The sequence below is a fragment of the Oncorhynchus mykiss genome, chromosome 18 (assembly GCF_013265735.2).
Source record: "Oncorhynchus mykiss isolate Arlee chromosome 18, USDA_OmykA_1.1, whole genome shotgun sequence".
In the NCBI taxonomy this organism is placed as follows: domain Eukaryota; kingdom Metazoa; phylum Chordata; class Actinopteri; order Salmoniformes; family Salmonidae; genus Oncorhynchus; species Oncorhynchus mykiss.
The window spans coordinates 21,293,726-21,365,814 of record NC_048582.1 but is presented as its reverse complement, the minus strand read 5'-3'; the positions used below and the strand labels follow the sequence as shown (position 1 = coordinate 21,365,814).

Genomic DNA, 72,089 nt, shown 5'->3' with positions numbered 1-72,089 from the left:
TTCTTCACAATACCCCTCATTTGCATCATAGTCCAGCTCCATGCTGTTACTATACCATCCTTCACTACTGCTACTGCTCCTTCAGTTACTGTCCCTACAGCGACTGCCGGGAGAAAGAAAAATGCATTGAATCTCCTGCTCTCCTATTGCCGTTGTGGTTCACTGATAGATCTAGGACTGAACCTCTCAGATACTCCCTACCCGTCTCCCAACTCATACCTGGTTCCATAGCCACCAACACCTCCAATGACCTCCTATGTCCTGCTAAAGTCGGTACCTGTGAATAATACTTCCCTGTGCTCAGGTTAGGTACACATCGCACATCGCTTCACCCCTTTGTGAACACCCTCGTTACAGTGTAAACGTTGGGTCCCAACGGTTGATAAGCAGCCACCTCCTGACACTTTCCGTCTACAGTCACTGGTCCCAATCCTCTGGGAGGTATGTCCAGTGTCTGCTGGCGGTTAGGAATGGGGGAGAGATTAGTGGCGTCGGAAAAGTATCCAATCTCACAAAACTCAGTCACATGTTTCTTAAATCACACTCTGCAGGAGATGCGATGCTACTACTTCCCTTCCGGTGACGTGGCCTCCTGTATACAGGGATCTGTGGCTATTCTTTGAAGGGTTGTATTTTCTTTGACAAACCCCTCACTGAAAGTTGACAATAGTGTATGAAATGACAACACTATCTCTGCTACTCTCACCATGATCTGGGTATGTGTGATGTTCAATTTAACTTCATGGTTAAATCTCTATCTTTACATCTCTACATTGTACACTGTTAGCTGTCCTTTCCTCTCCTATGACCTATCCCTGATATCATTATACACAGAAGAGTTGTATTATTCCCCAGAGACTTGATACATTATCCAACCCAAATTTAGAATGACAGTCCTTAGTTCTTCACGTTGAGTCTATCACTTTAACCTCTACAGAATCGGTGGGTCCCCCGCAGGACGGTTGAGCTAACGTAGGCTAATGCGATTAGCATGAGGTTGTAAGTAACAAGAAAATTACCAAGGACATAGACATATCTGATATGGCAGAAAGCTTAAATTCTTGTTAATCTAACTGCACTGTCCAATTTTCAGTAGCTATTACAGTGAAAGAATACCATGCACAGTTATGAACTTAATAAAAGTTATTAACAAACCAATTTGGCACATTTGGACAGCCTTGATACAACATTTTGAACAGAAATGCAATGGTTCATTGGATCAGTCTAAAACTTTGCACATACACTGCTGTCATCTAGATGCCAGAATCTAAATTGTGCCTGTGCTAGAATAATACATTATGGCCCTTCTCTTCCATTTCAAAGACGATTGTACAAAACAAAAACCTATGTTTTTTTCATTGTATTATCTTTAACCAGATCTTATGTGTTATTGTCCTACATTCATTTCACATTTCCCCAAACTTCAAAGTGTTTCCTTTCAAATGGTATCAAGAATATGTAAATCCTTGCTTCAGTTCCTGAGCTACAGGCAGTTAGATTTGGGTATGTAATTTTAGGCGATTTTTTTTTTAAAAGGGGCGGATCCTTAAACTGTTGTTTTGGTTTGTCCTCTCTCAAAGTTATGGCGATAATGACTACCGATGGTATCTATATGCATGGAAGGAACAATGCGACCAGAACAATGTGAGCTTCAACCCCCTTAACCGGCTGAATAAATGGTGTTCACTATGGCCTTGTACTGCACCACTTCTACGGAAACCTGTGTTCGAGCCAGCAACCTGTGTATGAGCGACAGGATTGCTGCATGGGTCCTGAGAACGTGCATGGAGAGGCATTACGTTCAAATTCATCTTATGTTGCTGGTGCACTGGTGGGAAAATGGACTGGACAGAATGGTCTGTACAGAATAGGTGTGGCAACTAGCTCAGGTGAGAGATTTGTGTGCTTGAGAAAATCTGATTATTTCCTTAGATATTTAAATTGGGACATTATCAAGGGCTATCAACTGTGACAGGAATGAGTTACATATGTGCCGTTGGGAAGATGAACTGTAACACTATCTGAAGAAGAAAATGAAGATACGCCAGAAGATGAGTGCCGGGAAGGAGGGGGGTGGTCAACTGTGCCCGTAAATTGATTTAGGGTTGCCCTAAACTGTTTATTTGGGGTATCAGGTTGATTGTGGAGGTCTACACACTGGGAAATGTATGGTAAATTAGGTAAAAAATACATTGAGATACCGATCTGTCATTAACATGCCACTCGCAACAGTAAAACAGGGACATATGGGGGCCGTGATGAGAAAAATGGTAATGTAATATAAGTAGTGCATACTGTCTTTATATTCTCCATGTCTGTAAATATACATACTAACAATGTCGGTATGTGCTAAGTTGAGGGTTTCGAATTCATTTCTGATTCAGAAAATCCAAACAACTATTTACCGTATGACAAATTATTACCTTCCCAATTTTCTTAAATAATACAGATGTCAAAGAGCATACCAACGCACTGTTGAAACCATTTTCCAAATTGTCCTATACTCCCTTATCATACTGGGAACCTCAACGCAAAATGATCCGGTCAGGGAGTTAGACCATACAGCTTACGAAATCTGGTCAAATTTGTATTGAAATAAAGACAATTGCAACAACCCAAAACCAACAACAGCAATATACTATATTATACTATTATATATTATATACTATACTATATACTATACTATACTATACTATACTATATATTATACTATATTATACCTAAATCACTCAGTGTCTCTATCATTTCCAGCGAGGTTGAACTATCTCCACCCATGTGGAGTGCTGGTGCACCACCCCTGCAATAGCAGTTTTGACAGTGGGATTCAACCCTGCCATCAAAGCAGAGGTACAAATTCCTGCATTTTCATTCAAATAATTTGCTAGTGCCGAATTAGTACACAACGAATCTTCCATCCTATCAACTTACTCACGTACCATCTCATTTTGACCCTGAGTGCATATACACATTTTGTTAACATCAGGGTGGAACAAAACATTTCCAATAGCAGTCACAAATATTTCAATTTGTTCCTGGGTCACATGCCGCACGAGAGAACGACCAGGCAGGAGTACGATAGTTTCAGACTAATTGTACCAACATTGCTGTCGGCAATAGGGAACGGACAACATTATCATAAACACCAGCGTGGAATCGAAAAATTCTGCCCTGTTTCCTCAGAAAAAGGATCACCTCCTCAACCCTCTTCAACAGGGTCAGGCTTCTTTCATCATGCTACGCATTTCACCAATACTCAGCGAGCGGCTGGTGTTGGTGTGGAATTTGGAGTTGTGTTATAGTTTGGCCATCAGGCAGAATGGGGTTCCCTCCCTCTGGGAGTCTCTGCCAGGATAATAAGTCACCGCAACTGCATGAATACAAACCCGGCACACCTCTCTATGGTTTCCGGGATCCCTTGGCTCTATGATCCAGCCCGGGACTACTATGTCTGGACAGGTGACACGTCCCTCAACTGCATCTCTCAACTCATAATGCTATTTTTCCTCTATTAGAGAGGATGTAGCGGAGACATGACCTGTTTAGCCTGGGATACTTGATATCCCAGGGTAAACGGTGGGGAAGTGGCGAGACTATATACCCCCTCCACAGGTGTTCTGATGCTGCTGAAGGGCAGCCGTAAGTTGTTGGACTTTATTTGGATTATTTTCCAGGGCACTCGTAAGGTTATAGTTCTGTTGATCTAATTTATGAGCCCGCCAATCTATTATTTCAATTTTTTTCTTAGTTGCCTCATACTTGTCAGTCGCCTGGACAAGATGACCCTGCATATCTTTAATTTGAGCTTTATCGGTTATGCCCTTCTGCTGATAAAACGTTGACATCAACACGCTTGAATATTGAGCTTGCGATTTCTCATTACTTTCATTGTGCCATACCACAACAGCATCTCTGAGTTCTTATTTGTCTGGAATATTTCGTCAGCAGGGAAATGCTGACCAATTTTATCCAGTTTGCAAAAAAAATTACATATTCAAGCTGAATTGGTAGATTGCTTGTGCGCCTCTTTAAGAGCCTCTATGGCTTTATTAAACTTCCTCTAACCCCTCTTTAAAGGGAGAATCGTGGCCGTCGGTCGCCAAAAATAGTTAATATTCCAACGTCTCTCCCGATGGTATCCAGGGTGTTTCTCTTCACCCACGGCTCTAATACACGCCAATTGTTTCTATTTTTCAGGTAGTGATACTCTCTTCCCAGAGAGTAGTTACAGTATAGGTGCCTAATAATTTGGTCACTGGACCTGATACCTTGCATTAGAACCAAAACGAAATCATCTGCCAATTTATTACTGGAGAATACGGGAGACCTAATGTCTTCTACCAGTGACACACTTCAAATATCACTGCTGTTGACAACACACATAACCAAAATAATTCACAGTTGTCTTCCAGCCGCTCCTACTGCTGCTACTGCTGATACACACAAATCACGTTCAAACAACCTTCAAATATTTTCTTGCTTTTCTAACCAAGAATGTGGCTCTCCTCCAGAACTTATAGGCATCCTTTTATAAATATCCACATTCCCTTCTGTTGGTCCTTCTCCATGGACTAATTCTCTACAACCTAGCATACTAGTACACAAACATTACAATTTATCCATCCACACACACACACACTACTGCCTCACCATACTGCGGCTGGGACTTTCGTCTCTCTTACAGATCTGGCAGGGAAATATCAAGCCGTCTGTGTCATCAGGGCCGTAACTTGGGTCAAGCTAATTCTAGGTTGTCACTAGTTACCACATCCACAAATTTATACAGGCTGCCCATTTCTACAATTTCTCTTCTTAGAATATAATTTAACACTAAACTTGACCTTTAACCACACTGCTAACCGTATGCATAACCCTAAAATGAAAACCAAAGAGCACATTTTTGTTTTCATGAACTTTTACAATATAGACCATTTTTGACTTTGTGTCTGTGGTAACTAGTAGAAACCCTATTTCTATGCTTTGAAGATGTAGACTGACTGGAACACCCGATTTGATTAGAATCAGGCTGGTGAAAGCATTACGGTTTGTTGCTCCTAGTTCACTGTACTAGTTAGACTCAGACATGAGTTAGCTACCACCATACCAGTATCCATTATTTTGTTTTGCCCTAGACAATACAGATTACATGTCACGCCTGCTCCCGCTCTTCCCCCCTGGCGCTCGAGGTCGCCAGGCTCCCCAGCATTTTGCACTCCTGCCACCATCATTATGCCCACGTGCCTTTCCTCCATCATGTGCGTCAGTGATTATTGGACTCACCTGGAATCTATTGCCTCTGTCATTACCTTCCCTATATCTGTCTGGTTCCCCGCTCTGTTCTCTGCTTCAGTATTATTGTTGTTTGTCTTTGTTTACCCATGGGCTGACGCTGTTCCTGTTCTGTTACCTGTCTGTTTCTGATTAAATGTTGACTCCCTGTACCTGCTTCTTATCTCCGGCATCGGTCCTTACAGATTGCTGAAGCCACCATACGAAGCATCGGGGAGTGCTGACGTTCTGGTTGGTGGTGACGTCGAGCCATTTTGTCGGGTTGTCATGCCCTAGCTGACTCAAGAGGTTCTTTCCCCGGTTGGCACGGAATGCGCCCATTCCACGTCTGGCCTCAGCCGGATCGTCAGGTTTTTACACCCAGCTGGCTCGACAGGCTGCAACGTCTCCAACGGCTCATCTGGCTCCCACGCTGCAGGGGAATCGACAGGCATTCACGCCTGAGCCAGATCGTCAGGCTCCCATGCCTCTGCCAGTTCGTCTGGAGTTTACTCGGCCACGGCCAGACTGTGAGGCTTGCCCATTTGGGACGCCGAGTGGTGCCCCTAGAGGGGGGGTACTGTCATGCCTGCTCCTGCTCCCCCCCCCCCCCCCCCCCCCCCCCGGCGCTCAAGGGCGCCAGGCTCCCCAGCATTGTGCACTCCTGGCACCATCATTGCGCACATCTGCCTTTCCCCCGTCACGCGCATCCATTATTTTGTTTTGCCCTAGACAATACAGATTACATGTCACGCCTGCTCCCGCTCTTCCCCCCTGGCGCTCGAGGTCGCCAGGCTCCCCAGCATTTTGCACTCCTGCCACCATCATTATGCCCACGTGCCTTTCCTCCGTCATGTGCGTCAGTGATTATTGGACTCACCTGGACTCTATCGCCTCTGTTATTACCTTCCCTATATATGTCTGGTTCCTCGCTCTGTTACCTGCTTCAGAATTATTGTAGTTTGTCTTTGTTTACCCGTGTGCTGACGCTGTTCCTGTTCTGTTACCTGTCTATTCCTGATTAAATGTTGACTCCCCATACCTGCTTCTCAACTCCGGTGTCGGTCCTTACATTACACCTATATAAGCTACGAACTTCCTTGCAAATCCAATTTGTAGGCAATGTTAGCCTGTAGCTAGCTAGCTAACCTGCCTCTCTGGTATTATAACGTTACATAACCAGCAGTACCTAGACAACACACAATGAACTTGTATGAGCTACGACCTAACTAAGTTTTAGTGAGGTAGCTAGATAGCTACTTACACTAACGTTAGCTAAAAGGTTAGCTAGCCTGCCTTGCTTTATCTAAAGATGACTACCTATGTAACCAGAAATAATTGTATCTATCGTTGTTAGCGAAGTTATACCAGAGAGATCATTATATTCCAGTATCTCTGGTTATACTTACCATCACTGGTCGTTGCACACCGGAACCCTACTCAATGGGCGGATTCAATTATGCTGAGCCACGGGACAGTGGTCTATGGCCCGTGACATGAATGAGAAAAAGCAGTGAGGGAGGAATGCTCTTCTCAAATGGAACAGTAATCTGTCCCCTTGGTCTTGTTGTCAACAAGGCAGTATGGTGATTCGTCCAGAAAACATATATTTTCCATAAAATATATGTTTGACTTTTCAAACTCGTTTTCATTGGGAAGGCAGATAAAGCGGTTTTATCAAAAGCAATCACTTTTGCATGTGAAAACACAGAATCCTTCTCATTACTCTATGTGCTAATTATGTGACTTGTTTTGAGCCGACTTCACCGTGGGCTTTGAACGGGGCACCTAGCTCACGACCGGAAGGCAACCCGGGTTGAAAACAAATGCAAGAAAACAATGAAGGAAAGCAAAGTGGGAGTAGACACAATTTGCAAGTGGAGCTTGGCAAAACAGGGTATGATTCGTTAACATAATTGCTATCAAAACCCAACCTTAATTTATTTGTGACGCACTTAGGTTCCAAACTTTTATCGTTTTAGACGATACTGATTTTATGACCAAAATGATTATAATTAATCTTGTAATCAATTTTGACACTATAATAAATGTTTCTGATTGGTATCGATGCCACATAGGCCGTTTTCAAAGGGCTTAGTTGCTTTTTATGGGCAGTCGCTTTTTACGTGTTGCATTTGTGTTGAATGTGCTCTGTGATTCATTTTGTCTTCCTGCTTACAGGTTAACGAGGTGATTGAGCACACCTGTGCCCCTCCCTTTAAAACAGGAGAACATGGTGTGCTCTGGGTGCAGATGGCGGGAAGGTGGAGAACCTCATCGGGGAGAGGGCAGTTTACAGGGCTCTTGGTGAGGAAGGAGGAACTAGTGGAATGGGGTGGGGATTTATATATTTTTTATTATTAAATAGTGGTGTATAGGTAAAGTGTTAGTTGGTGGTGCCATTTTTATTTTTGTATCACAAAATGTAATATAATGAAGAGAATTTAAGGTAGGTCGGCCTTGACTGGCCTCACACTCCAGTGCAGTAGGTGGCAGTGTATGCAACTTAAGTTGGATGCGATCTGCCAACCCAATCCCGAAGAAGAAGCCAGGGCCTTGTTTTTCCAGTGGTAATTTAAGCATTACAATGTAACGATCGTACCAGATGCATCGTTATTTATGAGCCAACTTTTTAAGTGTTTCCAAAACAAGCACATAGAGGGAACATATGCTAAGTGTGTAATTTGACCATGAGTGGAAAATGGTTAGGATGCCCTGGGATCAGCTGTCTCCATTCAAATCTTACGTTAACATTTTCCACAATACTGATGACGGTTCAGCTCCAACATACATAAACTCAGCAAAAAAAGTAATGCCCCTTTTTCAGGACCCTGTCTTTCAAAGATAATTTGTTAAAGTCCATATAACTTCACAGACCTTCATTGTAAAGGGTTTAGACACTGTTTCCCATGCTTGTTCAATGAACTATAAACAATTAATAAACATGCACCTGTGGAACGGTCGTTAAGAAACTAACAGCTTACAGACGGTAGGCAATCGAGGTCAAAGTTATGAAAACACCAAAAGAAAGATGCTCAGTGTCCCTTCTCATCTGCGTGAACGTGCCTTAGGTATGCTGCAAGGAGGCATGAGGACTGCAGATGTGGCCAGGGCAATAAATTGCAACAGGATGGAAAGCTGATCGTCCTCGCTGTGTCAGACCACATGTAACAACACCTGCAAAGAATCGGTACATCCGAACATCACACCTGCGGGACAGGTACAGGATGGCAACAACAACTGCCCGAGTTACACCAGGAACGCACAATCTCTCCATCAGTGCTCAGACTGTCCGCAATAGGCTGAGAGGCTGGGCTGAGGGCTTGTAGGCCTGTTGTAAGGCAGGTCCTCACCAGACATGACCGGCAACAACGTCACCTATGGGCACAAACCCACTGTCGCTGGACCAGACAGGACTGGCAAAAAGTGCTCCTCACCGACGAGTCACAGTTTTGTCTCGCCAGGGGTGATGGTCAGATTTGCATTTATAGCAGAAGGAATGAGCGTTACACTGAGGCCTGTACTCTGGAGCGGGATCGATTTGGAGGTGTAGGGTCCATCATGGTCTGGGGCGGTGTGTCACAGCATCATCGGACTGACCTTGTTGTCATTGCAGGCAATCTCAACGCTGTGTGTTACAGGGAAGACATCCTCCTCCCTCATGTGGTACCCTTCCGGCAGGCTCATCCTGACATGACCCTCCAGCATGACAATGCCACCAGCCATACTGCTTGTTCTTTGTGTGATTTCCTGCAAGACAGGAATGTCAGTGTTCTGCCATGGCCAGCGAAGAGCCCGGATCTCAATTCCATTTAGCACGTCAGTGACCTGTTGGACCGCAGGGTGAGGGTTAGGGCCATTCCCCCCAGAAATGTCTGGGAACTTGCAGGTGCCATGGTGGAAGAGTGGGTTAACATCTGACAGCAATAACTGGCAAATATGGTGCAGTCCATGAGGAGGAGATGCACTGCAGTACTTAATGCAGCTGGTGGCCACACCAGATACTGACTGTTACTTTTAATTTTGACCCCCACTTTGTTCAGGGACACACTATTCCATTTCTGTTAGTCACGTCTGTGGAACTTGTTCAGTTGATGTCTCAGTTGTTTATTTACACATGTTAAGTTTGCTGGCAATAAACGCAGTTCACAGTGAGAGGACGTTTCTTTTTTTGCTGAGTTTAATACAACCTATCGCTGCAAATACAGTAGGGCATTGAGGTGGTTTATTGTGCTTACCCAATGATAATGCACTAAGTCACAGATTGGGCACATCATTGAGCACATCATGAAATACATTGAGGCAAACATTTGACAGTAGCCTAGTTGTGAAATAGAATTCAGTTGATTGGACAATATATAGGCCCATGTAGTCTGTGTCTTTTAATGCAGTCATCTTGGTTTTCATTTGAAGTATTATTTTATCCTTGTTTGTAACAATTGCAAATACTTTGTCAACTTTGTATTTGTACTCAACTTCATTCGTAAGTTATCAGCAGTGAGTCACAAATATAGCCTTATAAAGGGGAGAAAGCATCTAACGATGCACTTTCACTGCTCTACAAGTGGTCTGAAACACTCCTAGCTTTACAAAGGTTTTGAAGAGCCACGTTGCTATTGAAGGCTCTGGGAAACAGCTTGGCTACTGAAGTTGCATCGTAAGAAGGTTCTAACGATGATCTTGACGCAATGTAGGCTTTGGCAAACGAGGTCCAGGTCAGGGAGAGGCAGCAGGCGGTTGGACTCCAAGCTGCCATGCCTCGCTACTGCAAGGGTGTCATTTTTTTTTTTTACATTTGTATTGTTATTGAGCTTCGTTGTTAGTGATATTAAGGTAAAGAATAATGGTTGTTGCTTGGCAACTTGGAGACCAACCAGGTGAAGCAAATGTTGTGTCTGTATTGTATTTCCTGCTGTGTACTCTTAAGGATAGAGTTTACATTTGTCTAGAGCCTTACTGTTTAGTAGTTGTAATTATTGTGATTTAACTTTGCAACTTTTGTAATGCTTCCTCGCTTTTGCTGTGTAGACTGCTGTGTATGCACTGAACCTAACCTGAGTGCTCTGTATTCGCTAGAAATCTACCATGGGCTGTGCTATACCTATGTAGCTTTGGCATGTATCTAGCCTACAACTTAAATTCAGTACTTCTACAAGATTTTGTGAACACCTCAAGCAATGTTCCCATATTATTATTGAAACTGTAATAACATTATAATGACCACGGAATAAACAACCTATTTTGTTATTCTGTGGTTGATGTGTTATCATTGTCGTGTCTTTGGCTATGCCGGATTAAGTGATATGACATGCAATTATATAAAATAATTTATCCGTAATTAATATCACCTGATTGAGCTAATCATGTCAATGTAATTAACTAGAGAGTCGGGCACCACAAAATAATATTTATAGAGCTGTTATCTTCCGAATAAACTCTTAAAGACCTAGTAAAATTTCACATCAACAGCAGTCAATATTAATCGTCATCTTAATTCAGTCTCATCTGAAAGTTGTAAATTATTGGTTATCTGCACGAACCCTGGCTAACAATTTGAATCAGCAATACAAAATTTGGTTTAATCATTTATTTACTAAATACCTAACTAATCACACATAATTACATAACTTGATTACAAATTACGTCATAAAGGAAAACGTCCCTAGCGGGCGGAACAGACATGACAGCTTGTTACACAAAAGAAAAGGGCTGGGTTTAAGTGAAAGAGCGGGAAGACTGAGGAACAAAGGGAAGGAGCTGTGCTATCATAAATACAGTATCGTATGCATTCTAAATTACCGGCCATTTGGAAAAGGAAAATGCAATAAATATTTACTCTGAGCTGCGCTTCGGTAGGCTGGTGGTAGATGGGAGGCCGTGTTGCCCAACCGAGTCCTTTGAAGAATGTCTCTGGTTGTCAATTGGATACGCTGTAGTAACATCGTTGGGTGATAGACGGGTTACTCTGTCTGCTCCTTCCTAACCCTCGTTTGCATCTGCTGTTGCTAACTCAACAGCTAGGAAGTATTACTTCTGTAGTGAATAAGAGTTCAAAGTTCATACCATTCGCAACCAAATCTCACGCTGATGTTGGCTTCGTTCTGTAGTTATTATCTGAACCATTCTGACATAGGACCGTCGTCCTCACGTCCTCGGAACAGGAGGTTATATTGTCGTCAAGGGCTTATATAGGAAGGGAGAGGAGGGCGTGTTTGAAAAGTTTTATAGTTTTATATTGTGTCTCCTCCCACTTTGCTTCCCTTCACAGGGGCGGGCCACTGATTGAGCAGAGCCTTCATCTTATGAAAATCCAAATCTTTTAGAAGCTAAAATCACATTTCATCCCATCACAAAAAATGTAATATTCAAACATTTAAATTGAACAATTCCATGTGAATCCGATAACTCTGATGTGTAGACTTTCCACTGTAGAGTTTATGTCATCTTATCATTGATGAGAATGTCTCAGATGACAACCGAACTGACATCATATTCATTAAGTACCACCGCATATGTTCCATTGGTCGGAATACCAGAATATAATTAATTTCCCCCCACCTTCTGATGTTCCCAGAATTTCTATGTAATCTCTATGCAAATGTAACCTCAGTAGGGTAGAGAGAGGAAAAACGGGGGAAGAGGTATTTATGACTGTCATAAACCTACCCCCCAGGCCAACGTCATGACACCATGGTTGTGTTCAAGTCTACATTGGCCCTGCCCTGTCATTGCAACCTGTGGGTGTTATGCAGCTTTTCTCATTTCAGGGTTTCCCAAACCAACTCACCATCAAGCTTTGATTTTTTGGACTGACTAAATACTGGTCTATTTAATAGTGGGATGAAGTACAGTACAAGTACCTCTGACACAGTGAGTCACCCACTTTTTTTAAGATGGAACAAGTGCTTTATATAAGTGCTTTATAAGAAAAGAATACATCACGTTAATTTTTACTCCAAAATACCACATTTGAACAGAAAAGAAGACTCGGTACATGCCGTGCTGTTCTGTATGCCTAGGGCATTTACAGAATGCACTGATACAACTCAGTTTCATTAGATAAACTGTGGTTGCCAAGGTGACAAACTATGATTATGGCAATTTGGCCTCACTTTGTACCGGTCGGTCAAGCACTGGGAATTTGCGGTTCAGTCCAACATCCATTGACAGGGGTGACAGTTAAAGTCCGAGATGCAAGGTCAATTACATAATCACTGGGTCTTTTGGGATGTTCGGAAGCTGTCCTTCTCAGCAATAAGGCCTTGATACTATTTTGGCTGGACACACTTTTTCAGAGCTTTTTTGGAGTCTTTCTGCAAGCCTTTGTTTAGGTCTGTTCGTTTTGTAGTCAATGGTCTAAAAAGTGTATTCATTAGCAGTATGATGTTGTGTGCAGTTTAATAGAACTCTTCCAGTCTGTAGACCAAAGCTTGTGAATAGACTCCTGAGGTACAGGCCTTCATTGAGAGCATATAAAATTGTGCCTGTGTCACGTTCTGACCTTTAGTTCCTTTTTTATGTCTTTGTGTTAGGTTGGTCAGGGCGTGAGTTGGGGTGGGTAGTCTATGTTCCTTTTTCTAGGTTGTTATATTTCTATGTGTTTGGCCTAGTATGGTTCTCAATCGGAGGCAGGTGTCGTTCGTTGTCTCTGATTGAGAATCATACTTGGGTAGCCTGTTTTCCCCATTTTGGTTGTGGGTGTTTAATTTCTGTTTAGTGTCTGTTCACCTGGCAGAACTGTTTCGTTTTCTCTTCATTATTATTTTGTGTGGTGTTCAGTTTGTTCAATTAAAACATGATGAACACTTACCACACTGCATTTTGGTCCTCCTCTCCTTCCACCAACGAGAAACGTTACAGCCTGGCAAACGATATTGGCCTTATTGTGTTTTAAAGTGTATTTATTGGCATTATGATATTTTTGTTCCATTTGGTAGAACTCTTCCAGTGTCTAATTCGAAACTGGTAAAAAAGACTTCTGCAGTATAGTCCTTCATTGAGATCAATTAGAATTAAATGGGCCACATTAAGTGACCCACCAGCTGGACCAAGAGCACTACGATTCAATGTTTTACCAGAGACGCACTGCACATCTTCTCCAATTCATCTCCTCTCATGCTAACTGTTCCCTAATTGATTCGTTAGCTGCAAAGTGGTGACAAGCAGGTGGACGGACCCATTCCAGAGATACAGTTAAAACCACCGGGTAAAAAGATGAATCTGTAGCAATGAGCACCATACGGACAAAACGCAAATCCATCGTTGCGACATGACATTTTTGTGGTACATAATGGTTAACACGGAGTGACAGAATTATAAATCATATAAACCGTGATGTATCTTGCCTGGCATGACAGTAAGTCCTGAGAATCAGCGAATCCTTGTCCTGCCTCTCCCTTGGCATACCAGAAGTGTCAGTAATTATAATCTTACTGGACACTTTATTTCTCCCCTCCACAGGAATCTGCAGTGACAAGATAAGTGTAGGGCCTTGTAATTGTGCGATGCCTTAGTATTTCCAGCCCTCTGATAATGGGTTAGTGAAAGCCTTTTGCTCATTAAGCCTCTTTTGTTTTTTATTGGTGTGGGTTGATTATTTCTTCAGGAGAATACCAGGGGTTTAATGTCATTCTATAAACAGAGCAGTTGGTACTCTTCCCGAGCCCTTGTCCTTAGAAATCAAGAGTTATGTATGTGGCCATAAAAGGCCTCCATATTTACCACAACCCAATCTGACGCACTTACGATAACGGCCCAAAGTACTCATTGGAAACTTTCCTAAATTCTTAAAGTAGACAGTCCAAGTGGTGCTCAATAACGATGATGTTGAGAAATATTTCTAATACTAACACAAAGAGAAAATAACACAAAGTCCCTCAATAGTATGGCAAACAGAACTCATTAGTTTTTCGTCCTAAATTGGGCAGTTGTGAAATTGTGTCGGCGAAGCCTATTCATTTACGAGCATAATAAATCGGTGAGATTTCCTAGAAGTAAAGAAGATGACATGAGTCTTTGCTGAAAGGCAGAGGGACTGTGAGCTATTTGCACTTATTTCTAATCCTCCTGGTTTGGGATGATATGTCGTAGCTGTCACGTGTGCTCCCTCGCTGGCCTTCTAGGTCACCAGGCTGCTCGTTAGGGCGCGCACCTGTCACCAGCATTACACACATAATGACACTCACCTGGACTCCATCACGTCCTTGATTGCCTGCCATGTGTATGTCACTCCCTTTGGTTTCTTCCCCAGTCGTCATTGTTCCTGTATCATGTCGGTGCTCTGTTTGTGTTTCTTGTTTTGTTCATTTATTAATTAAATGTATTCATTCCCTGAACTTGCTTCCCGACTCTCAGCGTACATCGCTACCTGTAACAAGTCCAGCAGGCTTGGAATACTAAGTGAAAGGATTTCTAAAGGGGATCTGTGGAGAAAGGTTCAGATTTGCAGCACCTCTGTTATAGGTGTAATGCTGAAAGCAACGTCCTGCCAAGAGTTCATGACAGGAAAGACTTCATCACCACTTCCTGTTTGAAACAGCGCCCTCATCTTTTACAGAGACACCGACTCTTCTGACTGTCTTTTGGCCCCTGTTAGCTGCCTCTTTCTTCCTGTTATGTGGTAGGCCCAGGTGCCAGTCTGCAATATAGAGTGGCTATGGCAGCGTGTGTACGAACTCAGGCTACAGCAGCATCAATCCCGAGCAAACAAGATTAAAGCCATGAGTCATCATTTGGGCCACGGGTGCGGTGACCAAAGACCCAGGCCCTCAGTCTATTTCTCTCATCCGGGGGAAGAGAATAGCCAATCCCATTTCTCTCATCTCTCAGTCTCTTTGAGGTTCAGTAGAGAGGGTAAGCATGACCAATCGCACACAGCTAACCCCCCCCCCCATCCCCCTTATCTCTCCCCTCTCCGCCTGCCTCCACTCCTATCCCTTGCCCTGGGCTTCGAATGTAATTGCAGCTACTTTTGGGAGGGCTCATCTGCAGAAAGTGCAGGGGATTTTGAGAAAGGGGGTACATTTGATAGAAAGAGAGTGAAGGGAGCAGTGGAAAAGAAAGTTATGTCTGAAAGGTTTGGCGTTTTTCAAAATGTCAAGTTGAATTTCTCATTTGAAGCAATGGATGTAATGGCTTCGGTAGGAAATGACTCCCAATTACTTTATTTCAGCCAGATGCACTTATAGCGGTCATTTAAGCCTCAGCTCTTATGCTGCCTGTCAAAAGCTGAAAACAACACAACCATTCACACTGTCCTGCAGATAATTAGAATGTATGTAATAATCTGATAGACTGTATATCTGCAATATGAGTGACGGAACTTGTGCACAACTCAAAAATTCCTGTAATGTCTCATTAAAATTGTATGTTAAAATGTGTACAAAAACATGCGGTCTCATATGTCAATCTGGCTCATTGGTAAACACAACTGAAGCTGTGTTTACCAACAACTGAAGTCTCCCAGTCCGGAGACTACGGACTGGGAACCCTCGCTGAAGGCTATGGACTGGGGACCCTCGCTGAAGGCTATGGACTGGGAACCCTCGCTGGAAGCTCTGGACTGGGAACCCTCACTGAAGGCTCAGGACTTGGAACCCTCGCTGAAGGCTCAGTGCCATGGATCATCACTGGAGGCTTTGTGCCATGGATTATCACTAGAGGCTCCGGGCCATAGATTATCACTGGAGGCTTCGTACGTGGACACGGAACAGGTCTCACCGGACTGAGGAGACGTACTGGAAGCCTGGTGCAGAGGGCTGCCACCACATGTCCTGGATGGATACCCACTCCAGCTCGGTGAGTGCGGGGAGCTGGATCAGGCCTCACCGGGCTGTGCTGGCGAACTGGGGATACCGTACGTAGTGCTGGCGCAGGATATCCTGGACCGAAGAGACGCACCGGAGGCCAGGAGCGCTGAGCCGGCACAATCTGTCCTGGCTGAATGCCCACTCTAGCACGGCAACTGTGAGGAGCTGGAACAGAGCGCACCAGGCTATGAATGCGTACTGGAGACACTGTGCGCATCACTGCATAACACGGTGCCCGACCAGTCACACGCTCCCCACGGTAAGCACGGGGAGTTGGCTCAGGTCTAAACCCTACCTTCGCCAATCTCCCCGTGTGCCCCGTCCCCCAAAAAATGTCTGGGGCTGCCTCTCGTGCTTCCGTCGTTGCCTTGACTCCTCGTATCGTCGCCGTTCCTCTTTCGCTGCCTCCGCCTGCTTCCATGGCAGGGTCTTGTCCCCTGCCATTACCTCCTCCCAGGTCCAGGATGTCCTCCACTCCCTTTTCTCCCAGGCCCAGGATCCTTGCTCCTCCTGGCCATGCTGCTTGGTCCTTTTTTGGTGGGGTGTTCTGTAATGCTCGTCGTTATAAGGAAGAGTGGACCAAAGGGCAGCGTGGAAAGTGTTCATGATCTTTACTGTCAAGAATCACTCAAACAATAATTACGAATACAAAAACGAAGGCAAACATACTAAACGGAAAACAACACCCCGCAAAACCCAAACGGAAAATGACAACTCATTGTCTCCCAAATCAGAGACAATGGTAGACAGCTGCCTCTGATTGGGAACCACACTCGGCAAAAACAACAAAGAAATAGAAAACATAGATTCTCCCACCCGAGTCACACCCTGACCTAACCAAACATAGAGAATAAATAAGGATCTCTAAGGTCAGGGCGTGACAGTCAGCTAAACATCTCCACCCACCCTGCCCAAAAAAACAGCATACACGTAGTGAGGCTTACTTTGAAATAAAATACATTGTCTGTAGGAAATGGGTTGATCAGCCATGTCAAATACCAGTGGTGTAAAGTACTTAAATACTAAAAATACTTTAAAGTACTACTTAAGTAGTTTTTGGGGGTATCTGTACTAAACTATATATATTTTTGACAACTTTTACTTTTACTTCACTACATGCATAAAGAAAATGATGTACTTTTTACTCCATACAGTTTCCCTGACACCCAAAACTACTCGTTACATTTCGAATGCTTAGCAGGACAGGAAAAAGGTCCTAGTCACACATAAAGAGAACATCCCTGGTCATCCCTACTGCCGCTGATCTGGCAGAGTCACTGAACGCAAATACTTAGTTTGTAAATTAGTTTTGGAGTGTGCCCCTGGCTATCCTTATATTACAAAATCAAAACAATTGTGCCATCTGGTTTGCTTAATATAAGGAATGTTTAATGATTTTATACTTTTACTTTTGATACTTGAGTATATTTTAGCAATTTATATTTACTTTTGATACCTAAGTATATTTAAAACAAAATGCTTTTAGACTTTTACTCAAGGTATCTTTACTTTTACTCAAGTATGACTATTTGGTACTTTTCCCACCACTGTCAAATACTGATCTGAGATCTGAAGGGCGCCAGTCCTGGGGAATGGAGCTGATTCATCTTTGCTCCAATTCAAATAGCGAACTCTTTCCTCAGAGGTTCCACTGCGCATACATCACACACACAGTTCATAGATCTCACAGAGTGGCCCGAGTCACTGAAATCAACCCTGGTTGTGCCGCAGGGTCCTCTCTCTCCCTGCTGCTCCGACCCACATATTAAAGGAGCTCTGTTGACTTTGATGTCCAGTTCCAGACCTGTATTTGGTGTGTTTGAGAAGGGATACTGTAATGAGGGCTCGTCACAAGGAAATGTTTTCCTGGTTGAGGTAGAGAAAGCAAGTCACAAATAAATGAGAGAATTTTCCAAATAAACTGTGCAGAATCTTTCCACATTCAAACACGTGTGTGTGTGTGTGTGTGTGTGTGTGTGTGTGTGTGTGTGTGTGTGTGTGTGTGTGTGTGTGTGTGTGTGTGTGTGTGTGTGTGTGTGTGTGTGTGTGTGTGTGTGCGTGCGTGCGCATGCATGTTGTGTGTTTGTGCTCGTGTGTGTGTGTGCAGTGTGTTTGTGTCTCTTCTGGTACCCCTTCTGTTTGACTGCTTTTAAAATGTGGATGTGTTCTTTATTCTGTCTTTGCTCATGCACTGGCCACAATCTGGGCATTTCAATTACTGAGGAAGTGCAAATCATCTCACAGTATATCTAACGATAACAAACAAATGAGCAAAATGGAGGAGTGACGGAGGAGGTTCAGAACCACGGACGGCACCACAAAATCCTGACTGCCGATTCTCAATGTTCAAGGCCCCTTTTCACAAAGAATCTCAGAGTAGGAGTGCTGATCTAGGATCAGGTCCTCTCTGTCTATATAACATCATTCATTATTATCTAAAAGGCCAAACTGATCCTAGAATACAGTCATTATGTTTCCTGATTATGTGTTATCACCTGCTTCAACAGAGTAAAGTCATGTCTCATGAGTTCTCCAGTACTTTCCATATACTCAAGGCATATTAGCCATCCTGAATATCTTATATGAAATGTATTTGAAATAGAGAGCCATTTACCATCAACAATTTCAACAGTCGCTCATCAACTGGTGTTCAAGACGTGGATACATATTGCAGCAACAGTTATCTTGTTCTCTGCAAAGTCCTGAAGAGTCACCGTATGAAGAGTCTCTTGCTTTTCCCAAAGTTACACATCAGTACAGCGTCTCGAATCCATAGAGGGTTTCTCTCCCTAGGTTGTTTATAATTCATAATTCATCTGAAAGTTGCTCGACACCTTCATTTTGGGCCCTTCCTCCCTTACTTCTTCCACCCTTCTCTCTCCTTATCCCTCAATCCCACTTTCTTTCTCTATTTCTATCGTAGAATCACATTTCTATTCCTGTCTTACACTCTGTCTCACTCTTCTCCCTCTCCTGCGTGTTTGACTGGGTCATATTTGCATTTTACAAATTGTACCGGTGTTTCTTTGCCACACACACACACACACACACACTTACATACACACACAGCCCATCCTCCATTGCCTGCGTCAGATGCCTCAGTCTCCCTTCTCACCTACACAGTGATCTTCTCACGTCGACTTCCCTTCCCTCCGCGGGCGCCCTACTTCCCGGTTCCCTCCAGTCATGCCTGACGTATTTAGTCTTGTGGAAATATTAGCCCATTCCCTGCTTTAACTGCCAAGGATTATTCTCCAACGATGTTCATTTTGTAATGAGAATTAACGTTACATTTTTGAAAGGACCCAAATCCCACTTTGCTATTTACATTTTTCTTTGAATTAGTAGGCCTATTTGACTCTGAAGTGCGTGCCAAATTAAAACATGTCTCAAGAGGAAAGAGTCCTAAATAAAATACCTACGAAGAAAATGAAAGCTCTGAACTCTTGAGAGGTGTGTTGTGTTAGAGCAAGCTGTTCTGACAGGAAAACGGAGCAACTGTATCATGCTGATTGGCTAGACCCGGGGTTTTGGTACCACATAGGCAGTCCCCAGAAGACAGAAGAGGTGAGCACGTCCTCAGCCCAATTAACACACATAATTTCCAAACAGCTTCTCTTCAAATACCACTACAGCTAATGCCCCCCCCCCCCCCCCCCCCCCCCATAGTTAAACAGAAAATAACAGGATGTTTCCTTAGTGCCAAGTTCTGGTGACGTTTGCCTGATAATGAATACCAATTAGCTGGTGAGGAGGAGGACATGTGACGTCGAGTGCCCACATGTTCAACTCCAATTTAAGACACTTTGCTACAGAGACTGAGTGCCGTAGTTATTTTTCTCAGTGTTGCCCATCTATGTGCCTATAATTACATAGAAAATGGATACTTTGCATTGAAAGTGCATAGAAACAGTCATGACAAAAACAATATAACATTATAGTCCTGGGTGGCGGTTGCACTTCCTCATTTCAGGTCATTTCAATATGCCGCTTGAAAATGCACAACCACAAACTATACTTTCACTTTCATATTAGACTCTCCTTGATGCTTTTAACTTTCTCCCCAAGCAAATGCTTCTCCCTTTCAGGTCATACCCGGACATAAAATAAGTGAATTTCACCATGCCACAGACAAATGGACAGATGGATATACTCTGCCAGGCTCCACATTCTACAGAGACTGAGATATACCAGCACCACACTGTGAGAGCCGGTGTGGGTTCTTTGTTAAATTTTCTCACTCACTCCCCTCTTTCTCTTTCAATTTTTTTCTATCTTTTCTACTAGCTGGATGACCTACAGAGCTGGCAGGCTTTGAGCAAGAGGGAAGTCAATCCGGATTGGAACAGAGAGGATCCTGGGGCATGGAGACAGCGGTGTGGTGTATAGAGCGGGGAGCGGGCGCCCATGTGCCGACTTTTTACTCCAGCGGGGTTTACTCCAGCGGGGGGTTGTCAGCACAGGTTGGCCCGACACAGGAGTCGGTTTCAGAGGGTTGCTTAGGCAATGAGGTGGAAGAAACTCCGTTGTGAAGAAAGACAGCGAAAGTGACTTTGGGGCGTTGACAAGCTCAAGCAAAGTGTGGAGGAGGAGAAATCTGCCAGGGGTCTCAAGAGACATTTTATACTGACCTACTACCAGGACTAACAATATTTATAATCACCTTGGGAACTTAAGGTTGTTGTTTTTTTTCCAGACGCAGTGTGCCAGAACAAAGTTATCTAACGAATGAGTTATAGTCTACCAGTCATGGGGGAATTTTAAAAAATGCATGGAAGTCCAGTCTTTTCTATTCCAGAAGGTTCAAATCAAAATTGTATTTGCAACATGCGCCGAATACAACAGGTGTAGTAGACCTTACCGTGAAATGCTTACTTACAAGGCCTTAACTCACAAAGCAGTTCAAGAAATAGAGTTAGGAAAATATTTGCTAAATAAACTGAAGTAAAAAAATCAAATAAGTAACACAATGAAATAACGATAACTAGTACCGGTACTGAGTCAACATGCGGGGGTATAGGTTAGTCAAGGTAATTTGTCCATGTTCAGAAGAGTGTATTGTCATTGGACATTAAAGAGAGAGGTTCCCCTGAACTGGAAAATTGCAAATAAGTGAAGAACATTCAAAGACACATGAAGAGAGCAGGAATGAAGATAGAAAGTCAAGGGTGTAGATGAGGAAGGAAGAATATTTTCACCCTGACGGGTTATTTCTTGTCTGATGAACCCTTATCCTCCTCCCCATGTCTTTGGCTAGGAGGAGGCTACTGTGAGAGCCAGAGAGAGGCAGTGATTCAGAAAGTGCTAAGTGATCTAAATGCCTGGGCTTATGTCACGGAGGGAGGAAGGATGAACGTGGCGGCGAGTAGTGTTTAATCGGGAGTTCACCTCTCACTCATAGAGACTCATGCGGTACACATCCACAGGTGTTGGGAGGTTGGGAGAGGCTTGTGTGTGTGTGTGTGTTGTCGCTCTTGATCTCAACCAGCTGTGAGGAATGGCGACGGCGTGGCCATCCTTGCTCATCAGATAAAATGAGGACCTGGCCTGGGCAGTGGAGGCTGCTGAGGGGAGGACGGCTCATAATACTGGCTGGAATGGAGTCAATGGAATGGTATCCAACACGTGATTGATACCATTCCATTTACTACATTCCAGGCGTTATTGAGAGCTGTCCTCCCCTCAGCAGCCTCCACTTGGCCTGGAGTTTGACCTAATATTCTAGGATGGCTCTTATAACTGTGTTGTAAACTGTTATGATGAAATCAAGTGACGTGCCTCACTAAACGTGGTATGTTATACATTTTTCTGCTATGACGTGGACTCAAATGTAGAAAAACTCAACTTTTTGCATGGAATGTGCATTTTCCAACACACCACATCAAATAACAATGCCAGTTGAATGATCACTAGTCAACATTAATGCAGAAACGTTCTCAGTCTTCATCGTGGGTCTTCAAAGTCCCCGCACAAATTGTGTGGGGGCAGTTAACTTATAATTATGGGGACATCGCAGAAACATTTACACTGATAAAGTGTCACTCAACAAACGTGTGCGTGTGGGTGGTCAGGCTATTAGAACACAATGGTCTTCCCACCATCAGCACCACTCCTCCAGGCAACAATGCTATGTAGGTAGACGCTCCTCGAACCTTCAAGAGGAGAGGGACGGAGAGTCCTGAAAGTACTGGAAGAAGCACCATGCTGTGGTGATCAAACGACTCCCTCCAATCCTGGAGATCAGTACTTTAAGACTTCCTCAGGCTGTCACACAAACTGCTGACGCGGACAAACGCCGCTCTGTCAGCTATTGTAGAGGAACGCGGACTTCCTCCTAGACAGACTTCCTCCTAGACAGACGGACAGCCGCCCGCCGCCGCTGCTGCTGCTGCTGTTGTTGTTACTGTTGGGCTGCACTCTCATTTGCAATAGAAAGAAGGAGTAAGAGATGCTTTTTTATTTCAGGACTCCATAATATTCCATGTTTCGTCCTACAGGCACTTTACCTCCATTAAATGAAGTAGTTATCTTTCATGTGCGCACGCATGACCGTAAGTCGCTTTGGATAAAAGCGTCTGCTAAACGGCATGTATTATATGATATATTATGCTGGAAGAGAACTTTTATAAATATTCTTCCATTAGTGTGCTACAACCACTTGGTGAGATGAGGCCTGAGGAAGTGAATGTGTCACTGAATCCTTTCGGTATGTCTTATGCGCTGGTGGAACGGTTCACTTGTTCTGCCCTATAAAGTTGATCCTCCCTTCCGGGTCTTCACACTCATCATATTTTCTAACCAGGTTCTCACACACCCACAACTAATCACCCATGCTCCGAAAACAAATATTAATATCTCATATTATTCTTTTGTCCTATTGAGTGAGTAATGTATACACCAGCTAAGTTCATTATCTTCAAGGGTGGCCTATTAATGTATGAATAAAATCAATGATAATATGCCACATCTTTGCTTATGTATGCTATGTATGAGCATGCTGAATGTCGTGAAAGTGCATGATGTATCAGGACTGGTACGATAAATAGGGTTATTTAAACAAGCAATTGAATGTTGGGGAAATGCACACATTGGCTAGTATTGTAAGCACGTTGCCATGACTTTTACCTACAAAGCAATGGTATTGAATTGGAGGAGGAGGGACCGTGAGTGGTGTTTAGCACTTCTAAAGTCAAGGTAATGTTAGCGTCAGCGTAAAGCCTCAGACACCGAGGCTAAATGAAAAAACAGCAAACACACACCCTCTGTCAGAAAAAATGAAATGGCTGTTCAATACACTTCCTTTTATTATCTGTTTTTGCCATCAAGGTGTTGTTTACAAGACAGCTCCTTATTGTATTTCCTGATCTTATCCTTTGGCCCTCTTTCATTTCCTCGTACAGCTTTTCATTTAGCCTTGCTGGGAGTGAACAGCAGCAACTCCTCTGCCAAGACCAGTCAGAGCCACGCGCTAAGCATCCCCCTAGCAAACTGACGCTCCCCCCCCCCCCCCCCCCCCCCCCCCCCCTCGACTGATAGCCAGAGGAATGGTTTCTCCAAGGAAATACAGGAGCTGCCAAATAATTCATTGAATTTGTAGTTCAATTGATCCCTTAGAGGCTGATGGTTGGTTGGTGCTGGAGGTTCGCGGAGGAAGAGGGGGAGGAGGGTAGAGAGCCAGGGTTAATATGAAAGGCCAGCTCTGGTTGTCAGGGGATTCTGGTGGAAAATAATACAGCAAAGTCTCAATGTGAATAGTTTCCACTCAATTCTGCTTCCTCCCATGCCAATCTGCTACTATAAAAAAAGTTGGTAAGGGAGGAGAATGAGGGGTTTTATCGGGTGCTAAGGTTGAGACTAAGGGACTATAAATAGCCAGTTAAGCTTACAATTCCAGATTTAAGGGTTTAAGATTACTCACAGTGTCCTTCCCACCCCCCTTTCTTTCCATGGAATCCCACTGTGTGTGAGAGCGGGGAGGTGTTCCAATGAAAAATCATGTGCTCATCACTTAATGGTAAGGAAAGGTGTTGGAGAGAGAGGTGCACAGGAGCATGTCAGGGAGAATAATGCCTCAAGGTGTCCGGCATGCGTCTCAATCGGAGTGCATCTTTGTCGAGGCTGAAAAGGTGGAGAGCCTATGTCTATGTTGGAGTGGTTCCTAGAAGTGGACCTTTTGTCATCCAACACATTTGATCATTACAGAGATGAATGCTGGCCTTTGCCATGGTCTAGTGATCACTCTCCCGCTGTAATAGCTGCACAGTGGAACGAGATTAATCCGGCCATCGATTTTGAACTGCTGGTCTCCGCTGCTCGACCTTTGGTCCAACCATTAGGTTTGCATTTGACAAAGAGTCCATGGGCCATTCACTTACCTTTGACAGAGCATCTAACAGGGGAGACTAACAAACTATTGATCCCTAATACCCCGTCTGCATACTGTCGATTCATGGCACTGTTGTGATAAGCGCTTTCATCTGTTTCGATAACTTTTTATATTCATTCAAAAATATCATTCAACTGTAGACAGAACTAAACACCTTCAGTGAGAATATACAGTAAGAGGAAGTCGAATCCCAATGGCATTTCACAGGATCTCAGCTTTAGATCCCCATGAATTATCCCCACCCCTAAAAAGAAATTCTGAGATTAAAAGTCTTCAAACTCGTCCAGGCAGAGGGGTGGAGAGACGGACTCGGGGTGGAAATCGGCTTGCACCTCCCTTCCGTAGATTTGGCAGGACTACAAAGGGCTACCTGTGAGGCTCTGAAATCCCCTCTCTGTGCTCTAGAGTGTGAGTGGGCCACTGTTAGCAGCTTATTCCAATTCTACAGGTTGATTGAAGGAGTGATGCCTTGAATCCCCCGTTGTGTTGCTGGCTGACTATTCCTACGAAGTGCTTTAAAGTATCCTCCTCAGGACCCTGGTGCTTCTTCCAGTACTTTCAGGACTCTCAGTCCCTCTCCTCTTGAAGGTTCGAGGAAGACCCTGTCAATCTACAGGTCAGACGTGGTGAGAAGAATATCAGAGACTATGGTAAAAAATGCATAATCACACACACACACACATGCACAGTCACACAGAGGAACACACACACACACACACACACACACACACACACACACACACAGACAGAAGCACACAAACAGGCATGTGTAGACATCCACACACAAACTCAGAGAAACACACACACACACTGAATTTGTACACATACATCAACAGGCACACACACACGTTGTCACGGATAGCTAGGAGTGGTGGGTGTTGAGCCAATAATTAACAACAAATAAGTAACAGATGAAAACAATCAAGACAAAACTAACAGAAAAGAAAAAGGGATTGGTGGCAGCTAGTAGACCGGTGACGACGACCGCCGAACGCCGCACCGAACAGGGAGAGGAGCCACCTTCGGTGGAAGTCGTGACTCACGAACACACACTCGTGTTTTTTTTTTTTTTTACTTGTGTTTTAATCAGGTCAGGATTTGCACCACCAGAAGGTAAAATCTTTCCTTTGTTCATTAGTCATTATTACTTAATGGACAACCTTTTACTGCACTCCTAAGACTCCAAATGATTGAATTCAAGTTTAGAAATGTAGTCTAGTTGTCTCTATCTACTGCTCAGTATCTGCAGAGCAGTTAGCCCAAGTTAGTGTACACCCCAATGATACAATGTATAGATAGTATCAATGCTATTTGTTTGCAGTCTTCTGTAGCGAATGAAGCTGGATTGCATTGCCATGCATCAGACTTAATTTTATTAAGGTGTGCAATGGAGAATCTCTCGACTGACGCTCGTCTCACTGGAGCCGTGCTGACCCATTAAAATCACAACGCCAAATGGATATTAAACTTAGCCGAACATCCCCAGGTTGTTTGTGTCACTCCGGTATGCGTTCAGCACACTAACTGCCGGGAGTGAATGTGGACGTTCATCTCCTAAAAGACATGATTTCGCCTGCTGCCTCCAGGAAGTAGCAAACATGGAGGGTCGTGAAAGCGAACGTGACCAACCGAATGAGAATGAAGCATTGTTTTGCATGAGCTTTGTCTCTGCTGCCTCTGTTTGGTAGTGTCTCTGCACGGCAGTGTTGCAGAGGTAGAAATGAGGCCCCAAGAGGCGCCAAGCCAGGTTTTCCCAGTCCACTAAGCATCCACTCGGGTTCATTCATGTGTCCACAGCACCCTCTGCTGTTCAGATGCAGAAATTGTATCATTCCCATTCACCTCACAACTCACCTGGTAAGAACATTTCTTTTAATCTTGCCTATCATCAAGAAGAGTTAAGGGATGTTATATCAAAGTGAATCAATATGCTGGGTTTGTTTTTTCAATTAGAAAATGTGCATTTTTTGTCCCCTGAAGAGAGATATTGATGCAAGTCATTCCTACTCAATGGCAAACTCCAGAAGAGAGAAATAATCTTCTTGATGTCAAAATCAAATGCAATTATGACAACCTTTGTCATGTATATGTCTGAAAAATGGTCATATTTGCAGATTTCCCAGATGTATTTAAAGATATTGCTTTCACGCGTCATTGGGGTCACACTGCCTGCCCTCTAGGACATCTACAGCACCCGGTGTCACTGGAAGGCCAAGAAGATCATCAAGGACCTCAGTCACCTGAGCCACGGATGGTTCACCCTGCTACCATCTCGAAGTAGGAGACAGTACAGGTGCCTCCACCCAGTACCCTGCCCTGAACCTCAGTCACTGTTACCAGCCGGCGACCACCCAGTACTCTACCCTGCACCTTAGAGACTGCTGCCCTATATACTGTATATAGAGTCATTGAACACTGGTCACTTTAATAATGTTTACATACTGTTTTACCCACTTCATATCTATGTACTGTATTCTAGTCAAGGCTCATCCTATATAACTACTGTCGTACACACCTTTGCTATTCATATACTGTTCATACTGTCTATACACACCATTATTTAAGCAATAAGGCTTGAAAAACTTTGATTGTCTTAAATTGTTTTGTATTAATCATTAGTTATTCGATGATAAATTGTCATATGGAAATGCTGGGTGACTGCTTATATATTTGGTCATGGTCAGGTGGCAATTCAGATCACAATCTGTAAAGTCTATGGGAATGACATCTGTGTGATGCTGTAGGAGACGCTAAGAGTGAAACGTATTTGTTTCAGTATGTTTTAAAGTACGCACACACACACACACACACACAGAGACAGACAGACAGGCAGGCAGACAGACAGACACACATACCCCCTCACCCCTCACACACCAAACAGCATGCAAGCAAGCACGCACACTACCCCCCCCCCCCCCCCCCCATCCCCACCCCCTTCACACACACAGATGCATCTAACCCTGAGCTGTCTTCCCTTCAACACAACAGGGGCAGCAAAATGCCATTTAAGTGTCACCTGGGAGAGTGCAACTTCCAAATCTCTCTCCAAGGGGACTCTGCTCAGGTTATCCACAAGCAATTAGCCTTGCGATGCGCCCCCCCGCCACATCCCACCCCCCTGTGCAAACACACCTCCGCTTGTCTGTTCAACCTACTGAGTCACAGCGTCTCACATCATCTCTCCGCTATCTTCCTTTTTTATAAGGCAGCGCCGCTTGAACCTGGGCTGACATAACTGAGGATCCTTTGCTTTTTCACCATTGGACACTGGTGTACCAAGCCTCCCCACCCCCCTTCCCCAGATAGCATATGAACACGTCATAGCCATGGCAACAAAAAAACAAGTGAACAAATGAATTACGGGAAATGTGCTGTTAAACTGCTCAGACCTTGAGGGGGGAGGGATAAACTGTGGTGAGCCACTGCCATTGGAGCGTCAGCATCACTTTCACGTGCATGTCCTGTGTCTGGGAGTCAGTGTAAGGTAGAGCTTCTCTTCAGAATGTTAACGGTCGGATGGAAACTGGCTGCACACGTCCCTGAGTGACCTCGCCGTTCATTGTTGCTCGGCTGCCCTCACCATCTCAATTCCCATTGGATCTGCTCTTACTTTGTAGATTAGTGGAAGGGAAAGGTCAGGGAGAAGACTGAAACACCTAGGTAACGCGTTAGCGCTGATGCGGGGGACCTTTTAATTTACGGCTTTATCGTTTTCAGTCGCTCGGCTGCTCAAGCTGCTTTTTTTCAATAGCTTGAAAGCACAAAAGCCCTCGCAAATGTGGAGTGCAATAAATGATCATCACTTAATTAGCTGCTGCAGTGGTAAAAGGGGGGCCTGTCCAAGTTTGTTTCACCCTCGGTGAAGATTTTAGGATTGAGGGGTGCAAAAATAATTGGATTCTCTTGGCTGTCAGGATAAAATTGCTGACTATTATGAAAGGATGGAGAGACTGACTCACTAGCTGACTGACTAAATGTGGGAAAGAAAAAAAGAGAGAGAGAGAGCAAGACAGACAGAGAAAAAAGAGAGAGACAAACAGACAGACAGACAGACAGACAGACAGACAGACAGACAGACAGACAGACAGACAGAGAAAAAAGAGAGAGACAGACAGACAGACAGACAGACAGACAGACAGACAGACAGCCAGACAGACAGACAGCCAGCCAGCCAGACAGACAGACAGACAGAAAAGAGAGAGACAGACACAGACAGACACAGACATACACAGACAGACAGACAGACAGACAGACAGACAGACAGACAGACAGACAGACAGACAGACAGACAGACAGACAGAGAGAGAGAAAAAGAGAGAGAAAAAGAGAGAGAGAGAGAGAGAGCAAGACAGACAGAGAAAAAAAGAGAGAGAGAGAGAGAGAGAGAGAGAGAGAGAGAGAGACAGGGAAAGAAACAGAGGCGAGACAGTCCATAGCTTTGCATTGAGCGTATTTGTGAGCTGCCTCTTAATTGAACTTGCCCAGTGGGGATGTAAGAGAGTGGTGCAGACAGATACAGGAGCTGTCAGAGCTGCCTCAACCAAATGGAGAGAGAGGGCTAGGAGAAAATATGATTTAAGGTGAAACGAGCGCATCATTTGTTATTCTGACCCAGCTCTCAGAGAGCTCCCCCGCTATTCTCAGTTATGATTAGGTCTGATGAAAGAACATCAGAACTATTAGGATGTTAGATTACAGACCTGATACCTTCCCAGTTCTGATTAGGCGTGATGGAGGGAACATAGGAGGATATCATATTTATACTAATAGTTGTGATTACAGACCTTCCCATCTTCACTTGCGACATGATGATCTCAAGAAATTGTATCCGCTGTGAAATTCTATCCGCTATGAAATTCTATCCTCTTTGGCATGTTCTCTTAACTTTTTTGTCGGTGAATACTGGTGTAACTGGATACAGAGCATGCTCTGTCTGACTATGCTGGTAAAAACCATATCAATCTGATGAAAAGTCTCCATGTGTTTTTACACAGTGAATTATGGGTGCATTATGTGTCATGTTAAAGTCAGGGTTGCCACGCTATGCCATTTGTTGTGCTTTGCAATCACGTATTGTGAACATTTAGGCCATCCGACCAGACCAGGAAAGAAGGAAGCAAAAATTATGCTTGTTTACAACTGACTCCAAAACTCCTCCCTTCTCATCTATCTATCCTAATAATCCTGTAATCCCAGGGCCCAGTTTCTCCAAAGTTACCCATCTGGATTTTGCCTATCGGATAGGATTAAATGCATAGACATAGAATGAATAGAATTGACAAACAATTTACTTGAATGGGGACTTCCATTCTATTCATTCTATTTCCATACATTTAATCCTATCTGATCGGCAAAGTCCAGGCAGATAACTTTAGAAAAACCTGGGCCCAGGGCAGTAGGACTAAAATCTTCCGATTGAATTGCTTCCCAGCCTTCATACGATCCATCAGCGGCACAGCGAATCAAACGGCAATTTAGTACACGGCAGGAAGCAAAACATTGCGTAAGAGGAACCGATAAGCTTTTCATTAGGATCCAACGTTGATTACTGGAACAGCTGTAGTCAGTGAATGAATAGGATCTTTTCTTTTGTGTGTTTTTGTTGTTTATGTTATAGTACTCCAAATTCACAGATGTTGTTTTGATAAAGTACAATCAGTACTGTCAGATCATTGTTGATAGCCGGACGCCTGTATCAGAGATATTAACCATCACCATAATCCATACTAAGAGCCGGACTACACAGATTCAACTCAGCATGCGTGGTCCTATTGTAATTAATCCTATTAAAATCACTACCCTGACCGTTAGACATTGGCACAAGACTTTCTTTGATTTTCTCCAAAGGACGTTATGGATTATGGATGAAGTACTTTCTTTTCACATTATACTGGCCTCTGCTGGCCATTCCATGGAGTTGACTCGACTCGGCATCCACAGTTGATGTAATACTTTTTGTTTAAAGAAAAGAGTATCATGAGCCATAATGTGAAGTATAATTACGTGGACAACGTTTTTGGTTTCTTTTCCTTTTAATACGTGACCAGCAACTTGGGTTCCCTATTGAAATGTGTGTAGATGCCTGTTATACAGCGAAATAGTCACACGAAACCAGACAATGTTAATCAAATTGAATGAAGGCAGTTGATATAGACATTTGTTTTTGTTATTTTTCCTATTTCCTTCTTATCGACTGTCCTTCACTTCCTGTGTCTGTAAATTGTGATTCTGGGCAGTTCCTTCACGGGTAGCTAAGATTCCTGGTGTGTTGGCCAAACATCCAGCCGTGAGGGAAATGTCACAGCGCTCCTGCACAGTCATGACCTCCACTGACCAGTAATTGATGTGCAGGGTCACTGTAAGTTCATGAACAACACACATGCACGCACACAGTCACATATGCATGCCCACATGTATGCACACACGCACGCGCACATGCATGCACGCATGCACGCACATACACTCACTCATGCACAACGTACGTATGTCATCACGCACACACCAAACACACAGCAAGTCCCTAAAGCTTTTTCTACCGGGGGACCAAAAGAGATGTCATTGAAAATCATGTCATCCTAACAGTTTCCTGGGCTGGTGCAAGAGCTGCGAGAATCACCGTACCATCCCACTGGGCACAGATCATTTCAACAGCTATTTTTGATTTACATTTGGTTGAGTTGTCAACTAACATGAATTTAATGTGATATGTTGACGGCAGTTAGCCTTGCGCTTAAGAACATTGGGCCAGTAACCAAAAGGTTGCTTTTTTTAAATCCCCAAGTTGACGAGTTGAAGATTTTAAAAAAAATCTGTCATCTAGCAAGGCACTTAACCATAGCTGCTCTGGATAAGAGTGTCTGCTAAATGATGCAAGTGTGAAATCAATCAAAGATTTCACCCTGTCATTGAATTCAGCTTAAGACTGAATTACATTGATAACTTTTTGGAAGTCCAATCAGTTTTCCATGTCATCACAGTTTTTAGTCAGTGGAGTACCATTTAAGGTCAAATACATACATGAAGGACTACACACACACACACACACCTTCCCAAACACTGTTGTTAAACATGTATGTTAGTTGTAAGAGGAAGGACTCCAGTCAGTTTTTTTCAGGTCTTTGTTTGACTGAGGCCCATATTGTTTTGTCTGGGGCCCATATTGTTTTGTCTGGGGCCCATATTGTTTTGTCTGGGGCCCATATTGTTTTGTCTGGGGCCCATATTGTTTTGTCTGGGGCCCATATTGTTTTGTCTGAGGCCCTTATTGTTTTTTGGTAAAGCCCATATTGCCCGGTCACACCGTTGCTCTTGTGAACCAGTCAAAAGCCTATAGCGGACCAGGAAGAGGCCCTGTAGTCTACAGGAAGTTCTCAGGATAAATTCACCAGCTTGTAGGCTTAACTTAGACATAGATGGCTGGTTGGGTTGGTTTATGGTAGAAAGGCAAGGGTCTAGAAAGAGAAAAAAAACGATATATTAGGCTACGTTGATGGTCGGAAACAGACAAAGACCATGTGGTGTATTGCTAAAGTGATGTTTACGACAAAGTGAGTGTGTGTGTGTGTGTGTGTGTGTGTGTGTGCGTGTGAAATATACAGTACAGGAGGCAGTAAAAAAGTTAAAATGTATCTCATTTTATTGAACCTTTGACAATCGACAAATGCTACTTCATATTTGTACAGAGACACAAGCATTCCGATCCTCTTTCCTAAAATAGTGTCCACCGGATTCAAACATACATCTGAAATGAAACCGTTTTTGTGGCAACATTAAAGAGCAGATAATCGCTGCATCCAATACAAGGAAAGGATCATCCCAAACCACACCTAAGACACAAATTAATGAGTGAACCGATCCATTTTGTTCCTTTAAAAACAAAACGATTATCTGTAAAATATCCAGATGGTCCTTCTTTTGAAAGAAGACAAGAGTAAAAGAGAACATAATATGCTATGTGCATCATGGAGTGCCTGTGTGTGGTGGAGAGACGTATCCTACAACATTTGAGTTCATGGTCACTGGGTCATTCAGTGGTCAAGCTGAGGTCAAGCTGTGGCTCGTGGTGGCATCGACCTTGGTGAAATAATGACTGAGTTTGTAAGTGAAATGAGAGTGATGATTGTATTAGTCTTGTCCTCACTGTACCTAACAGCAAAGTGGAAGTGTTTTTCAGTTCGGGTTTGTGACAACTGCTAAGTACAGTAGGAAGTGAGTATTCACTCAGGAGAGGACAAAGTAGTTTGCATTATTTCCATGGATGAAAACAAGATTTGGAATAGACCTGAGAGATACTCACTAACATGCATGGCTGAACTACAAAGGACCTATCCCATTGCAAAGAGGGACCTATCCCATTACAAAACATGACAAAAATTAAAAATGCAATGCAAGCAGGGATTGCTTGTCTAAAATGCAACAGTACTTTTACACTTGTGGGTTTAAGGTACTACAAGGAAGAAAGTAATTATGTTGTCACAAAATATGTATAATTTACACATTAATGTATTAGGACACAATACCTTTTCTAGATTAGAAAGTAACATCGATAAATTGCATCAAAATAATTTCCCTAGATTTATAAATGTCTCCTATGTCTGGTAAACTGACCATAAATAACGTATGAACAATGTGTAAATGTAAGGGAAGATGTGCATATTGAAATTTATCTAGGCTATTTTCTTACACTTCAATAATTAATATCTGTCATATAAGCACAAGAAAATGGTAGTAAAAACATTTAAATTCATGGCTACTTTAGTTCCATAATCATGAAGGTGGGAGTTTGGCAAAGCTATAATTCACAACTGTACAGCTACGTAGCTCTTTCCTTCTTTCCCATTGCAAAGAGCGGTCTGTGGTCAAACGGTCTGTGGTCAAACGGTCTGTGGTTGAATCGAGGGTGGTCTGTGCGATTGACGTTGGCCCAAGGGGTGGTCCAAAGTGCCTAAAATAAAATGAGGTGGTAGCATGACATTTTCTGTGATGATTCAAGTTTGCGGATGGCCTATTCTAGTTCATAGTGGCCCAAAGTGCCTTGGAGGTGGCTTAATCTAACCTAACCCAACCCAATTTAGTCTGATTTGGCCCGGTGGAACTCTAGTTCCCAGGGGGTCTCAGTCCTGGGTTTCCAACCCTTCTAGGTGTTCGGGGATGGGCAGACCCGTGAGGACAGTCAGACACTTGTTCCACACATTGAAGACGGGACACACGGGCTGGGCGAAGGACACGTGGAACGTGTGCAGGTTCTGCGAGCCCACGGCGTCGTAGAAGGTAAGCGAGCCGGCGTCGTAGTCCAGCAGGACACCCACGCGGCGCAGGTGGGGCGAAGGCTCGATGGCCAGCTCCTTGCTGTTGTGACGCACCACCCACGAGTTGTTGCAGCGGCACAGGACCCAGGAGGCCGAGTTCTTGCCGATCCACTCGTGCTTGGGGGCCGACTTGTAGGCGATGCCCACCGCATACCTGCGGAGAAAGGAGTAAGAAGACACTGTTTGCCTGCCTCTAAAACCCAAACACTTCATCACTTGTGAACACTTACCAAGTGTTAAATACTCATAGTTATTACATGAGCATCGAATATTTCTCTGACTACATTGTGTAAATGTGCTTTTAAGTGACTTACAATGTGGCCTATATCTCTGTCATTCTACCCAGCCAGATCCAACACCATGTGGCACCATGTGGCACCATGTGGCTCAGAGCAAGACATTGGTCCATCATGTCTCCCAGGTCTAACTCACCATGTGCTTCCTCCAATCAGGGCCTCCCAGTAGTGGCGTCCGCTGTCGATGTAAACGTTGCCGACGACGCCGTAGCTACTCTGGCTGGTGAAGCGCTCCTGGCCGTGTCCCTTCTTCGATGCCGTCTCGTCGCGCTCCACCGTCAGGTTGTCATGGGAGATCTTCAGCTTCTTGTGGGCGGACTTGGGGTCCAGCTTGAAAGGTTGGCCTGGACGAAGAGGACGGAGAGAGACAACATGGTTAAGTTAGCAAGGGACTAAGGTAGGATAGGCTATGAAGGCAGCAGCTGTATGTATGGTGTCCATATTAGGAGACCATCCCCGACATGTGATGCTGTCCTAATATGGACACCGTATTGAAACATAATATGGTGACCATATTAGGTAAGAATCACAAGATACTTCTCTAAAACTGCATGCTATAATTCCAAGTTTCCTTCAATCGTAATGAATGTGGAGCCCTTACTGTTGGTTTTGAGTGTCCCTGGCTCACTGCTGCGGGCACCTGCCTGGTTGATGGCTTTGACGATGAAGATGTACTTGGTGCCGCTCTGCAGGCCGTGGACGGTGTAGTGATTCTGCTTGATGTTAGGCACAATCATCCAGCTGTCTGCAGAGTTACACAGGCCTGGGAGGGAGAAACAGACTCACAGCTACAGTGTGGTCATGCATACACACTCAGCTATGCATTGGTGCGTATGTGGGAACACACAAATGTTTACGTTTCCACACACGTAGTCACATGAACACACACAGAGTGGCTATAACAGAACAATTACGCAGACTGCACATGTACAGTACACATACTTTGTTGTTGAAGTATTGCGGCCTTGATAAACTTTGAAAAGCAAACATCTTCAATTAATTAGGTCACTCGTAACCTGCTGAATTCCAGGACGTAAGCAAAGTTATTTGTCACAGAATTGCTTTGCCTGCTGCAGAGACAGCCAATCCTCAGCCAATGTAAGTATCATACTTGGACCAAATATAAACATTCAACCAATTAAGTGCATGTTTCCCCGAACTTATTGTATATTTGTATTCTTTAGTTTAGCGAACTCTTATCTATAGTTTGAGAGAGGTGTAGGTTTGAGTCTGTTTGTGTTAGGAGGGGAGGAAGTCGATTCATGTGATCCTAGGAGACCAGAGCTAAAGGATAGAGTGGAGTGGTCCAAATTCCATAATCAGTCACTTCCTCAATCAATTCTAAAGCCTTTTAATCATACTCAAGTGAGAGGGGAAGGATTCATGATCAGTGTGTTCAGACAATGCTTCTTGTCCAATATGACTTTGGCGTCGGAGGGTGTAGTAGATTTAAGGGGAATTGAGGGGTAATTTATCATACAAAGTCAATTCATTACGACAAATGCCAGTGATGTTCAAAAAGTCAGCCAGTATGCAACGCAGCATTATGCCATTTGTTGTGATTCATTTCTAATGATCCAACACATTCCATATATATTGCCATTCACTCTACTCTGTTGTTTCATGTGGTTACTGTAGGTGTTAGGATGGAGGGGGGGGTCATTCACCTCTCAATGGCTGTGCTGTTCCATGTCCGTGGGACTGGCTGTGCTGTACATTGATATGCCTATACTAAGCCGTGCTGTGCCACATTGATGCCCGCAGGCTTAATTCTCTGCCAGAACAGCCATCGTGCTGAGTGCACAGTGTATTCTCCGTAAGCTTCACGCGACATCTGTTTGCCCTGCAATTAAATGACCCTGAGTGAGACCCTATGGGGCCAGTGTCTGCCGTCACCCCTTTTCCTCTGAAGTGTCATTTCAAAGATGTGACATTGTGACAACACCTCAGCCTCAGTCCAGAGCTTAGACCTGGTGATTGGATGTGAAACTAGGGCAGGAAGAAAACATAGCGTGTGCAGAGAATGAGGAGAGGAGGAAGTGGAGAAAAACACGTGTCACTTTGGGTTTTAAAGCCACCCCTCATGAAAAGTGCTGATGTTGGTAAAGGGCCTTCTCAATGGGGTTCCAAAGAGCATCTGATACAATTGTTACGTTCAATTATCATTCTAGGGTGAACATGGTAGACTTCTATTATACATTTATGCTCATTCATTTTGTATATTGGTACCAGAAAGACATTCAAAAAGTAATTCTACTTGGGGGCACTGGAGTTTTCAACATGATTTAAGCGTGGAAAAATCCAACTGCTCCAGTTCCAAATTGCAGCAACACCGATGCTGTATTGCAATATTAAAGCTATAGTTCTGGTACTTCTCAGTTTCTTCTCTTTGTTGGTGTTGCTAAAATGCTCACGTTTGCAGTGAAGAGAGGTGATCACAACATGAGACAAACCATATCCTATTTATTCTCATGACACCCTATAACCTTGTTTGCTAGCCGTCCGCTTTCATCAAACCACACACCGCTATATTTCCCATCCCCTGATCTCATTTTATATTGCTTGCCCAGCGAAGTATGCATGAGCGTGGCATTCAGGCGTGATCCGTGGGGGAGGAGGGCTCTGAGCACTGATTCGTGTTATGACTGTAATTCGCTCCGAGTCAGCTAGTCTCCCTCTCTCCATTCCACTCTGTCCCCTTTGACACTGCAATAACTCAAGCTGAGATCCTGAGATTTGAGATCACCCCATTGGCCCTAGTCGACAGGCTCGGAGAGAAGAAACACATGATTCGGTTTTGGTTCTTGAGTCCTCCAGCTGTTTGGCTTTACACCCGAATCATCACGGGGCTTTGAGTTGGAAAATACAAAAGTTATCATCAGGAGAGAGTTCTGTGAGCACAAAGTGTTCTCTCAAGGCGTTCTGTGCACTTACTAGCACCATTGGCTTGCCATGTGAAGATACCATTGTGTGTCTGGTGGTGTGCCTGGTATGCCAGAGGGTAGTTTAACTTACACCCTGATACACACTGACAACATTGGCCTGACCTATGAAGATAGTTGTGTGCTTGGAGGTGTTCCTGGTATGTGTGACTGCATTTTTGCCGACACTCAGATACTTACTGACAACGTTGGCTTGCCCTGTGAAGATAGCATACTGGAGCTCATAGGAAAGCACTGTGAACTCGTCGTCTGAGGTCCAGTGGACGGTGATGGTGTCGTACGATGCAGTGCAGAGCTCTTCTCTGATGCCCGGAGGACTCGGCGCTACATAAGGGTAAGGAGAATGTTATGTTATGCGTGCTCTGGCATAATGATGAAATAACAGTGCTTCACCTTTTGAGCGTGCTGTTTTACCTCAAACAAAGTACCGTGGCTCTTAAAGGAGGACTGAAGGCTAGAGACTTATGTTGATTGCCAAGCTTTTGTTTGCTAATGATAATTCGTAGCCCAGATGATATTTCAGAGGTTGACAGTTGAGCAGAGGCTGATGACATCTTTCGCTCTCCTCCCCTTCCTAACCCTCCTCTCTCTCTTCTCTCATCTCTCTCTTCTCTCTTCTCTCCTTCCCTTTCGCTCTCTCTCTCCCCCCTCTCCCTCTCCTTCTCTCCCCCCTCCGCCAGTGAGTGCACATCGATGACTCAGAGTGATTCACTTAGTGAGCCAGCCCTCAAGCGAAGCCCTCTGCCATCACAAAGACTAAACAACAATCTCTTCCACAAACTCATATAAATCTATTCATATGATGTATAATTATTTTGGGTACTGCAATAATATGCAATAACATGGACTATTTTGGCATTATGTAGATGTGGAACTTTGGACCACAGTTAGGTGGAGTGCATACAACCACATTTTTAGGTTATGGTTGTAGAGAGAGATGCCAACTCTTGCACTTGACAATAGAATATAGGGAGATATATTGCCAGTGCTTTGATATAGTTGAAATCATGACATAAAGCAATATCATAATATAGGCAACAATATCACAGTATATCACGATATTGCCACATTATCACAATATACCGATATTGTATTAAATGATCACTATTGGCGCCCACCACTACCAGTAAATAGAGCTGATTGTACTCTGTACCTGTGAGGTAGTCCAGGCTCTCCAGCAGCTTCTTCTCCTTGGTGAAGTCCAGAGCGAACGTGTCAAACGTGTCCGTCAGGTTGATCTCTGGAATCAGGACCTGGGAGGAGGCCGTCGCCATGGAAACCCTACCACAAACACATAATCCCAGAGGGTTTAGTTCACAACTATCCCACTATGTTGCACATTTTCATAGGATGCCAGAGGTCGTGTTGATTGACTGTAAATTGTCAATGGTTAGTCAGAGCCGGTGTTTGTAGTGAATTTCTACCACACCCTCCGTGCTGGCCTTGCTCACCTTTCGGTGATACTCTTGGCGGTCTGGAGGAAGCGGGCGTGGTCTGTCTCCTTCAGGGTCTGGTCGGCCTGGGTGATGAGAGCAGAGGACCTCTCGATGCACTGCTTACAGTTGGAGATCTGCTGGGCTAGCTTCCTGATCCGGACCGCCTATAGAGCAGATAGGACAGAGGGGGTTAGAATGGGTTAAAGGTGATTAACTGAATCCCATGTCAGGGATGGTAGAGATTTAGCCCAGATGGGGCTTTTTGGGATCGTATCCAGATGTTCTTGGCTTGTTGCTTTCTCTTCACCTAATGAGAGGTTAAGAGAGAGTGATTGAGGGCAGTGAAATGTGGTTGGTTGGATGTTGTATTTAGGTCAGAGACACTGCCCTCATCAACCTTTTCTGACACACTAAACTGAACAACTAATCTTTGGTTTCATTCGAATGTGTATATTTTTGTTGCAATTTTCTGGTATTTATATGAAACAACTTTTCAAGGATTTCTATTTAGGCAGGTTTTCATTTCCAGTCGAAAGGTCAGAGCTAAACTGCCTCTATGGCCCCTGATATTGCTACTTCTACTTTAAAGCCCTGCTCCTGACTCAAGTCCTGACACGAGACCAGGAAGGAACGAAGGAAGTCCCGTCATTTAGAGAAACTGCAGGAGTCTGGTTTCTGACTAACCCTGGACAGCTATTGGTAATTCCAATGCCAACAGAAATTCAGTAAGGGAAATGAAGCAAGTAAAAGTAACACAAAGTGTGAAGTCATTTCCATTTCCTCTCTGACTACAAATAGTTAGCTTTAAGAGAACTCCAACTCTGTCAGTCAGTAAAAATAATTGAGACATGCCCTGTAGGTTGGACATCTTGATAATTAAGCATGGTCCAATTCCCCTTGGTGACCTTGTTCAAATGTTCGCTTTGCATCGTAAATGAACAGATCGAGAGTGAACAGACGGTGGACTTTCCAACAGATCCAATGCAGACCCCGAACAGAAGGCGAGAGACATTTACCCTTCTGTTGTTTTACTATTACATTCCTTCCCAGGCCGTACGGTTCAGACTGCAGCTCAGTGAAAGTGCAGAGGATTGTGTGTGTTGGATGGGATTCCCCTTTCAGACCCATGGCCCCTCCTGGATCTTACCTTCCCCTCCTTGATTTTGGTCCCAATGATCTGCCTCCTTTGCTGGATGATGTCAATCAGGAGGTCGCATTCTTCCATCAGCTTTCCCTCCTGCCGCGATGCATTGACCTGAGAAACACAAGTGGAACATAATACATCTGTCTGATTATTCATAGCCTTAAGTAAGCTGTGATTACAAACCATTTACTGTTATACTTACCTAGAGTCAGATGAACTCATGGATACCATTTTTATGTCTGCATTATGAAGGAAGTTAGAGGTAGTTTCAAGAGCCAACGCTAACTAGTGTCACAGGAACGCTAGCGTATGGTTTGCACTAACGCTAGTTAGCAGTGGCTCAGCATTGGCTTTCAAAACTACCTCTAACTTCTTTCATACTGCATGCAGAGACATACAATTGGTATCCACGAGTTCATCTGACTCTGGCTATGTCGAAAACCGGATCTCGCAGTATCCCATTAATGTTTTGTATTTGTCAAAATGTCCGACCTGTCTCAAGGCCATGATTTATAAAAAAAGTAGAAAAACAGATGAATTGCCAGAATCTTGCAGTATCCATTTAAAGCTCTAGTTCAACTAATGATAATTCAGATGTCAGTTGGTTTTGCATTGCAAATAATAGCCTACGGGTGAATGAATCAACATTGAGCCACAGTACCTTAATGTGTGTTTGTTTCTGGCTACTACAGAAGATAAAGAATGCCCTGTGCCTGTGTTTTGCTGAGTCTAACAGTGCTCAATTCTATGTAGCATTTGGATAAGTCTACAGATCTTGAAGGTTTGCGATTGTTGAGTGCATGCACACTCAGGTCCACTTTACTAGCCACAGGCCTTTGAAATAGATGCCTCTTTGGTGCCAGTTTTTATGTCCTGGTGAAACACAGATTTTCAACCGAAGCGAAAAGCAGAGAGGGGAGTTGTGAAAGAGGGATTGTTTGAGCGTTGCCAAGCCAACGAGGTGTGTTACGGTCACTCCCTGGTGTGGACGGGCTGTTTATGATATGAAAGGGACTCATTGAAAAGCACACAGATCTGTCTTTCCAACGCCAGTAATTAGGTTCCTTCGCCCTGTGAGTGAGTTTCTCGACTGTACATTCACAGGGTTTAGACGGGGGTCATGGGTGAGTGCCACCATCTCTCCCTCTGATCTGCCGTGGAATATTTGTGGATTGTAGGTCTAATGAACTCTCTATGTATTACAGTAGGATGTTCAGTGAGGACACACTGTGGGCTCAGCCTTTGGACATGGCAGGGGAGCGTGTGACGGACATAAAAGATGAGCCTTTGGCAGGAGCATAAGAGATTCATTTAACCCAAAGCAAAAGCGTTTCTGGGGAATTGCCCGTCAAAAGAGCTCAGAAACGTTGAACAGAAGGTGGAGGAGAGGCTGATTTGCTTTAGAAGGATTTCAAATATTCAGCGATCTCTCCAAAAAGTACACACGCGTCCTGTGTACTCTCTTTAAGTGCTGAGAAAGGGAGTCTTTCCGGTCCTTGCACATTTATGCACACTGATGATGACTATACAAAAAAAAAACTCTAACTGTAATCCTTGGGGTGGATATATCAAATTAAAATCTACAGCTTTAATGAAGTGGTTTCATGTGTTGCACAATAATTCTGCAGCTCATTCCACATTCCTCAATTATTCACGCAGATTACTTTTACAAAGTACAAAGTTGATTCACTGAGCACAAGCTGCACGCACGCACTCACACACACACACACACACACACACACACACACACACAAACACAGAATCACTTGAGAGTTAGCCTATACACTCATTAGTTAATGGGTGGAAGTGTGTTTAAAAACCATGTACACGTTCGTTTCTGACCTACATCCACCATGAAAACGAGGTCAGATATTTCCCCTCTTTTTCTCTGATGCATTATTTAAATACATCCATTTTAAAAGGACCAGGTTTGTGGATTTTAAAAGGCTAAATGAAATGACCAAAGTGGACCTGCGGCCTGTCCTCAAACGTTACCACCCTTTTAGTGTACTGGTCACAGTGGCCATGGAGGTATATTACAATCTCTGCTTAGAGTATAAGTCATAAAGATTCAGGCCATGTCATTTTCATTTCCTAGCCCACCTTTCCACCATGGGGCTGTGACTCTTTCCTCTCAGGGGCTTCTAATTTGAATCATCACAGATCAAGAACAAGTGACTATGGTCAGAAAGGCTTAATCCAGAAGAACCTTCATTAAAGAAGTGGCACAACCAATCGGTGGTCTCCGTATAGATACATTATAATACATGTTTCTAATGTGTTGCTTGACAAGTCAATGATTAGTAGCCTATATCAGGAAAACATTGTGCATTTTGAAATTGTAGAACATGATTCTATGTACAAATTCAGATGAGCAAACTCAAGCGGAGACAGGAGCATCTGTTGCCACACAAACTACTTCATGATGACATGACAACATTAGCATAATCATGTCAGGGAAATCATCATTTAAAAAAAATCAATACAAAAATCTACAAAGTTTGTAGTTCTCTGAGGTGAATGACATACTGTACAGTTAGTTAATTGGGCTTGCATCACATGCACTACACTGACTACAGCATGCCTCTTGCACATGCACGCATCTATGAACTCATAGCATGGTCAGTGACAGAGCGCTCACCTCTACATGTTGACAGGTTTGGATCAACTTTCCCATCAACCCTTCCAACTCATTATTCCTCTTGACCAAATGACTCAGGTTGGAATCCAACGCTTGCTGCAAAAGAAAGAGGAAATTACTATTGAAGACAGAAGAGAAAACAACAGTTATTGTCCTTGTTTTTCTTATGAACAAGCCTGAAAATCAACCTACCATACTTTCAAGAGAAAATAAACACAAAACCAAGCTGATCAAAAGGTGTCAGAGGTCCTACATTTCTGTTTTAGAGAGAGCAAAATCATAAAGCCAAAACGGAGAAGCATCTTCCTCCTCCTCCCTCTCTTCCTCCCTCTCCTCCTCCTCCTCCCTCCTTCCCCTTCCAAAATCTCATCCACAGTTGTCACATTCGCTTTTGGACAATTTGGACACGAACCTCCGGGCGCTGCCCCTGTCCCTCGTCCCGATACCGCCTCATCCCGGTCAGTCAGTCTCTGAGCAGGACTCACAGCCTAACACGACTGGCAGAGCTTGAGCCACTCCGGGGAAGAAAACGTCATCCCCCCCGATCGGCAAATGAAGCATCAAAAGCTCCTCTGACAGCCCATCTACCTATCAAGGAGTCTTTATGTAAGCTGTTCTTCATGACGTTTTTTCCCCTTTTCCCCCTTCCTATTCTGCCAGGAAAAAAACCTGTCCTCTTTATTTCATCATTCTATCATATTATTGCCAAACCGACCATATTAAGCCACAATGTGATGTTCAGTAGGGATTAAATGGAGTTGCCCCATGGGTAAACAGCGTAAACTACAGACGAGCCAGGCAGGAGAATAAGGGTGGGGGGGGGGCTTACCAGTCTAATGGATGGCCTTAATACGACGATGACATACAAAACAAAAAACACATTAAGGACCATAGGGGATGGCATGATCAACGGGGGTGTAAAAATAACTGAACCCATGGAGGAAAACAGCAATACTACAAGGACTACTAGCGTGTATTCTTGCTTGAATGGACATATTGAATAGGTATCACTGGGAACCAAAACCGTAGTTCAGTCACCAACTAAGGGGTCAAACAGTATGCCCCATGTGACTCCCTCCATTATGTTCTCCTCAGCGTGTTAAATCTAATGGCCGATTGAAATTGACGTTAATACAATGGAATTTGTCCCCCACATTCCTGAGAAGATTAATTAAAATGTCCCTGTTGTAAATTTGTATTAGGGTCAGGAGAAATTACTCTTGATCTCATGTATTTATAGCCCATAGTCCCTACTCACTGAGTTTAAAATGGACACAAGCTCTGGGTTGAGGAGGATATTTAATATGTATTTTATTCTTATTCACCTAGTAGGAGGTCAGAAGAAATCAGAGTATCAGAAGAAATGTGAAAGAAGCATCTGTTACATATCTTGAAACCATTGGACAATAAATCATGTATGACAATGTTGGGGTGATCCAAGCCTGTTGTCTGTAAATGTGTTGATAGAGTAAATGAGATTCCCTGAGAGATAAATCATGTGGATAAGACCTCTGTTGAAAGACATTTGGCTGTATGGAGTAAAGAAATGTCTATGGTGGTAAAAGGAAAGACTCATATTAGGCAGGAGACACATCTTCAGAGTTCGTTCTGTTAGGTGACCTAAACTGGGATATGCTTAACACCCCGGCAGTCCTACAATCTAAGCGAGATGCCCTCAATCTCACACAAATTATCAAGGAACCCACCAGGTACAACCAGAAATCCATAAACACGGGCACCCTAATAGATGTTATCCTAACCAACTTGCCCTCCAAATACACCTCTGCTGTTTTCAATCAGGATCTCAGCGATCACTGCCTCATTGCCTGCGTTCGTTATGGGTCTGTGGTCGAACGACCACCCCTCATCACTGTCAAACGCTCCCTAAAACACTTCTGCGAGCAGGCCTTTCTAATTGACCTGGCCCGGGTATCCTGGAAGGATATTGACCTCATTCCATCAGTCGAGGATGACTGGTTGTTCTTTAAAAGTAATTTCCTCAGCATGCCCCTTTCAAAAAATGTAGAACTAAGAACAGATATAGCCCTTGGTTCACTCCAGACCTGACTGCCATCGAACAGCACTAAAACATCTTGTGGCAGACTGCACTAGCATCAAATAATCCCCGCGATATGCAACTTTTCAGGGAAGTCAGGAACCAATACACACAGTCAGTCAGGAAAGCAAAGCCTAGCTTTTTCAAACATACATTTGCATCCTGTAGCTCTAACTACAAAACGTTTTGGGACACTGTAAAGTCCATGGAGAATAAGAGCACCTCCTCCCAGCTGCCCACTGCACTGAGGCTAGATAACACTGTCACCACCGATAAATCCACGATAATCGAGAATTTCAAGAAGCATTTCTCTACGACTGGCCATGCTTTCCTCCTGGCTACCCCAACCCCGGCCAACACCTCCGCACCCCACGCAGCTACTTGCCCAAGCCTCCCCAGCTTCTCCTTCACCCAAATCCAGATAGCAGATGTTCTGAAAGAGCTGCAAAACCTGGACCCGTACAAATCATCTGGGCTAGACAATCTGGACCTTCTCTTTCTAAAATGATCCGTCGCCATTGTCGCAACCCCGATTACAAGTCTGTTCAACCTCTCTTTCGAATCGTCGCAGATCCCTAAAGATTGGAAAGCTGCCGCGGTCATCCCCCTCTTCAAAGGGGGTGACACTCTAAACCCAAACTGTTATAGACCTATGTCCATCCTGCCCTGCCTTTCTAAAGTCTTCAAAAGCCAAGTTAATAAACAGATCACTGACCATTTAGAATCCCACCGTACCTTCTCCACTGTGCAATCCGGTTTTCGAGCTGGTCATGGATGCACCTCAGCCACGCTCAAGGTAATAAACAATATCATAACCGCCATCGATAAAAGACAGTACTGTGCAGCCGTCTTCATCAACCTGGCCAAGGCTTTCGACTCTGTCAATCACCGTATTATTTGAATTTTTTAAATGTTACAATTATTTATTACAAAAAAACGCAAGGAAGGGGTAACATTAAAGTATTACAACATGAAGGACAAACAAGACACTATCAAACATGTATCAGTCTTTCCGCAACAGAGCCATCCTTATGTGTGAGGGTGCGTGTGCATGATAGTGATATAAAATATATGTCATAGTTTCCTTTTTCATGATCACAATCTTGTGATACCCGAACCCTCCAAGATCCCCCCACAGTTCCCCAATAGCTGTCCCTCAACCATTCCACACCTCCTAACAGTACTATTTCTAGGGTCAATATTAGATCATTTTCAGCCATTCCTGAACCTGAGACCAGAAACAGGCTACCTCAGGACAATACCAAAATAAATGGTCTATTGATTCTGTATCCTCACAACAAAATCTGCAGAGCTTTGATGATTTTAAGCCCCAAATATTCAACATTTTGTTGGTGGCAAGAATTCTATATAATAATTTTAGCTGAAAAGCACGAAGTCTTGAATCTTGCGTTGTTTTATATATCAACTCATACACCCTGTACCATGGAATCGGTACATCAAAAATCTCTTCCCAACTATTTTGCAATCTGTATGGCACAGTTGTCAACATCCTGGTCCTTAAATGAAACTGGTATACTATCCTATTTATGCTATTTTTATTCCTTTATTCCAGTTTTGATCCTTTATATTGGGCAGACAGACCAGTTCCCTACCTCCTCCAGCTGCCTCCCACCTCCTCCATTTTGGGGGCAATGCTGTAATCAATTGGTTGTACTCTTGGATTGAGCAGACCTTCCCGTACAATTCTGATATCTCCACGAAGGACATAACTCTACCATTACAATTTACAATATCATTCAAGAACAAAATACCCTTTTCAAACATCTTTCCCATAAATACAGGTATTTTATCAACCAGCACATTTGAGTTCAGCCATAATATTTGTTGTAATATTTGTTCTACCTTTTCAGGGGGATGAAATTGAAATTGTAGCCAGCTCTGCAATGCTTGTTTGAAAAAGACAGATACTTTCACAAAAGTATCATTTTCAATTAATCGAAAATGAGACATGGCAATCTGCACAAAGGCAAAAAGGCCATTTTTAAACAATGGATGAGCTTTTCATATTAATCTACTTGAGAACGACTTAGGGTTCAAATAAAACTTTTGAATGAGTGAAGCTTTTAGAGAGAGGTTTAGTGCTTTTATATTTAATAATCTCAACCCACCCAATTCATATTCATTATATAGATAGGCTTGTTTTATTTTGTCTGGTTGAGCGTCCCAGATAAAGCGAAATATCTTTTGCACGTATGATTTGAAAAACAAATCATCAGGAGTAGGCAGCGCCATAAGTAAGTGAGTAAACAGAGATATGACTAAGGAGTTAATCAGGGCAATTTTTCCATAAATAGACAGGTATTTACCTTTCTATGGTTGCAGGATCTTGTCTATTTTTACAAGTTTCTTATTGAAATTCATTGTGGAGAGCTTATTTATATATTTTGTAATATGAATACCGAGTATGTCTACTTCACCATCAGCCCATTTTATAGGTAAGCTACAAGGTCATGTAAAAGTTGTATTTTTTAAGGATCCAATACGTAATATTGTACACTTATCATATTTAGGTTTTAGTCCAGAGAGTACAGAAAAGTCATCGATGAGATATTGCAGGGAACTAGCTTGCGTCATCGGCATACATGGACACTGTTTTTAAGCCATGGATGTCTAATCACCGTATTCTTATCGGCAAACTCAACAGCCTTGGTTTCTCAAATGACTGCCTCGCCTGGTTCACCAACTACATCTCAGACAGAGTTCAGTGTGTCAAATTGGAGTGCCTGTTGTCCGGACCTCTTGCAGTCTCTATGGGGTACCACAAGGTTCAATTCTCGGGCTGACACTTTTCTCTGTATACATCAACGATGTCGCTCTTGCTGCGGGTGATTCCCTGATCCACCTCTACGCAGACGACACCATTCTGTATACATCTGGCTCTTCTTTGGACACTGTGTTAACAAACCTCCAGACGAGCTTCAATGCCATAAAACACTTCTTCCGTGGCCTCCAACTGCTCTTAAACGCTAGTAAAACCAAATGCATGCTTTCCAACCTGCAGCTGTACATAGCCCATCTGTACATAGCCCACCCAATCTACCTACCTCATCCCCATATTGTTTTTATTTACTTTTCTGCTCTTTTGCACACCAGTATTTCTACTTCCACATCACCATCTGCTCATCTATCACTCCAGTGTTAATTTGCTAAATTGCAATTACTTCTCAACTATGGCCTATTTATTGCCTTACCTCCTCACGCCATTTGCACACACTGTATATAGACATTCTTTTTTTTCTATTGTGTTATTGACAGTACGCTTGTTTATTCCATGTGTAACTCTATGTTGTTGTTTGTGTCGCGCTGCTTTGCTTTATCTTGGCCAGGTCGCAGTTGTAAATGAGAACTTGTTCTCAACTAGACTACCTGGTTAAATAAAGGTGAAATAAAATACAAATGAAAACATGGTTGAACTTAAACTCAATGCAATTGTCCTATTTATAGATATTTAAAATAGTTTGTTTTTAAAATGCAAATACAACAGATGGAATGCCTAAATCCTTAGTTTCTATTTTGAATGTTCTCATAGCAGGAGATAATGTAGTAGATGAAACGACAGCCTACTGTATCCATTTACCAAATACACTAGTTCTCTTCATTGCGGAATATCACTAGCCACATTTCAGTAGTTAACATTTCAAACTGGGAGAAATCCCTGGTCATTAGTGGCAGGGTATATGGAAACTTTGGAGATTTAAATACAGTTCTCTAAAAACAAAGTGGGCTACTCCTGAGTGTGGTCAGATGACATTGAAGGCAGTTGCAGGGAGTTCTACAAAGGAAATACATTCCAACGTCTTTCCTTCAACATCTGTATCTAATCAAGAGAAAGCTACCACTAACCAAGATTTCAATGGCTTCTTTCAACTTGACCTTCCAAGATCCCTGAAAAACGTTTACTGTTCAATATCTGATCATATCTATATTGGAGGAAGCACCAAAGGCATCTAAAACACTATTTATTTGACACTACCATAGCATAAAGAGAGCTGAGGACAGGCAGGCTGTTTTTTATCTTAATGCAATGGTCAACCTATAATGTATGTGTTTTGGAAATAACAAAATTGTTATATATTTGTAAGTATGAACCTTTTGGGGTGTCAATTTCTACTCCAATGTTTGCCTTTGTGAACGGCATGACTCAGGAGTATCAGGATCACAACTTTGCCCTTTTCTCCTTCTCCCATAGTCAGAAGTGAGCATCCCACTAAAGCATCCCCCTAAGATGTGTGAGTCCTAGGAGGCCTACCCTCCTCACACACTGTACATCAGGTCCTGTACCTTTTATACTGTAAACAAGGTCACTGATAAAACATGGCGTGTGACATAACTTCTTCTGCATCCTCTATACGAGGGCAACTAGGCTGGTTGTTGTGCTTTGCCTGGCATGTAATTACCTGCAAGCATATACCTGGATTTGCTGGTCAGACACTGATTTGAAAAACTAAAAAAAGTTAGCAGACAATGGTCCCCAAGAACTATCATGTCAGTGCCCATTCCACCATTATAACATAACACAATACCAAACATCTCTTAGCAACAGGCTTCTGTTCGGAATGACAACAAGAAACATATTTTATCCCTGTTTATCACTGACATTCAGTGATGTTAGACATAGTTAGCCTCAGGCAGTGATGTCATGGGAGTAGACCGATTATCCTATACTGTTGCTACACCACTGTTTCTTTCCAGATAGGCAGGTGGGACGTTGTTTTCCTGCTCACTCTGTGTCCGGGTGTCCCTGAACAAGCAGTCTAATTCTCTGAAAAATGTCTACCGGGTCATCACACATCACAACTCCCTCTAGCGCTGTTGTTGCAGCCAGGTCACACCAGATCCACTTCAGTATTCAACGTTTGTCCAGGTTCCCAGGACGTCGGGAGATGCCTTGGATACGATCCACTGGGGGCAATGTGAGTACCTATTACCATCTAGTAGGCTCGCGGCTTGATAGGGCGTTGTGGATTAGGATAGAGGAAGGGCTTGAACCGCAAGCTACGGCTCCGAGGATTGAGGTTTGAATCCCAGTGCTAGGCACTCTTTTGCATTTGGTATGTTTTAACCTTAACCCTTACCTTAAACAGTCGGAATTAATGCCTAAACTTAACCATTACGTTTTTTCTGTTTAATCCCTTTTAGACCCACAGTCGCATCATATAAAGGTCCTACACTAAAAAATGATGTCAAACACTATATGCATTTCCTTCGACCCATATTTATCTCTTAGTAGCATTTGTTGTGTGTCAGTATGATTCCTTTGGCATTAGTAGCCTCTGAAACATTAGAGACCTGTCCACTCGACTGAGACTACAATGGTCCCCTACAAAAGCATATGTTGGTGTCTTTGGCTATGCCAGATTAAGTGATATGACATGCTATTCTATAAAATCCTTTCTCCGTAATTAATATTACCTGATTGAGCTAATCAATGTCAATGTAATTAACTAGAGAGTCGGGGCACCACAAAATAATATTTATAGAGCTGTTATCTTACGAGTAAACTCTTAAAGACCTAGTAATATTATACATCAATAGCAGTCAATATTAATCGTCACCTTAAATCAGTCTCATCTGAAAGTTGTAAATTCTTGGTTATCTTCACGAACCCTGGCTAACAAGTTGAATCAGCAATACCAAATTGGGTTTAATTATTGATTTACTAAATACCTGACTAATCACACAGAATTACATATACACAGAATGAATTATACCTTGATTACAAATTACGTCATAAAGGAAAACGTCCCTAGCGGGCGGAACAGATATGACAGCTGGTTACACAAAAGAAAAGGGGCTGGGTTTGAGTGAAAGAGCGGGAAGACTGAGGGACAAAGGGAGAAGCTGTGCCATCGTAAATACAGCATCTTATGCATTCTAAATTACCGCCCATTTGGAAAAGGAAAATGCAATAAATATTTACTCTGAGCTGCGCTTCGATAGGTTGGTGGTAGATGGAAGGCCGTGTTGCCAAACCGAGTCCTTTGTCCTTTGAAGAATGTCTCTGGTGGTCAATTGGATATGTTGTAGTAATGTCGTTTCGTTGTAGACGGGATACTCTGTCTGTTCTTTCCTAGCCCGTGTTTGCAGCTGCTGTTGCTAACTCAACGGCTAGGAGGTATCACTTCTGTAGTGAATAAGAGTTCAAAGTTCATACCAATCGCAACCAAAGATGATGCTGAGATTGGCTTAGTTCTGTAGTTGACATGTTAGTCCTTTTTTAACGCAGAGGCTGCAGACCTCACGTACTTGGAACAGGAGGTTACATTTTCGTCAAGGCTTTATATAGTGGAGCGAGAAGGGTGTGTTTGAAAAATTGTATAACCAATGTCTCTTCACAGGGGCAGGCCGGTGAATGAGCAGAGCCCTAACCTTATGAAAACCCAAATCTCTCATTTGGAAGCTAAAATTACATTTCATCTCTTCACAATAATTGTATATTCAAACATTTAAATTGAACAACAATTCCATGTGACTCCGATAACTACAATGTGCAGACTTTCCCCTGTAGAGTTTATGTCATGCTATCATTGATGAGAATGTCCCAGAGGACAACCGAACTGACATCATATTCATTAAGTACCACCGCATATGTTCAATTGGTCAGATTACCAGAATATAGTTTATTTCCCGACACCTTCTGATGTTCCCAGAATCTCTATGTTAACCAAGGGGTTTTCAAATGTCTCATCAGTAGGGTAGAGAGAGGAAAAAGGGGGGAAGAGGTATTTATGACTGTCATAAACCTACCCCCCAGGCCAATGTCATGACACCATCAATGCAAGTACATGACTTGAGCCATTTTTTGCTGTCTTCTCTAAGATGTAGTGATTATGTACTACTTATTTATCTGTGAGTGAGGTGGATATACATTATAGCGTTTCGGAATGAAACTCTTCATATGTTGATAGACAAGCAAGACATAGACAACCAAATAAGAATCATGTTGAAATTGCCTCTACATATGAAAATAATACAAATGTATATCTTAAAAATAAAAAATAAAAGAACTATGAGGTCAAAAAACTGACATTGATGATCATTCATTTTATGGTAAAGAGGCAAGACAGGAGGTTATCTCTTCAAGTTAAAACAGGACAACCAAATATTACTAAATGTAAGTTAGCTGTTCTTCTTACATAGAAAATCCACAAAATAGTTGATCCTTTCAAAAATACTTTTTTTGATAGCAATTTTTTTTTGTGGATAGATCAATTTGATGCATTTTGCTATTTCAGACAATATTACTTAATTTTAGATGCTCAATATCCGAAATGATTATCATCCTTGAAAAAGATGAACAATAATGACTGTATGAAATAAATAATAAAAATACTGAGCTAAACTGTATGCAAAAAAAGGGAAATTATATTATTTTATACTAACCCAATTGCTCAGAGAAAGAGATGTTGTTTATAACAAGGAGTTTTTTTTCACTCAAAAAGCTAGGTGTCAAAATGACTGACTCCCCTAAAGATTCCTATATATAAAGTAATCATAGTTTAGTATTTGGTCCCATATTCCTAGCACGCAATGACTACTACAAGCTTGTGACTCTACAAATGTATTGGATGCATTTGCAGTTCATTTTGGTTGTGTTTCAGAAAATGTTATGCCCAAGGTCCTAAATGATATCATAACCGCAATCGATACGAGACATTACTGTGCAACTGTATTCATCGACCTGGCCAAGGCTTTCGACTCTGTCAATCACCACATTCTTATTGGCAGATTAAACAGCCTTGGTTTCTCAAATCACTACCTCGCCTGGTTCACCAACTACTTCTCTGATAGAGTTCAGTGTGTCAAATCAGAGGCCCTGTTGTCTGGACCTCTGGCAGTCTCTATGGGGATGCCACAGGGCATATTCTCTTCTCTGTATACATCAATGATGTCGCTCTTGCTGCTGGTGACTCTCTGATCCAACTCTACGCAGAAGACACCATTCTGTATACTTCTGGCCCTTCTATGGACACTGTTAACTAACCTCCAGACGAACTTCAATGCCATACAACTCTCCTTCCATTGCCTGCAACTGCTCATCAATGCAAATAAAACTAAATGCATGCTCTTCAACCGATCGCTGCCCGCACCTGCCGGCCTGTCCAGCATCACTACTCTGGACGGCTCTGACTTAGAATATGTGGACAACTACAAATACCTAGGTGTCTGGTTAGACTGTAAACTCTCCTTCCAGACTCACATCAATCATCTCCAATCCAAAATTAAATCTAGAATCGGCTTCCTATTTCGCAACAAAGCATCCTTCACTCATGCTGCCAAACATACCCTCGTAAAACTGACCATCCTACCGATCCTCGACTTCGGCGATGTCATTTACAAAATAGCCTCCAACACTCTACTCAACAAATTGGATGCAGTCTATCACAGTGCCATCCGTTATGTCACCAAAGCCCCATATACTACCCACCGTTGCGACCTGTACGCTCTCATTGGCTGGCCCTCGCTTCATACTCGTCACCAAACCCACTGGCTCCAGGTCATCTACAAGTCTCTGCTAGGTAAAGCCCCGCCTTATCTCAGCTCACTGGTCACCATATGAGCACCCACCCGTAGCACACGCTCCAGCAGGTATATCTCACTAGTCACCCACAAAACCAATTGCTCCATTGGCCGCCTTTCCTTCCAGTTCTCTGCTACCAATGACTGGAACGAACTGCAAAAATCACTGAAGCTGGAGACTCATACCTCCCTCACTAGCTTTAGGCACCAGCTGTCAGAGCAGCTCACAGATTACTGCACCTGTACATAGCCCATCTGTAATATAGCCCATCCAACTACCTCATCACCATACTGTATTTATTTATTTATCTTGCTCCTTTGCACCCCAGTATCTCTACTTGCACATTCATCTTCTGCACATCAATCACTCCAGTGTTTAATTGGTTTATTGTAATTACTTCGCCACCATGGCCTAATTATTGCCTTACCTCCCTTATCTTACCTCATTTTCACACACTGTATATAGATTTTTTTCTACTGTATTGTTGACTGTATGCTTGTTTATTCCATGTGTAACTCTGTGTTGTTGTATGTGTCGAGCTGCTTTGCTTTATTCTTGGCCAGGTCGCAGTTGTAAATGAGAACTTGTTCTCAGCTAGCCTGCCTGGTTAAATAAAAGTGAAATAAAAGTTACACAATTTAAAAACAGAATTATATGGTAGTTAACGTTTTATGTCATTTTTGAGTCCCTTATATTGTAAATGAGAATAGAACATGTTTCTAAACAATTCTACATTAATGTGGATGCTAACATGATTACGGATAATCATGAATGAATCATCAATAATGATGAGTGAGAAAGTTACAGAGGGTCAAAGATCATACCACCAGGACCCACGGGACATGCACCAGCGCGTCACTGTTTTTGGTACATTTTTATGTGTATTTTATAGAATTTTACAGTTTCACAAATTCTTCCTACCAATCACAGTGGTACATTTTTGCAGCTTTTCATCAAAATTGTTCTACAAACTTGAAGTAAAAAAATAATAATAACCCTAACCCATAATTAGAGGCTTATGCTTGGGTCTCACAGGGTTAACCATATCCCAGGCCTTAACCCTTACCTTAACCAGTCGGAATTAATACCTAAACACAGCTGTCGAGTTTTGACGTTTGTCCCCCCTGTGCAAAAGTTGAATACTGAAGTGAGACCGTAAGATATTGTTGGTTGTTGAGCAGAGGATACAGAATGTTGTAACAGCCCTAGACTGTATATATCAACTTCTCCGATATTGCCAATTCACATTCTGCTTTATAATTAATGTGTCTGTCTTGCTTGTGTATCTTGTCTCAGTATTAGTTTGTGTGCCATCTCGTCCTCCGCATCTTTACATGTGTCAACCTTCTCGTCATCTCCCTCAGTTCTCCGTTTCTCCCGTTTCATTTTCCCAAGCTGTTTCTGTCTGATATAAACTCAGTGATTTTGTTTACGTAGAAAGGCAAGCAATTTTGAGCTATTTAGTGTCACTTAATGGACTCCAGGCCTTCATGTGTACACCATATGGGAAAGTTGCAGGATCCATGTGATTTTGTGCCATTAGTTTTGTTGACATCAAATGTATACAAAATAATTTATATCACTATACGTTCATGATAAACGTAACGTTTCTCCTGACACTACTCTGCCAGTTCTGCCAAATGCAACCCATAATGCTGCATAACATACTGTACATGATAACACTTGTCAATGCTTGTGTTGTCTGTTGTCAGTCCCTTGGCCTAGACCCTTGAGACACAAAGTCATCGGCATGGCCAGTCGTAGATGGAAGCAAGGCTGTAGGCAAAGGGTCATGACAGTGTAACAGTAGGACTCGATTACTCCAGGGCGTGGAGGAACAAGTTGTACTGGGGCTGAGTAAAAGTGATGAGTTGTGGCCAAGCCAGGAGCTGTGCCATTGGGGAGGGGAGGAAGACAGAGGACAGTCAAAGGTCTTTGCTTAGCTACTACAAGTTTATCATCCTTCTGCATTGTTAGATCAGAGCTTCCTCTATGACCCAGATCCATGGATCTCTGATGATATTTTGAACCATTTCCTCTCTCTGTACATTTCTGTGAAATGGTAATTTTATCTCCCAAAAGGAAAGGGTGTAGCCACAATGACCTAGCCCCTTCACAGAGGCCCACTGCCACCGCTGAAAATATGGCAATCAAAGGACAGTAATTTCCCGTCAATCGTTAGGCAGCTCCGCCTAATAGTAGTACAAGTTTAATGATCCTTAATGTTTTCTTTCATGAGCAAAGCTTAAAAATCAAATCAATACTGTATGAATTTTACATGGTGGGGTGCAAAGGGCCCCGGTAGTAGTGACCTACATCTGAGCTTAGTCTACCCTTACAAGGAGGGGCTACCTGGACTTAAGAAAAGCTCATGTTTGCATTCCGTTACTTAATTGCTACTGGAGTCAAATTGGAAAATATAAAGGATTCTCAACACTGAGAATATTACTCTAAAAACAAATTTTACTTCACTGGACATGCATCAGCAGGTTCTTCCTCTACAGTAGGTCGAAATGTGTTTATTTGACGATTGCAGTGCCTACATGTGGTATTGCGTTGTCACTGCATCATGAATTATCTCCATGTTATAACCAAGAACCCCAAAGCCTCAGAGCAAGTCTATAATCATGCACCCAGGTACCCATTCTAGTTTTGCGGGGGGGCGGCATTTTTTTGGACACACCTAGGGCGGCAGAACGGTAACCGGTCCTTGCATTCTTACATGATTGTGAGTCCTCTGGTTTGCTCATGTGTGCAATGTGCAATGCCCTTTAAGCGCAGAAGATCCGTGAGAAATGCATGTATACCACCATGACAGTATTCTGTGTACAAATTGGGAGATTCACTGACCTTAATATGAATGCATCTGTCTGTCATAATGCACACATAATATAGAAGTGAGGCAGAAAGACACTGTAGTGTAGAATAAATGAAAAACTCAGTCAATGGTTCAAATCTCTGAAAAACAAAAAGCCAGTGCTTCAGTTAAGCTGGATCTTGCCGGAATAGGATCCAGCACCTCTCAGTTTTGCAAGGATCCGGTAGCCTACCTCTCGTGGCACGACCATAGGATCCGGCACCTTTCAGTTTTGCCAGTATGCGGTATCCTACCGATTCTGGTATGAAACATTATTTACACTGTTCGCAATGTAAAAATTCAAATAAAAGAGACCTTTTTTTAGGGGGCAGATAATTGTAGCCAGGTAATTGCAAACGTTGCTGTGAAGAGAGAGAGAGAGAGAGAGAAGTACTCTTGAATCCCTCACAGAACTAGAATGATATTCATTTTCTATGATCTCTCCCCATCTCTCTTGCTCTGACGGACATGAGCCTGCAACTATCGCCTCTCCAGCATTGCACTTCGTCATTTACTTCCTTTTAGAATCATAGCCACGGAACGGGTGCTGGAGGTGCTGCAGCACCCCTGAGAAATTGTAATAAATACATTTGCCAAAGAATAGAATTACTGCTGTCTGTCTGTTCAAAAATAAATGAAATCATTCAGAATACTACGCTAGAAATACTTATATTATTTAGCCACAGAAGATCAATAGCTTATTTAAAATAAATAGCATATGAGTGGATTGTGTGTAGCCCAATTACAAGGATTGGCCTCAGGAAAGCTCTGCAAATCTGTCAGCGAATAGCATGCAGCCAAAACAGACCTTTCGCAATATTTCAAATACAATCGCAGGATTGTTTTGTTTTGTCAACTTCCAAATAGGCCTGTTGAGTAAACAGCATTGTTTACAAAGTAAAACAATAGAGAGATAGGCTGTTGACATCAGATCATTGTCCATGACCGGTGAGTGAGCTGTGGCTCATTGGGTGAGTCAGTGAAACTGGAAAGCTTTTTTAGGATTATAATTTCGTCCTCATATTGTACAATAAGGCTGTGATATTTTTTCCACTAATTGGTCTTTTGACCAATCACAACAGATCTTTTTCAGAGCTGATCTGATTGGTCAAAGAACAATTAGTGAAAAAAAAGATGTGATTGGTGTGTCTCCACAAGGTAGTTTTTTATTAATCTCAGATTATCAGTTTGTCTGTGTCAAAGTAGTCTGTAATGTCTATAACTTGTGTGGTATTAAAAAATATTCTGCTAAAGTCACCAGTCACTTAAAATGACGTAGAATTGCAAGAAATGCTTTTATAAAAGCAAAAAAAATTCCCGGACCAGGGGCTACAAAAAAAGTCCCCATTTGTGCAACTTCTGCAAGTGCCTCTACTCTACTGCTCTACTAGGCAAATACGATGATGTGCATGCAATGCTTTATTATAAAAACATTTTTTATAATGTATTCCGGTACCTCAGAGCCCCCCAGGTCACCCCCCTCTCGCGCTCACTTTTTGTTTCAGAACCTCCCAATTTACCAATTAAGCACTGATAATAGTTACAATTTGGACTTCATGTGTTACTTCTGTAATCAGAACACTTTTCTAGACCCCTTAATTAACATACACACGAGAGATGGACCTGATTGCAAAAGATGCCAAACTGAAAATCAGTGATCACACATGGCCTTCTCACAAATCAAACTCCGGTCTTAATTTGTCCTGCAGAGATGGGGTAATACCCTGCCATCTCCCAGTGGGCCCTTCCTAACAGCCTCTAACACGACCTACCAGTCACACTCAATTAAACCAACCCCCACCAAACGGAGCGATTACCACTGTTTAACCTCAACCTTCTGTAGGCAGCCATCTTCCCCATCATTAATGAGCCCCTATTTTCACACTGCCTGCACAGGAGAGATGCAGAGAAACCCTCTTGGCATGTTGGGGGTACTTGTACTAATTGTATGATTAGGACGCTCCTCTAATGATGAAACAAAAAGATGATAACATCATTTTTGTTGGAAATCTAGGCTACATAGTTAGTGAGCATTATAGTGCACTCAAAGCAAAATACAGTAGCTGTATTTCTTCACCACAACATTGCACTTACAAAGTCATACCTATGATTACGAGTGCACAATAAGGCATCTCACTTTCTCACTCTTTTCAAATCACACATATCTTTCCGCAGCTCTTCACCTCTGGCTTTTAATTCTTTACCCGATCACACAGATTATCCACAGCAGTTCTGATTCCTGCCCTCCTCAAAACAACATGTCCACCAGCAAAGAATAGCGACCAGGTTCATGCATACAATCAAAAAGTCATCCCTTACCTTGAGTTTCTCGTAGCGGTCGCTCAAGGCCGCCACCTGGTGGTCTCGGTGTCTTCCTACCAGTTTGCACAGAGAGCAGATGAGCTGTTCGTCGGTGACGCAATACATGTTCACTTTCTCCTCCTCGTGCTCCAGGCACTGTAGCCCCCGCAGGTGGCAGTCCGACATGGGCTCGATCAGACGGTGGCCCGTGAAGGGCTTCTTGTTGGGGTGCGTGGCACGCAGGCACTCGTCGCAGTATGACACCTCGCACGTCACACACGTCTTGACGGCATCCTGCGGCGGGTCCTGCTCGCAGAATTGGCACTGCACGTGGCTGGGCGGCGTCCCGGGGCTGGTCATGGCGGTGGAGGCGGGGATCAGGGCCAGGGCGAATCGCCCGGCGTCCTCGCTAGGGGAGTTGGGCCCGCTGTGGGGCAGCAGGGCCAGGGGGCCGGAGGAGGCGGCCCTCTGGACGCGGTCGATGATGTTCTGGAGGGTGACGTTGCGTTTCAGTCCTTCTAGGCCACGCTGCGGACTGAGAGAGATGACATAGCGGCAGGTAGGGCACTGGAATGCTCCGATAGACTGGACGGGCTCGTTGGAGGCGCAGTGGGATACCAGGATGCGATGGGCGCAGCCGAAGCACAGGCTGTGGGCACAGGGCAGGAGCAGTGGGTCCTCAAAGAGCTCGAGGCAGATTGGGCAAGTCAGCTCTGACTCCAGCGCTTCCATCCTCTCAAGCGGAACTCAGGCGCGGTGTCAGCGAAATCCAGGGTAACTGCTCAGCTATCTGGAGAGGTGGACAGAAAGAGTTTGGGGTGAAATGAACCGTTCACATAAATACACGTGAATGATTATCTGAAGTTGACTGATCATTTCCATTGTCATCCGATTCCGTACTTCAATGAAAATGAATTCAACAAAAATGTGGAGTGTTGACCTGTCAGAGCTTGTAGTGTTTACAATATCCACAGTATATGGGTGATGCTAAAAAAGTTGAGGTCATAGAAATAACAAAGCAAAAGTCTCTTCTGTTATTTTATGTTTCCTTTATTTATGTGTCTTAATTGTCTAACGTTAATAAACAGGAGTACAATTTATGTTAAGCGTCAGTCTCGGTAACGGCAAGATGTAACACACTGACTGACGGTGACCCAGAACCATTGGCAAAACCAATTAAGGAGGGATGTTTTTTACTTCTACCTGAAAACCTGGTTACACAACTCAATACATTTGGCAATATACATTTGTATATCATTTTTTGTAGGCCTCTAGGTGGGTTATCTAATCCCCAATTGATGCTGAATGCAGATAATCACTCAGAACATCACATCAGAACAGAGAACTGAAATGTGCTCCCCCACAATGCCGTTGAGACAGGTCAACTAAACACACATGCCATTGTCTGAGGTGGCGGGTGCCAATACTCTCCCGACGCCATGCCCTTCTCTCAGTCCTGCGGCAGTGAAAATGTACCCTCGGACTTCAGGTTGGCCGAGTACAGCAAGGGGCAAATGATTTTCAATAAACTGCTGAGCAGAGCACAGGAAACGGGACCTGTCTACCAGGAAATGTAATGATTTTACAGCTACCCAAAACCATTATGTGATTTTACTTGACCATGGTAATGATGACCTGATGTAATTGAAGGGTTCAATTTGAACCCTTCTTCAAAGTCTAATGTCAATAACCCTTCAACGTTAGAGAATAATCCTTCCTCTAATAAAGCCGTTTTTCCAGGGATGTCCCCGAGTGCAGCATTTTCAACAGATGTCACTGTTTCCTGTACTTGTGTGTCCAGCGAATACGGTACTCTTACATCTCTCTGACCTAGTTCCAAGTGGGACTAGACTGCTAAGCAACGCCACTCCCCTACCCCTCTGGAACTGTGACAGACACAAAGTCTTCTCATTTAGTATGGAATCATTGCTGAATTCCTTTGATCGGGGACAGTGAGTTCGCTGAATGTCAACTGCAGAATGCGTCAACCTTCCGCCATCGGACAGAAGCTGTAGTGACCAAACACATTCACCATTAAGGATCATACAATGTGTAATAACTCGTACGTTTTAAACACGTACACCAAACTTGCCTACAATGATTGAGCTGATACAGAACTGAATAAATCAAGGGTAGCACGCGCCGTAATAACAATGACTTGGCTATCGCAGAGACAACTGCAGTGACCCAATCGTTTCCCTGAACTCAGGCGACGAGATCGGTCCCTTGACTTCGGTGTACGCCATTAAAGTATGCGACGGCGTGTCAAAGTGTCGGCCCTCAACCTACTAACACCAGGTAAACCGTGAAACCGCTGAATATATTCCCCTGGTAAAAGTCCAAAGCAAGTAAGAACTTTAACAAATGCAATGCTAGTCACTTTACTAATGAATACATATTTTACGTTACTCATCTCATATGTATTCTATTCTACTCTACTGTATCTTAGTCTATGCCACTCTGACATTGCTTGTCTATGTATTTATATATTCTTAATTCCATTCCTTTAGTTCGATTTGTGTGTATATGTTGTGAAACTGTTAGGTATTACTTGTTAGATATTACTGCACTAGAAACACAAGCACTTCTCTACACCCGCAATAACATCTGCTGAACACGTGTACGTGACCAATACAATTAGATTTGATTTGAAGTGGAGCCCCCGTCAGTCTTTGCCATGGTCTTTTCCCTTCCTTAGCACGCTGATCCCCTCTTAGCCTACCCACTCAGTAACCACCCATGGCTCTCGTTCCCATGCAGGAGGACGATGCTACAGAAGCTGAAGAGCCCGAATCAGAAACACAGGCAGCAGGGAGCTCAGAGGACAGAGCCCTGAGCATGGAGACACAGCGGGGTGGAACACCGGTCCACAGCAGGCATCGCTCTGCTGTCTGCTTATCCCTTATCCTCCTCATGCACACACTGTATACACGGAGTCGTCTAGTGTAGCTGCCGACCAGTGTACCACAGGAGCCACAGAGGCACAACAGGGAAGGACAGAGTTGTCTGGGCAATTCCAGGAAAGTTAGCGAGAGAGAGCGGTTCACTAGAGCGGTTAGCTCTGTGGACAGAACCCACTTCACACAAACAAAAAGTGACACTGCAATCGGTCGGACCTCACAGTGGAGGTGCGGGAGGGGAGGAGGGAGAGAAGAGAAGAGAGGGGCAGAGAGGGGGTGAGGGAGAGGGTATTGTCTTCTCTCTCCCTTCTGCTCATTTATAGCTGTGGTCCAATGAAAAATCAGCAGGGATAGGTGTCAGAAGAATAACCAATGTAACGCATGTCATTAAAATACGGTGTGAATTTCAGATCTGAGGAAAGCACATTGTGTACACTGAGGGGTACACGTACAGATATGTAAAACAATATTTGCGTAAACTTCTATGACATGTAATGGGTTTAGACACTAGTCTTGGACTCTTCTTCCTATTGACCTCTGTGAAAAATAGACTGTGATGACCTTCCCAAAGGGCCTAACAAGGGTTAGTAGTTGAACTGAGTCTGAACCTTTAAGATCAATAAAATACTGTGTGGAGTTATGTTAGTGTGCTGATATGCCTGATAGAGTCACAAGTAGAATTACAATACTCTCCATTTAGTAACGTTCAAGGCATTAACACTTTCTGTTGTAGCTAAAATGGTGCCTCAGGCAGGTTTGGGTTGAGAAAGTTAAATGTTGCTGGTTTGGCAATTGCAGCCAGGTTGGGACAGATACAAAGAATGGAGACTCACACTGACAGCCAGCTTGGCCACAGCCAGACTGAAATATGACCAATGAAGAAGAGGCTACACTATCTTCATACCGAGTTGAAACCTAACAGTTTGCTTTACCGTTAAGGTAAACTTTATCACTTTCAGCTAAATTTGCCTTAACTGTGAGTAAGTTATATAGTCCTAAGTAACATTTAAGAGCAACCTTTTTTAAGTATGATGGGGGGGGGGGGTCAATTTACTGTTGAGTGTTACAATAGTAGAACACATGGTGCAATTTTGAAATGTTGTTGTGCATCAGCAGTTTTTCTCCTGTTATGTCTGTCACTCAATGCGCCTTGTCAACTAACTATTAAGATTTACAATAGTAGAATACACGGTGCAATTTTGAGATTTGGTTGTGCATCAGCAGTTTCTCTCTTGTTATGTCAGTCACTTGTCAGCTAACAATTTTTTGATTGGTAAGTTAGTCTAGCCAGCTATCTAAACGTGTAGTTATTGTGGCTGAATACTGACGCAGGGCACGTGCCCAGGGGCCCTGACCTCCAGGGGTCCCCCTTTGATTTTGTTTTGCACTCTCACTCTAATATCATATTAACATGGCATAATGTGTAGAATTGCATGAAATCAGCTGTAAAACTGCAAACATTAAAACAAACAAAAAATATATAACATATATATATATATATATATACACATCTCTTCCCCATGGCAACATTTGTAGAATTGCATGCAATTTGTTATGAAATGGCAACATATGATTTCTGCCCCATGGCATAATGTGTAAAATTGCAGAAAGATTGCTTTAAAAAAAAATACATTTTCTCTATGCCCATGGCATGAACCATTGCAGGAAATTTACTTTAAAACCCCCAAAAATATCTCTGCTTTCAAGAGGGGGGCCACTGAAATATTTTGCTCAGTTAAGGCCCTCAAAAGGTGGCAAGTTTTCATGAGCTTAGATCCCAGGATAACATTGAATTTCTCATTTGGGTCCCAGGCTGAAAAAGTTGAACAACCCCTGATTTAGAGCACTGTGCATATCCCATTCGGTCTCTCTGGATATCTTGTCTGTGTGTGGAGGTACTGGTTGTATCTTTAATTCAACTCGGTTACTAGAGGTTGTGGCTTTTTCACTATCTTTGATCTGTAACAATTGAAACAGATCATTTTTCTCTCCGGTTTCTAAAAACAGTCACTTCATGAAGAGTGGATGAGAGATGAAAGAGCGAGACAATACGCAGTATAAGGGTGCAAAGAACAGATGCTCTGAGACAAAAAAAAGGAAAGTATTTGATTGAAGATTGGTTAACGCCTTCAAGCTACAGTATATTGAAATTGGGTGTAAAAATAGCCCCTATGCTCTCATAATAAGCTTGCGTCTCCTACTGAATGTGTGTAGCTGGGGTAGCCAAACAAAACACCCCTTATTCAATAATATGTGGTGAGAGATTCCCTTTCAGTTTGGTACAATGGGACGATCGAAAAAGGGAGATCCCATACAATGGATGCCATTTTAAAATCCCACGCTTGTTGTCCCAGAACAGCTGAAACGTAAAATAGAATAAACAAATAAATAAATTAACCAGCAGAAAGCTGCTGTAACAAAATGGAGGGGAATATTGTCCATCCGGTGGCTTGACGTGAGCGACTGTGGCATCCCACGGAACGCAACGCTCAAAGTAGGTCAAAGGCATTGACCTAGCTAATGTAATCAGTGTGTGGATGCGTATGCACTTTCATTTCCAAATGAACCGAGATGGGTGAAAAACAAGAGGAGATGCACAATGTGTTTTTTTGGGCAAGAGATTGAACCATTTATAGGTAGTGTAAATACAAACATGTCTTGTCCACATCTCGCCCAACTTTTGGGGATTCGATGTGAGATACATGCTTCAAATAGCAGGGTTTATTTTACCATTGTTTATGGGGAAAAATTTTTTTGCATTATTTTGGGGTTGAAAAAAAGGGACCAAAAAAATAGAAATGAATGACTAGAGTTTTATAATCCTTATACGGTATATAATAAGAATCAAAGCTCACATGTCCATAGTTCATATATCAGGACATAATCTATAGTTTCCAAACCAGGGACAAAAATTGAAAAAAATTGTTCTAGCTACCTAGGACTTTTGAAAAAAAAGCATCTGAGATTAACTCCTGACGCTAGATTAACCCCCCCCCCCCCCCCCCCCCCTTTTACAATGTACCTGAAGTGATAGATGTTTTTTTGTGTATGAAATTGACACCACCCTTTGAACCATAGAATAACATTTGTTGCATGGTCTTCATGCCCTTGATGTCAGCTTTTATTGTCAATATGTACTGTAGGCATATTTCCAATGTCATTGTTGAGAGTGTGAAAATATCCACTACTAAATGGCTATTGGACCCCTTGGTCTTGGCATAAAAACAGATTTGTCACAGCTACAGTTCCATAGCCCCTCCACTGTTATGACACCAGTTCTAATATAGAGTGTATTGTTACCCAGTGTCTCTCTCCCCTTCTCCCCGTAACCGTTGCATGCAGTGCCCCCCTAATCACCTCTAATGACCACCCCAGACCGTACGTCAGACTCATTAGTGTTAGCATTTAGCCCCCCCCCCCCCTCACTTTTGGCCTGCCTGTCTTTGTTTCGACCCTAGACATCCTGCCTGTTTATCCATAATCCGCTCCTGCCACTGTGTCTGTGACCAGTCAGAGACTTTCATGTTGAGGATCGGGTCAGTCACGACTAATGGGATTGGACGCTGTATTTGAGGCTAGGGTGTGAGCCAGGCGATTAGGGGGGGGGGGGGGGGGGGGGGGGGGGGGGGGACCCGGAACCTTGAACTGGCACATCTGACTCAGGGGGGTCTCTCTGGCTATGATCCTCATCTCACTCCCCCCTCCTGACTGACCCAGACATGGAATAATAATAAAAACATTTATTTAAAAAAAAATTGTGTTGGGGACAGATTGGGGAAGAATGTGTTTAATGTATAATAGTGTTTATAAGGCTGACAGGCCCCGATGGAAAAGTTTCCATGACGCGTGTGTGTGTGTGTGTGCGTGCAAGCATGCATATGTGTGTGTGCGTTGCCTGCATGCTTACGTGTGAGTGCATGTTTGCACAGCAAGTCAGCATAAAAAATGGCTATCCTGTGAAGTAGTGACCCGCGACATACGCCTAATTCCCTGAATTGAGTCCCATATGTGAGGTTATGAGTTTGTGTAGAAAGTGGGAGTCTGTCCAGTTTACGGTGGAGACATCTTATATGACCTGTGTGATGTGAACATTACATAACTCCTTCATCTATAATGCACTTTACTGTATAGGGTCGTTCCCCTCTACCTCGCTCCACTCCCTTACAAGACAGATGACGAGAGAGAGATCTATGCAAGCAACAATGCAAGTGTGTGTGCATGTTTTCATGTTTTCAGTGTCTGCCTTTCAGAACAGCTGAGACTGTTGATGTGATTTTGTGATACTCTTCAAGGCCCAGTTTTTGTTTCCACAGACATAGCTAAGTGTCAGTCAGTGACAGGGGAGGAGAGAGGGGTCAGGGGTGACATATGCCTCTCCACTCATCAGCCAGTTCTGGCAGAGTCAAAGGCCCAGTGCCGGAGTGGAGAGAGTGGGAAAACTTTACCTGGCGTCTGTGGAATGTTATATGGAGCTAGGAAGCTTACGGTACTGAGTTTAACAGTCTTAGAGGTCAGAGGTGGGAATGTAATAAAGGTGTGTGTGTGGGTGCACTCTTTTGTGTGAGTGTGTGCCTACACCTGTGTGTGTGCGGCCGCGCCTGTGTGTGTGTGCATGTGTGTGTTCGTGTGTGTGCGTGTGTGCATGTGTCCTTCCGTGTGTTTGTGTGGTTGGCGCCTATTTGTGTGTGCGCCTGTGTGTGTGTGTGTGTGTGTGTGTGTGTGTGTGTGTGTGTGTGTGTGTGTGCGTGTGTGTGTGTGCGTGCGTGTGTGCGTGTGTGCGTGCGTGTGTGGTGGTCTTATCTCTGACACACATCGTCAAGTCATACTGATACCCATTTCTACCAGCAGAAGATGTCGCTATAGACTGCAGACACGTGGGATTGGGGAGCCCTCGTCCTGACATGTCAGTAAGACCACGGGTCATTGGTTGCTCCATCAGTCACACTCCAAGAGGCTGACCCCAGGTTACCCTTGGCATGCTTGAACTGACCTGGTAAACAGTCATATAAGGTCATAACAGCATACATAACACCTTACACATGGATCAACTTAGAAGCTCTATGAAGCCACTATGGGTGAGTGATTTCTGTTCATGTTTCACACTTCAAATACTACACATTTTCTGTAGTAAAAGACATAAGCTGACACACACCCCGAAAATGTTTTGTAGAAGTGCTGAGTAACGGAGAGTAAACTATAAAAAGAAAGAAAGTTGCACACTAATTATGCTCCCAAATATGTGATGGGTGTAGCAACCAACGTTTTAGCACGCAGTGCCTTCTTCTTCTGGGTTTTCTGTGCAATGTACCATACACAAGCCTGTCTATTATCTTGCCTTGTTTTAATACTGTTGTTTGTCCATTCTTGTGATATGAATGTGAGAACTACGTTTAATTCTTCAATTTACACACGAAAATGACCATCAAGGTGACTTTGTAAGACGTTTCAAAAAAGAACGCTCTCTGGTGGCAACAATGCAGACGTGCAGAAAGACACATCGTTATACATTTGAGAATCTGCTTCGCTGGATCTTGAGAGAGACGGCTCTCATCATCCCACATTCCATCATTTCCCCCAAAATGGCAACCGTCACACTTTTCCTATTTCAATTGTTCTCGCTCTACTTTGCCGAATGACTATGGCTGATCGCTGGAGACTGAAAAACTGCATTCCGGTCCACACGACTTCCTTGATCGAAGAGGCAGAGCCAACATCCCAAACAAGTCTCTCATTGTCAAAGGCTCAGTGCAGAAGTTACCATGGAAATATTGTTCATGCATCTATTGGACCAAACAATCAAAGAACGCATAAGCATAGGCGCAGAAGAGAAGAAAAAAAACTGTCTGTGGTTCATTTCCTGCTGGGAGATACCCAGAATGCAATTAGCAAACAGCACAACTGTACTAAACTGAAAACAAATGCCTCAGCCACTACAAACGCAAAGATAACAGCTAAGTCACCACCCATCTAATTACCTTATATCAACAAGACACACAACATGACCAGAAGTGCATCAAAGACACAGGAAAGCAGAGACAAACAGACAATGCTGTTGTTGCTATATTTATGCCCAGTGACAAACACAGAGCAAGTCACAGTGACTCATTCCCACAGTCTGTCATGTCCTGTGGCAGGTCAAAGTGGCCCCACGAGAGCTTATCAGACTATGGTCCTCAAGCAGTCGTCTCCACTGACCAAGTCGACTGTGGACCGCTTTATAACAGGTTAAAAAAGCATCAACCACATCATGAAATCACAGCTCCCTTCATTATCAAAGACAATAAATGCAAAGCCTGATCCAAGATACTGTATGTTTGTGCTGTCTGTCACCCCATATGGTCATTGTCATGCCAAACATGAACAAATAGATCTGGAACCAGGGCAGAGAAGGTTAGAGGGGCATCTCTGTGCCTTTGACCCACAGTACTGTGCTTAGGGACAGGAATCCTCAGCAGAGCGTTGTCAAACGCGTGCCTGGCTGGAGAGGACATGTCGCTGAATGGGCAGATGTGACCTCTGCTTCCCTCCTACTCTGTGTGATTAGTATCACACCATGTTGACGGCAGTATGCTGAGTGGATTTGGAGGAACTCAGAAATAACATAGCATAAACAAACACAAGTGCACATGTGTATACACACACATGCAGGTACACACACACACACACACGCCATCCTTCCAATTGCCACCCCACCCATGTCCCCCCCCCCCCCCCCCCCCTCCCCCCATAGTCAGTGTGTCAAATTCTCTTCAATAAAAAGCCTAACAGTTCAGGTTTCTCACACCACACTAACTTTGTGAACACCCCATCGATATCTCTCACCCACTCGTGTAAAGTCTGCCAAGAGGACAAAAGCTCGTCTGCGTCCCACAATTGGGTCGCATGAAAACGATTGTGGAAGCGAACAGAGGCATCACTCCCTGCGCTGATACAATTACGTCAAGCACCCTTATGAGTCCCACTGTATTCCAGCTTTCAAAAAGATTTAACATATCACAGTCCCCTTCATCTCAATATGCAAGGCGCGATAACAACTACTTATGTTATAACCCCAGACAGAAAACCTGTTCTAGTCTCATAAACACAATAACACTGTTTCTGAAGTAAAGTGTATCACACTCTACAATTCTACAAATGATCGATAGGTTATATTGATACAGTAGAATATTCACTAAATGAACTACCTCTCACAAGCATATGGTGGTAGTCCCATCTGGAAATGTTGCCTATTTAACCTCATGGTCATACGATCATTAGGTCTGTAACTGTAATCCCAGTTATTGAGGATTAGAATCCGTCTCTCTCTGTGATACCATCATCACTAGATGTAACGTGCTTTGGAGAGGACTCCTGATGAGCCCTGCATTAAGTAACCAGAGACCCCACAGCCTCAGGGACCACACAACAACATTTCCACACTATCAATCACAGTCCTCCTTACCTGCCACATGGTTAAAATCCCATTGTCCATAAGCAGAGTGAAATAAGAGAGGAAGAAGAAATGAGAGAGCTGAACTGAGCTGCTGAACCGTCAGGTCAGTAGAGGCCCTTCATTCTCCGTTACAACAGAGCAGCTGCAGCAGTAGTAGCGCAGCAATACTCCAGTCCGACTGGGGGAACTTTGTGTCAGTGTGCGTCTGTCACTGGCTGTCACATCGCCTCTCGTGGCATATTTCCTCGCACCCTAAAGCCGCTCCTCTCCCAAGCCCAGTGAGAGCACGCAGGCAGGAGGAGGGAATCTAGCTCACCGCTCCACCTCCCCTTCCCCCTCCCCTCCACTCTGTATTCAAATAGCTTAGTGGGCGGCTCTGCTTTAGATGAGCCAATCGGGAGGTACTGTAGCTAGAGCAGGGACAGCCCATGCTGTGCAGTCAGTTGGCACAGTACAGTATGCCTATTGTGGGATTATGGCAGCTGAAATTGAAATGTGTCAATCACCAATCCTGGTTTATAATCTTCTCTCCCTCCTAGTATTGTCCCATTTATAATTTACGCTTGTTGCAATCTTGTCAAAGCTCTCCGTCTCACTTCGTCTCTCTCTTGGTATCTCTCTTGGTATCTCACTCCCGCGCTCTCTCTTTCTCTTTCTTTCTCTTTCTATGTCTCTCTCTCTCTCTCTCAAACACACACACACACATACATACACACATATACACACACGCACACACGCACACACGCATGCTGTTTTCTCTCCCCAAACGAAAGAAGGTTAGATTAAAGATTCTGGCCCCAGTCATTTACTTCTGGAGACAAGTAGGGCGTTCGTTCTCCCTCAACTTCTGCATTATATTGAGTGACTCACTGACCTTATCTTGAGTCACATTCCCCATAGTCACTTGAAAAGTTCAAATCTGCCACCTCCCTTCTAGAATCTGTGCATTTCAAAGCAAACGTGTTTGGAAGAAGAATGTAATACGCTTGTATTCATCAGAAAGAGTTGAAGTTTAAGACAAGCCCTGGGCTGAAATCAATGACTCAGGGTGCTTGGCTAGTTAAGCACCCTGACCGTGGCAGTGATTCTGGCTCTTATTTTTAGAGTTGGAACCGGATGAGTAAGGCACAGTTTTAAAAAATGTACTTTTGAGAAAGAGAAGTAAATCCATTTCCATCTAAGGTTCATTTTAGACAAGAGTTCAGCTTTTAACTGAAAAAGCTAAGTTATTGTATCATCCCAAAATACGCTTTTATATCAGCTAAGCACAGTTGATGAAACATGATGTATAGTCTGCAGAAATGCAACAAAAAAGAATATTGTACATTTTAAGACAAAGACTATGTAGCAGGTTTGAGCAGGAGAGAGGTTTCTCTAGCTTTGGGAAAAACACTACGCCAGAATAGCCTCAGTAAATAAGTGCTCATCTCCAGAGTAAGATGATATCCTCCGTTTCCCTTAGAGTAAAAAGAAAATCAAATAAAAGCCCCGTTCTCTTTGCAACCTTTTGAGAGCTGCTGCTGCTTTGGGATGTGCTGTTAGGTGGAGAGGCCTCTTCAGAAAGCACATGAATACCCACAGCACAGACTCTTTCTTTAATTAAGCCCACAATAGACCTCCAGTCACAGAGCCTGGCTGGAAAGCCCCCGGCTCGGCTGTAATAACACAATGCATGCCACTCAGCACACAGGCGGAGCTCAGCGTTCTTCAGCCTCCTCAGTGTTCAAGAGACTCTTATACGAGTCAAGAAGGTCATTTATAACAAGGTTGAGCCTTGCGTCCTCCAATGTAAAGGATTTGATGTGTTATTTATTTGATTGATACTGTGCTTCTATTCTTTTCTCTGTTCTTCCTGGAAGGACCGCCATCGAATTAGTACGTGGAAGTAATATCATCAACCTACACAATGTCTGTGGAATCATTAGTGCAAAGTCAGAGTGTGCGAAGTAAAAATGCCAGCTCTTTCATCCGGGTGTGGATGATTACTGTGTTTGAAACTGACATCAATTATTAGCACAGGCTGTTATATGGGGTTTCTCTACCTTTCTTTCTAGGATGTGTTTTGGGAGCCTTGGTTTTAACGTGGTGGAATGCTTGGAATGTTCAGGAGATTGCCTCCTTTCTCTAAGTGAGCCCATTAAAGGGATAAGCCTGACCAGGGCTGTTACCAGATTATTTAGAGGGCACTGCCGCTATGGATAACACACACACACACTCCCTTCTTATCAACATCTCCCATCTTCCTCCCTGGTCGTAACATCTTTACCACTCACATCTATCTCGACTCCCTCCTGCAATGAACTGGTATGGTCTGACAGGGGAGCTCCTACACATGTTAGTGGTAGTTTAATAAAGCTGAGTGGAAATCTAAAGCTCTCTGTATAGCTTTGTTGACAAAGCACTCACAGAAAAGGGAGGGCACTTTAATAAAAGTACACGTCTGCTTGGGGGGGGGGCATCACGCTCTAAGGCGTCATGGCCTCCAGGCAAATCCCAAACACATTTCTTCACTTGGTGACCTTTGCCCCTTTAACTGAGTTCAGATGGGCCTTTAAGGAGGTTTTTTTTAAACTCTTTGTGGTGATATATACTGCCAGTGTTTGCATTTGGCTTCTCAACACAGGCACCTAGAAAATATTTTCGATCTAATCACCAAGTTCCACAGGTATGCCTGGCTGCGTGGTTCAACAAGACACCAAGAGAAAGGACATGTCTCAGCTGAAAGGACCAGACATTCTCTTTTAGCTATGCCATGTTGTTCAGGGACTTCCTATGAGTCGGCTCTGGTTGCTAGGCAAAAACTAATAATTGGACACAAACTGAATGAAATGACCGCTCAGGGACGAATGAAGAGGTCAGTAATGACTATAACCAGGGAATACTGCATTCTCCTTTCTGCCAGGGGACACAAGCCAGTGAGATAGTCTACAAGGGCTGAATGGAAATACACAACATCAATATCTTTTGCATCATGAATTGTGTGTTTTCGTCTTTATGGTTCAGTAGACATCCTGATGCTAAATCAAATCCAGTATTGAACAGTGAAAACAGTTTGCGGCGATGCTGGAAGTGTTGGCAAACACACACACAAAAGCCCCTCGCCCGGCACTGAACTTGTTCTCTGTCACACAGGGGAAATACAGTTCACACACACGCATGTGCACAGACACATATGGGTACAAGCAGGCATGCGCACATGCACGCACACACACACACACACACGCACGCACGCACGCACACACACACACCCACACACACAACCCTGGCATGTCACAAAACATCACCATTTTATCACAGCGGGAACGGTATTACAAAGAGGCCTTAAACTGTCAAACGCGTCCACTCCACTCTCGCCCTCAACCCACCCATCACTGACACCAGCTAGGCTCCGGCAAGGAACTAACATATTAAGTGAAATAAGGTTTTGGACCCTGTGATGGTGCGATGTGCTATATTCCTCTACGTTCTCAATCTAGTGGCATAAATACTGTATATGTTTCATGTATTTACTATGACCAACTCGCATGGATTACAGCGGAACTGTGATGTGCCAAACCCATCCCGATAGCCAGCTAATCCTTTTTTTTTTTAACCCATATCGTATGTAGGCACTATTTGTCGAGTGCCCATGTAAGCTGTGACGCTTGAAGTTATTAGAGATGAAACGGTTAAAGAGAGAAATGATATCTAATGAACGCATCACTCATATCCAGTGTGGGGAAGTGAGCACTGGGGGTTTGTTCAGCCAATCTGAACATATACAATATATAACACG

General features: G+C 43.4%; 1 protein-coding gene across 3 annotated transcripts; it reads right to left on the bottom strand.

Annotated features, from left to right (window-relative positions):
* Positions 1-32,072: 32,072 nt before the first annotated feature.
* On the bottom strand, positions 32,073-68,619 carry LOC110495818 (E3 ubiquitin-protein ligase Midline-1). 3 transcript variants are annotated; one of them, XM_036952268.1, is made up of 11 exons: positions 68,324-68,618; positions 58,001-58,772; positions 42,227-42,322; positions 39,589-39,696; positions 38,457-38,605; positions 38,159-38,286; positions 37,186-37,329; positions 34,665-34,826; positions 34,200-34,407; positions 33,554-33,921; positions 32,073-33,514 (listed from the first exon to the last, which is right to left on the bottom strand). In XM_036952268.1, the coding sequence occupies exons 2-10, from the start codon at positions 58,712-58,714 to the stop codon at positions 33,573-33,575; spliced, it is 2,058 nt and encodes a 685-aa protein (XP_036808163.1). In that variant the 5' UTR covers positions 58,715-58,772; positions 68,324-68,618; the 3' UTR covers positions 32,073-33,514; positions 33,554-33,572. The 3 variants fall into 3 exon arrangements, with proteins under 3 accessions (XP_036808163.1, XP_021426948.2, XP_021426950.2); XM_021571273.2 differs by having other exon boundaries at positions 32,073-33,921; XM_021571275.2 differs by lacking the exon at positions 42,227-42,322 and having other exon boundaries at positions 32,073-33,921; positions 68,324-68,619.
* Positions 68,620-72,089: the final 3,470 nt, after the last annotated feature.

Bases quoted from the DNA above. Each gene is read 5' to 3' on its own strand.
- LOC110495818 (XM_021571273.2), bottom strand. From the start codon at position 58,714: ATGGAAGCGCTGGAGTCAGAGCTGACTTGCCCAATCTGCCTCGAGCTC. The intron at 39,697-42,226 runs GTGAGCGCTCTG...TGTGTTTCTCAG, and splicing joins AAACCTGTCAACATGTAGAG to GTCAATGCATCGCGGCAGGA. The intron at 38,287-38,456 runs GTGAGCAAGGCC...TGTTTGTGGTAG, and splicing joins GCCAAGAGTATCACCGAAAG to GGTTTCCATGGCGACGGCCT.